Source organism: Hermetia illucens, chromosome 6, assembly GCF_905115235.1.
Source record: "Hermetia illucens chromosome 6, iHerIll2.2.curated.20191125, whole genome shotgun sequence".
Taxonomy (NCBI): domain Eukaryota; kingdom Metazoa; phylum Arthropoda; class Insecta; order Diptera; family Stratiomyidae; genus Hermetia; species Hermetia illucens.
The window spans coordinates 70,560,412-70,632,500 of record NC_051854.1 but is presented as its reverse complement, the minus strand read 5'-3'; positions in this window follow the sequence as shown (position 1 = coordinate 70,632,500).

The following is a 72,089-nucleotide window of genomic DNA, read 5'->3' as shown; positions in this document are numbered from 1 at the left end:
GGATGATGAAGAGGTTCATTTCTTCAGTCCATTTCATCGGCTGCCTACGCGAACCTGCTGAAGTGTTCGCCACACATTGTGGCGGAGCTGTGCTCCTGGTCGTCGTGGCGCCTAGACGTCGAACCGCCCCACAACTAGCGGTTTCGACGCCGTGCTGTTCATTACGGGAGCCCGACCTAGTCACCAAGTCAGACGACTCTCGCCGGTTATCCGTACTGGACCTCAAATTTTTCCTTCTTCTCATTGGATGGATTTGCATTTTATACCTAACTACCAGGTGTAGGGATAGCTTCCTCAGTGAGTAATCTGCAAGAATGCAAAGTTCCTCCACTTTCCTCACCTACGTTCTGAGACACTGCGGTGGCGTACAGCCATTCAAACTGAAGCTATCTATCCCTCCTCCTTTCACAACCGGGCTTGGGACCGGCTTCGGCGGAGTTATTATTATTATTTGAAATAATTTTTCGCTTTCAAATCTTAAATTCTTCAGTCAGTCTTTGAAATTTCATACCCGTAGATGCCTTTTTCCATGTAGTAGCTGGAATCACAGTTTGCTCCGTGATATCATCTTACGTTGAAGGTGCTGGTTGACCATCTCTTGGTATTAGGAACGTGGCCTATGTGGTTGAAAGTAATGTCATCTGTAGAGCAATGTCCTTTTGTTAATGCGCTTGTTGCGAAGCACATCGATGACCGTTGTCACTTGATGCACCATAGAGACTGTGCCCTCCCCAGTCGGTTCCCAATATGTCCTCTCGTTCTCAACCTTAACGTTGAAATCACCGTACAATATCTGAATGCCATTCAGAGTACTTGTAGTAAAAAACTGCAAAAACCATGAATTTGTAGTTGCTGACTTGTTGAACTTGAAATTTCACTTTAATTGGGGAAAGCGCGAATTTTGGGGTTCTCCCGAGCCCTAAATTGCTTTCAACAAATACTCTGCAGGTTGAATTAGTTTCTCAGTTACTCAGGTTTCTCCCCAAAAGACTTGTATTGTTCATAATTTATTTGAAATTATTCAATGTTCCTTAGGTCTCAAGTAGCTTCAGAATTGAGCAGCTTATACCTCGTCTCCTGTTTTTCAAAGCCCTCAATAAATCTAATTTGTCAGCAGCTTATTCATTCACACTCGGACAATTGTTGGAACAACACTTTGTCGATTAATTACAAAATTTTATCAAAATCCCATAAGAATATAAAGGACGAAGCCTTTAAGCTACCATTAATCATTACTAGTGTGAATTACGAGGTAAAAATCAACCACTCATTAATATCCCCACCACCAATTACAAGCGTTATTAATGCTTATTGATTCATCGTTATCCTTACTTGCGATTTCTTGAACGTTGTTTTCCCTTATACGTAGTGAAAATTTATCGTCGTGGAATTACCATGGAAATTCCATGGCTGGATTTATTGATAAATTATGGGTAATTTGGTATTGGAATAGAAAGTTATAGTGTTTGATTGGCGTTTAATTGTTTTGGTTACTTCAAAGACCAAATCCAGAATCCAGTGGGTGGTTATAAATGCAACGGAAGAGGAAATGATAAATTGTCTGTCAGCTAGGTGTTTGTTTCTAATATAGGAAAGCATATGTTGAATTAGAAATTTATGAATACAAAGAGCTAGATACGTTGGACCCGAAAGCATTTGGCCGTAAGCTGATATTAAGTTCTAATTACATACGCTTCGTTGAGGGCTAGTAATTCAAAACTTGGCTTTAATTTGATTTTAAAGCACTCTTAGTTAAAATATTTATCAATTGATTTCCTTTTACTAAATTCCTTAAATTTCCAATGTTCAAATCATCTCCCATTTCGAATTTCTGGTCTAGTCTGATAAGGCCTGAAGTTACGGTTGTATAACTGGACAAGTCCTTATGCGACCTCTTCGCTGTGTTCGCGGGAAACGGTCTTCGGATTAGCCAAGAGTGAGTAGGGCCGGGATTAAGCTCATCCAACTGAGAATCAGTTTGCCTGCTGGTCATGTGTTAGGCAAGCGAATCTGACGGAGGGGAGATGCGAAGCAATAGTCCGAGGATCGTAGCCCTTGCACTAGAGAAAGTGCTAACAAGACCCCAAGCTAAGGTGGACCAGCATACACCGGGTCTACGTGGTTAGTGGGGTATTTGGTCTTCAGTATACAAACTCTGACCAGGCTAGCCAGGAAGCAAATCCGCGGACTTCTCATGGGACCAAGACATGGACTCATCAAAAAATACACAAAAAGGACGATAAAAGAGAAGTGGTGAGGCTAGGATTATCATAGCTAGGAGATAGTAGCCATCGAGGAAGTACAGTTGGTGCCAGCCGTATCACCGTTAAGCTGATACCAACCGCAGGGTCCTCCGGGAACGAAACGGAGGGCAGGCTATTAATTCGTTAATTCTGCTAGCGGCACTAGATGTGTGGACCAGTGTTGAGGCCAGGCTGTTTTCTTCTGGACGACAAAAAGCAATACACCGGATTCATTCCCGTTCCTCTCATTTCGTCCGTCGATTAGACGTTGTAATTTGCGAGGACCGATATCTCCGGGACTTTCTCGGTTCATGCGTGGTTAAGATTAGCGACGGCAGGAAGGTTGTAAAAGTATACGACGAGATCCTCAGGATACCGGTCGCTTGCATCAGGTTGAAAAAGATTCGTATCGATAATGACAAGCTCTTCCAATCCCTGGGCATTCAAAACGCCAGGATTCCCATGGATAACTGGGTAGTTATCAAGGAGGATGTAGCCCAGGCGAATAACCAACTTTTTCTGGTCCATACTAACGAAAAGTGCCTAGAGGCACTGGAAAAAGCAAATTACAAAATGTGGTTTGGAGTCAGGAACACAAAAGTGAAACTGTTCCGGTCCTTGAAACCCGAGGACGACATGCATTCAGGCAACGCGACTAATGAGCTGCTGGAGGAGGTGGATTTCGACGGTTCGAAGCGGACTGAGGAAAAACTTGCGCAAGCTAATCATGCTGAGGGTAGCGCAGATAAATCGGCAGCACTCGAAGTGCAACCCAGCTAATCTGCTTGTCTTCTTCGTAGAGCAAGATTTCGACGTGGTACTGATACAGGATTGGGGGCGACCGAATTTTCAAAGTCCTCCAAAGCAAGTATTATAACTCATTCTACAGAAGAAGTGACGCTGATCGGGACAGACCTAGAACATGTGGCTGCGAGCCTCCGATTTATTCGCGTTGGCTCAGCAACACCATACCATCTGCATCTCCGAAAGCTGGCTGGACGATGCCATATTAAACTCCGAGCTCCCCAAAGGGTAGTCTACTTTCGCTGAGAGAGGGACCGGGATGCATCTCGTAAGTGCACCGGTGGTGGGGTCCTAATTGCAATAAAAGATACACTCCGCACCGAAATCGTCTCCTCCTACTCTTTTTTTATTTCTTTCCTTTTAACTGTGCTGCTCTTCGAGTTTCCCCGCCCAAGTTCCTTCCGTTCATTGTATTTTGTGCTTGCCCTTCTCACCTGTATGAATTGTTTCACAGTTTGTCTGAACTCCTTACTGTCAGATCACTATTCCTCCCTTTCTTCCTTTGCCTAATCAACCTAGCCTTCCGATTCCAGAAACTCCTTGGGCTCCTGGCCCCGGTGGGCTTCCTTACCTCTTCCTTCTAAACTGTAGAAAACAGATTTCGCTCGCTCTGAGTATAATCTACAACAAAATTCTAGAAGAAGTCTGGAAAGAGGCCCTTATCATCCCTATCCTCAAGAGCGGACATTCTTCACTCGCTGTGAACTAGCGCCCCATTTCTCTTCTCTCCTCTTCCTCTAAAATCCTGGGCAAATACGCAAACGACTGGTTGACACTTTAGTCACCTTATTGTCAAAGAGGAGCAGAGTTTCGTGAAACATAGATCTACGGTTTCAAACCTTCTGATCTTTACAAACTTCGTTGCTAAATGCTTTATTTCACGGTATGGGAAACATGGTATTTATAGTGATTTCTCCAAAGCCTTTGATACCGTTGACCATTATATTCTCCTCTGTAAACTCTCATACTCGACTCAGCTTGGGACCTTTGACTCTGTTTTCTTCTCTTGTTTTAAGCGTAAAGTAAACCATTTAATTTACTACGTGGTAGTATCACAGTTGATGCCTTCGTAAATTCACTGATAAACCTGATAACGACGGCGTGTGAGGTTTCTATGCCCCGGAGGGGCCTCAGGTGCTGGTGGACTGCAGAAATTGCCAACCTACGGAGGGAGTATCATAAGCTCCCCCGTTTGGTACAACGTTTGCAACGAGGAGGCATGCGCCATAAAGGCACAATATAGATCAGCAAAAAGGAGACTCCGCAGCGCTATATATATGATAAAAGCAAAGCTCGCAAAGCGGATGGATGGTTTCAGCCTTGCGCTGGAAAAAGCCGTAGTCGTCTTGACCAGAAGAAGAATGCCGACCCTGCGTTCCACATCGATCGGCGAGTTGACTATAGAGCCAAAATTAGCGGTTAATACCCTGGTTTAATGCTCGACTCGAAGATGAGCTTCTCCGAAAAAATCAAAGCAGCAGCGGACAGGGCTGTAGCTGAAGTAACGGTCTTGAGTCGGCTAATGGGGAATGTTGAGGCCCTATATAGGAGGTTATACTAGGAGACATCTTCTTCTGCACTACGGCGGGGGGTATGGGATAATACCCTTGACAAGGAGGTCGTAAGTGCCTTGTACAAGTGCAGAGGCGGGGAGCTTTGCGAGTGGCGTCTGCTTCTCGCACCCTCTCCGAACCGGCCGTGATGGTGATTGCGGAAGTGATCCCCATTGCCTTGCTTCCCAAGGAGCGCAAAGCTATCTACAGCCGTAAGGGCAAGAACTTAAGAGAGGTATTTGCCCGTGAAGAAAGTCAACGGACCCTTACCGAGTGGCAGCTTCCTGGGCAAAACGAGCCAAGGGGCAGATGAACTGCGCTGCTCATCGACAATTTAGTCTCGTGGTTGAACCAAACGCACGGTGAGATTGATTGCTTCCTTCCCCAACTTCTAACCGAGCATTGAGGTTTTCAGTGTTAGTTGCACAGGATTCGGAAGACACGATCTCCTGATTTGTGTTCTGCAATCGGGTGGCGGACGGCACTAAATACACCTTTTTCTATTGCGAGAGGTGGGTTGGCTTTTGTCAGCAGCTTTATGCAGACACAAGTGAGCTCTCTCCAGACAACATTATCAGAGAGATGCTGAAGAGCGCTGACAGCTGGAATTGTATTGCGCATCATGTTCGGGCTCTTCTTAATGCGAAGAAGATTGAACTCGATCGGCGGAAGGATCAGATGGTAAGGGGTTGTCTGAACTGACAACTCCCGTCCTCCCCTCCCTTTCCGTTAGTGAAAGGAATTCCCTGACCTGAAGGCTCCCGAAGCCGGGAGAGCCAGAAGGCTAGCCCGAAGTAATGTGTGAAACGGTTCCAGTCTAGTTCTCTGATGACAGGGAGGGGTTTATTTGGTAGTCCGACAGCGTTCAGCCTCACCGCTTTTATGTTGAAGACCCTAGAACGCATCCTGGACATCCACTTAAGGACGATTATGGGGAGAACACCTTTCTCTAAGTCCCAGGATGCCTACCTCCAAGGCGAATCCGAAACCGTCCTCCACGAGGTACTTGGCACGGTTTAGCCGTCACTACAGTACAAGCAATATATCCTAGCTGCCTTCTTGGATATAGAGGGAGCATTCGACAACGTTAGTACCAACGCCATCAAGGTTCACCAGTATTGGATTGGAGGGGTATATTACGCCATGGATAACATGCAGATGGTTCTCTGAATGTACCTAGAACGAAGCTTAATAGGATTCAGAGAACCGAATGTGCAGGCGCTACCAGGGCTTTGCAGTCCTGCGCGGCAGATGTTTTTAATGTACCACCTAAACCTCCTCCCCCTAGACCGCCACATTAAATACACTCTACCATAACGTGCTGCCAAACTACGTAAGTTCGGATGCTGGACAGCGAAGTGCTACGACCTTGGTAACATCCTAGACAAAGTACCTCGGGTTGTTCATTTGCGACTACACCACATGCTAGCCGAATTTCACAAGAAACTTCGCTGTGGACTTTCCGACCAGGGCATGATTGGCCGCCAAGGGATCGTTATGGCTCGGCACTCAGTGGCACCATTCTTTGTAAACGGGACTAAGGCTAAAGAAAAAGAAGAAAAAAAGTATAATAAATAAATATAAATGAAAATAAATTTTGCGATATTTGGATGTGAACCCTATTTCGTACTTCAATGAAACAACTTTTCCACTGTATAGTGATTCCAAGTTAAATGAAAACCGAAATGCAACATTAACTGGGATTAATCTAATCAACGAAACCAAAGTTTGTTGAAAGTAACTACGGTCAATGGAATTTCTATTCCATCAAGTACTATCCAAATCTATTCAAGTATAGGCGCTTAAATCCAATTAATGATACTTAAATCTACTAAATGCGTTTTACAAATTTTCTTAAATACTAAACGTAATTCATATCCGATGAGTGCTTCTCAATTTTCCTCAAATTTGCCGAACACTGCTTACATGTAATTGGCGTTACTCATTTCTATTCAATCTTGCTGACATGTACTTAACGGTATTTAACTCCACTCAATATCAATATATTCATATCCTCTCAATCTACTCAGCGCTATTTGAACGTATTGAAACCTTCTCAACTGTTCTGTAGAAAGCTAATTAATTTTAATCGAATCTACTAGCATTTCTCAAATGTCCTCAAACCTCCTTAGTGCTTCTCTAATCTATTTGATGCAACTACATGTAATGTATTAATTCGCTTATTAGATTTGCTGAAATACGATCTGAACTAGTCCATTAGATGCTATCAAATCCATGAGATCATATCATCTCTAATTAACGTTTTTCCAACTTTCTCTAAAGGCGACTCAAAACTGTTCAATTTTATTAAATATACTAAAATTTACTAATATAAAGATGCTCATCTCTGTTAGAATGAAGTGAAAATAAGATACATACTCGCGTGTAGTATCTACAGTGCGTATCCGTACTGTTCTTGTCAAGAATAGATTTATAATAAGGCGGTCTTATTACCCGATCTTGTGAACATGATACGCCTAAATAAAGATAAATACAAAGATCACGAAGCAGGATTAAAACCCTGGAAACCGGGATCAATGCTCTTCTAATGCACTACTTCATTTATATTCAAATCTACTCACTACGTTATTGCCATCTGTTAAATGTCATCCAAATAAGATCAATGGTACTAGGATTTTCTGAGAGCTTCTTAAATGTTAGGTCCATTGTTCTATCCTCTTAAATCACTTATTCAACAGCCTCTAGCCTACAGAATTTGATGGCGTTTTTGGGAATCTGAGAACATTATCCAGAGGCAGAGAGTGTGCAGATTCTTCATTGAAGAAAACCTGCGACCTGCTCCCTGTATTTTCGAGTTCACAGACCTGCTAGTTCTGCCAGGCTTCCTTTTCCGTCTGTGAAATTACTTCACAACATCATCTAGAATTCCGTCTGACAATCAGGTGAGAGTTAACACTGAAGCCATCCACAACATAGTCCTCCAAAGCACCTATAAAAGAGAAATGTATGCCGCAATAACGGCAGTCAACAGAGATCCTGGATATGAAGCATCAACAAATGAAATCAACCACCTGAAGAACGTCATCATTGATAGGGCCACAAACATACTTGGCCCCAACCGCAAAAGGAGTCGGAACGGTTGGTTTGACGATGAATGTAAGCTAGCAACGGAACGGAAGAATGCCGCATACCGAGTAATGTTGCATTCTCAAAGAACGCGGGCACGCGCAGAGACTTATCAGGAACTCCGTCGAGGGGAGAAGCGACTTCACAGACAGAAAAAGGAAGCCTGGGAGAACCAACAAGTCTGTGAACTAGAAAAGTACAGGGAGCAACTGCACCAGGCGTGGAAGTTTTACCAACAAGCCAGCAGGATGAAGCCTCGCACACATCGATGCTCATCCTGCCGAGACAAAGAGGGAAATCTGATTTCCGACTGAATCGACATACTGGACCGATGGGTTGAGTACTTTGATGAACTACCGAACAACCAGAACATCGGCGAGTTGGAGGTCCTGCCAACTGAAGACGACGGACAAATACTGCCACCACCAAGTTTAGGAGAAACTATCCGTGCAATTCATCGGCTTAAAAACTATAAGTCGCTAGGAGACGATGGAATTACAGCTAATTTAGTTAAATATGGAGGCGAACAATTACACCAGGTGGTTCATCAACTAATGCTCAAGATGTGGGACGGCAAATCAATGCCTGACGACTGGCAAAGAGGCATTATCTGTCTCATACGTAAAAAGGGAGATATCACACAGTGCAGTAATTATAGAGGTATCACGTTGCTGAGTACCATCTATAAGATATTCTCTGCTATCATGCTAGGCCGGATAGCCCTATACGCCCAGAAAATCATTGGCCCATACCGAAGAGACTTCACTCCAGGCAAATCAGGAACTGATGAGATTTTCTCTCTGTGGCACCTGTGCACCTGTGCCACCTCTGTGGCAGTTGCACCATCTATTCATCGACTTTAAAGCCACCTATGATAGCCTAGCATAGATAGAGTAAGACTGTATACGGCCATGAGAGAATTCGGTATCCCGCCGAAATTGGTAACATTGACTAGGCTGACCCTGACCAATGTGCGAGGCCAGATAAAAGCAGCAGGATCACCCCCAAGACCATTCGACATCAACAACGGTTTACGCCAAGGGGATGCCCTATCATGTGTCCTCCTTAACCTGGCCCTGGAGAAAGTGATCCGTGATGCTGAGGTAAATGCGAGGGGTACGATCCTCTTTAAGTCCACCCTACTAGTGGGCCATGCTGATGATATCAACATCATGGGAAGAACGACCCGCGACATACAAACTGCCTTCATCCAGATTGATCAGAGAGATCTTGGGCTGCACATGCCAGCACCAGAAACCAATCAACCAGCAATATCAAACCACACTGGTCAAACGGGAAGAATAAAGATGGGAGATTACAACTTTGAGATCGTTGACAATTTCTCATATCTAGGGTCGAACATCACAACCCATAACTGCTACGACGATGAAATTCGCGCACGATTGTTGGCAGCCATCTGAGCCTATCTCAGCTTGCAAAAATTGTTCCGCTCGAAACGTCTCACCATAGAGTCAAAGCTCTTACTGTACAAGACAATGATCTTGCCAGTCCTGATGTATTCCGCAGAGACTTGGGTTCTTAGAAAAAAGAATTGTGAACTCTTTGCCACATCCGAAAGAAGAATCCTCCTAAGAATTTTTGGCCCCCTACATTAGGATGGACGATTCCGTAGCCTACATAACAATGAAATATGTAAGCGATACCATGATCATCAGGTTCAGGATAAAATCCGTCTTAATAAGTTAGGGTGGGCGAGTCACTTAATCCGTATGGATGAGGATGATCCCACCCGGAAAATCTATAAGGGCAATATCTATGGGAGAAAAGCAAGCTGAGGCAGACCGTGCCTGAGATGGAACGATGGCGTAGGTCAGGACCCGAGACAGCTTTTAGGCGTATCGAATTGGTGGACCTCGGCGTATAACCGGGATATCTGGACTTCCTTATTAAGGCAGACCTAGATCGGATACCGGTTGTTGCGCCGTTGATGATGATGATGAAGTTGCTTCTCCGCTCGACAAACTTCGTTATAAATATCTACGCGTCCCAGCGTCCTAGAAGGTATCCTTCTCCGACTCTGCACTCTCCTCTGTAGGGGCGTGAACGTTAATGAGGCTTTTATTTCTAAATTCGCCTCGCAAGCTGCACTCTGCCGTTCGCTTAGGTTTTCAAAGCCGATAACAGCATCCTACATCCTACATCAGCCCATATTGAGACAAGGTATTGGATAGCGGCTCGTAGCTCCAACTCTGCACAGGAAGCGCAAATTGTCATTCCATTATCCTTTCAGGGTTCGTCGTTGTTTAATCAGTCCAGTCCGAGGCTCTTTCGTGGCTTCGTAACAAGTGAAGCTCATATTTCTAAATTTGCCGCGTAAGCGCAGAGTGCATAGCCGTTAGCTTAAGTTTTCCAAGCCGATAACAGCGGGTTTCATTTTTTGGTTGACTAAGAAACCTACTCCGAGCACATGGTTTACTCGATCGCCACTATAGTATATGGTGTAGCGACACTTCTCCAGGAAAGCGGTCCCTGTCCAATGCATCTCCTGCAATGCTGTTACATCAGCCCTATGTTGGGACAGGGTTTCGGCTAGCTACTCAGCAGCTTCATCTCTGTACAGGGAGTGCAGGTTCCAAGCGAAAATGAGCAAATCGGTATTCCGTTGTCGTTGTCGGGTGCGTCTTTGTATTTTCAGTCCAGTCCGAGGCTCCCCGAGGCTCCTGTTGTGGCTTCGTAACAAATTGTTTTCCATGTAGAGTTATCAACCCTACCCAACTCCCAACCTGGAGGACCATTTGGTACAATTTGTCCCGTGTTTAGGTGCGGGAGATTCGCCTTCATCCTTCTCCGTCTTCAGCTTTTCGTTAAGAAAGAGCTCCCACCGGTCACCACGTGGGGGTGGAGAAAGGGTTTGGTAGTGGAGCTGTTGTTGCTAGTTCAGCAGGCGTTTTCCAGGTTTTATGCCCCATCGTGGGTACCAATCCACGTTTTGCTCTGGAACCTACACTACCCTTTGGCCACAACATTACTATTTAATGCTGATAATTCTTTCCGACTGTCGGAACAGATTTGAATGGTGCCCCTTTTTTCGCACACACTCTTCTGCTGCGAATGAAACGGCATATATTTCCTCCTGGAATGTTGTCATTTTTCCGAGGGGTCTGGACAGTTCCGTAACTGGATTGGCCGAAAATGCCTCTACGTCCAATCCGTCCAAATTTGCCAGTCCAATCAGTGACCAAAAGTCCAAACAGAGTTGCATTCAAGTGGTCATTTACTCTATTCGCAAACTTGCCGGTAATTATTACGGCTGGTGACGGCCTTTATGGTAGGCATGTTGCCTATATTGAAATGGCCACATAGGAATACATGTATGGATTATGAAGCGATGTACTAGCCTTTCCACTCCTTATAGTAGAAAGGACGTTAGACTGATCGGTCGGAAGTTTCTTGCGTCCATGAAGGTGTATTTCCCTGGTTTTGAATAAATAGTCACAAATTCCGCTTAATCTGAAGACTCTAAACAAAAGCTATATTTTGTGGCAGCGAAACAGATTTTTCTGACGCAATCACAACCTCATTCTAGTCACTCAGGGTCACTCTGGACCTGAGAACGGAGGCATCAAATAATGCTATCAGCACCTCCTCAGGCAAAGATTTTCTCCTGGTTCTTATCCCCCTCTGCGTTTCTTGCTTAGTTAACTTTCGAAGATCGTGGGTCGTTGCACCGCTGCTCTCTTTATTTGCCATCATTCAGTCTGCAAGGCATGCGAAAAGGTGTCCCTCGATGGGTCCAATACTATCTGTTTTTCCAACGCTCCAAGATGCATTCCCACGAACGCCAGCCTATCGGTTCGACCAGATTCACATCGCCTTCGGTATGTTTACGTCGCGTCGGGCCAAGCCTACAGTTTGAGATAACGATTTTCATCGAGCTGGCCATACCGAATAATTCAGTATCACTTGAAATTGAACGGCAAGGCTGAACGTCTCCATCGAACGTTCATCACAATACGCCCCAGAATAGCTTCATTTCTTCGGTGGTTTGGTTGAAAGCGATGGGCAGAATTCTAAGGATACTGGGCAGGAGTGCAATAAAGGTGGAGTCGTATACCGACAACTTGGTAATATTTGTGTCAGAAATATTTCCATTTGTTATGTATAAAATTATAAAGAGCGCAATGCGATGCCTGCAGGCGTCGAAATATGGACTTCGTATAAATACAGCCAAATCGTTGCTGATGCTATTTACCACCAGCATATTAGCACTTTCATACAACATAAAGTCTTTGCGGGGAACTTTATAAGGAAACGTGCTTTCCGGCCGAAGACGTCGTATCTAAACCTAATGTATTGTAATATTTTGTGGTAATCGGTGCTGAACAAGGAATACAACACAGCCAAACTTAAAAGACCTGTAAGTTGGGTCTTAAGAATACAAAAGTCTTCCTTGGTTATCGTAAGAGGCAACTAAAAGTTTTTGGGCTAGCAACCTGCAAATTTTGAAATTTTACTGGTACCGACACCTCAACAAGGCTTTGGATATCGACTGACCTCACGGTAATGACTTTTGGCTATCGAAAACGGACTGTGATTGGTTTCTGCAATATGCGCACGCTCCTTGATAACGGTAGCAGGGTCCACAGAATGTTCGCTTTCTCCAACTTGAGCGGGAATTCTAGCAATATAGGATGGGCAGTCTGGGCCTAAGTGAAATAAGATGGTGGGACTTTGAAAGTGCTTCACTCCCTCTTCCGGTAATGTGAACTCTAGAACGTCAAATGGTAACTGATGCGAATCCGTCCGGTTGCTTCTGACAGTTACTGCAAGGCGTACTCTCTTGACCTGCGTACCAGTTTCTGACACACTTTAAACTGCAAGATGACAATCCAGGTTAAGGATAGCTGAGTGGTTAGAGCACAAGGCTGTCGTACGGAAGGTCACGGTTCAAATCTCATTGGTGGCAGTGGGATTTGTATCGTGATTTAACATGGGATACCAGTTGACTTAGTTGTGAATGAGTACCTGAGTCAAATCAGTGCAATAATCTCGGAGCAGCACAATGGATTGTTGCGCCAACAATTATTATTATTATTAAGGAGCATCGCAATTGTACAATATTATGTACCAGCGGAGGCTTCCGATGTAGTGGAGCAGGATACTTTCTAAGAATAATTAAATGCAATACGGAGGAGGCTTCCTAAGGATGGCACTGTGATCGCGATGGGTACTCTGAATGCGAAGATGGAATCTGACAGCACCTTTCTCGGACATATGGATAGGAAACGGTAATGGTGGAAGGTTTATGGATATTTGCAACTTCCATCGCCTCCTCATTAGTGTCACATTGTTTGAGCACAGATCGTGTCATAACGTCAATTGGGTTTCAACTGACCGCCGCAGTGCGATTAGCAGTAGATGTGGATATGCATAACAAGAGAGGTTTTGACCTTTACCTCGATGAACGGGAGGGGTTGAAGGCTTTACTGACCGGTAGGAATGATGGCGGGCATGACGCGCTCGAATTACGATAACAAGTGAAATCTGGAAAAGTTCAGCGTACTAAACGCCTTGAAAAAAGGAATTTTACTATTGCTCTGGTCAGACAAGCAGAAGATGCCGGAGATCTCAATGATTCCAGATAATCATCCCGCATCACGAATAAGCTTGCATGTGGTTGCCAATGTTTCGATGATCCTGTGAAGAACGTCAATGGTCGACTTCTCATCCACAATGATGAACATCTAAAGGGGTGGAAAGAACCCTTCACCACAGTTTTTAGCCTCCTCTTGTGACCTTTCCTAGAGAACGGAAGAAGGGGATGATCTTTAATTTTTAATCTTCACCCCAAAAAGGGGACCTTCTTTAAATGTAACAACTGGAGGTGTATCTGCGTGCTCTACGCCGTTGGGAAAATTATAGCTAAAATAACCCTGGAACCCATCGAAGAACATGTCGAAAGCTTGATCGACAGAGAGCAGGCTGGTTTCTGCTCGGGATCCTCCTGCATTGGCCACATCAACACCCTAGATTTTGGAACAGTGCGCGGAGTTTATATCTTGGCTGCACCTGCTCTTCAAGGATTTTGACAAAGTTTTTGATAGCGTGATTAGGGAGTGTATCTGAAATGATTTACGCGGGAGGAATATTCCGGAGAAACTGCTAGCTATTACCTGCTGCATTAAGGAAAATCTCAGAGGATTTTGAGGTTCAAAGCAGAGTACGCCAGGGCTGCATCCTGTTGCTGGTACTAATTTCTTCTTGTTATCGATGATGTTCTTCATGCGGCCTTATCAAGGGGAGGAATTCAATGAATGATGATATATTTCCTCAAACACTTCAACTACGCTGATTACATCTGTTTGCTCGCTCACGGGGCTATGGACCATGACCAAATGACTCTGGATTTAATAAGAGAGGGAATTATAGTTGAACTGAAGATAAACACGAAAAAAACCAAGGTTGTCAGTCTGATGGGTCATCGCACTATCCCTATCTGCATTAATGGGCGGAGCATATAATGCGTCCATCAATTCGTTTATTTAGGTTTCTGCCGATGGTGGCACCAAACCTGGATGTTGCCCGACGAATTAACAGCGCTAGATCCGCTTTCGCTGCGCGGTCTAAAATCTGGTAATGCAGTTATATCTACGCGAAGATCAAATTGAAACTGTTCTGTGCTAGTGTTCTTTATGTGTTGCTATAAGGGAATAGCACATGGAAAGTGAACTCCACTGTTAACCAGAAGCTCCAAATTTTGGTCAATACCTGTCTGCGTCATATCATCGCAGTACACTGGCCTAGCACTATCTCAAAGCAAGAACTTGATCAGCGCATAGGCCTGCCACTCTTACAAACTGTGATGGGAAAACGAAAGTGGCAATGGATAAGTCACACTTTAAGGAGGGGCGACAATTGCATTGCGATTTACGCCATGCAGTGGAATTTAACCTGCCAAGATGGCTGGCACTCGCCTGGCACTCGGTTGCCCCAAGGACACTTGATACAGAACAGTAGAGTAGGAGTGCAGACGTCTCAGAAACTGAAAAGGATCTCGAAAACCCCGTGTATAGTTGTTGACAAGGCTTTGTAGTCCTCGTACATCTTCCTCTCCCCCACTCCTAGAATCCGATTTTAAATGCACTTTAGCATACACGGTTGCCATGATATGTGAATTCGCAGGTTGAAGAGCGAAGCCCTACGGACTGAGTAACATCCTAGAGTAAGTACCTCGAGAGATCTGGGCATTCTGAACTGTGCCACATGCAGGCCGAACGTTCAGGGAGATTTCGATGTGGTCTTTTTAAAGAGAGCACTGTGTAAGGCGACCTATGTGTTGTAAAGTTATGACATGGTATGTTTTGTCGACGGATGAGAGATCGTCTGCGTAGTCGGTGCGCGAGTCTTCTCGGATACGCACAGTGTTTCCGAGTCTTACGGCCTTATGGCCTGGTGGCGCAGGGCAGGGAGCGTTGAGTAGCCTGGGCGGCACGGCCAAAGTCACCCAGACAGACGGTAGTCTGACCTTGATATTGCCTCGGTAAGCGCAGCGGGCATCCCGCGGTGTTTGTGAAGGATGGAATCTGTTCGTGTAATTTAACAACCGCTAACTTTATATGACGAAAGCTGTACTAAATTGAGGAAGATTTGGTTCTGCTATAAAATGGACTTGATCACAGAGCTTCTGTGCCAGACGTGTGCAAATGCATACAAGGTTACGGCGATTTAAGTTGTCGGTTTATAGCTGACCACGCCGCAGGCTCGACATACTTTAAAAGTGGCAATGCCAAAGTTATGGAGAAGACAAATAAACCCTATTCCTCTTGCGATTGGGGCCAAAGCTAGGACACTATATAAAGCGTTTTGAGGATTTGTAAGAAATATCTGGTTACAAGGTGAGCGAGCAACAACCCTTCATAAACGCAACAGCCTCGCTCAGTGCTGATTGGTTTGTGCTCCCCCTGTCCATCCCACAGCAGTCGCGGTTTTATGTTTGTGGCATCATAGTGCTAATTGGGCTCTTCGGAGCGGCCTCTTTTACGTACTGATCTACCTCCACTGTTTTGAGTGGAGTGTTACTTATATGCTCAAACATTTTACGATCAGAAAATGTCCGCTAAGGAATAACTTCTAACTGGCACACCTCCTTGGTAGCTCTTTGGATTCTTCCCGAGGAAATTGGAGTTTACATATTTTTGGCAAGTTGAAATAACATATCTGATATGCACCTAACTGCCGATCCTGCAAATCACCCACCGATTCATTCGTTCCGCTCGATGTCCTTTTTAATTGAAATATTTCACGGACACTTTAGCATCTATAAAATATGTTTTTACACCTGAAGGCAAAACTACACACCCTCAGTAAGTTGAAATTCCTATGATAGCTACGGAGCCCTGCGTCTAGAATTCAAGTAATATATTGTTCCGAGGCATGCCATAACGACCTGTTGATGCAGCAACCGGTTGGATAATTGCACTGAGTAAAATGCAAGGATTCGAGAATAATGGATTTATTCACTGGCGTAACACTTTTCAACGCCCGAGGTAGCAGTTATTTAAGTCACTGGACCTGAACTGCAACGAACAGCATAGTTCGCATACTCGTATCGCACTTTTTCATCCAGGGTATCGTTCCGCTTGAACTGGCATACTCTTTTAAAGCAATCAATTTGAATTTTTTCGAAAAAAGCAATAGAACAATAGAACAACGTGTCGGACTGGAACTGCATCTTAATTGCACCCACCCACGTCTATCAGGCACTGCCATGGACTCCACTGAAAGCACTTTATCGGTAACATTCCATTTTTGCGTGACATGTGAAGTGATATATGAAGTCGAGGTGCAGACCAGGTGAAATGATGAAGTATCTTATGTATCGTAAATGCAGCTCTTGTGACTAGTGCTTGGATATGAGTTGAATCAATAGCAGTGTTGATTGTAGTCTCTCAGCGGAGATATCTACCCTCTCACGTACAAGGGATACACGCCCCATTACCACTGAGATGTTACGAGGAGTGACTGCATTTAGGATATTTGATAAATGCACCTGATTGTCCTGCTGAACAGAAATGATGGAACCTACCGCAAGGTATTCCGGTTTGTAGCATTATTACCTGGCAAATGGTGAAGTTATGACCATCGCAATTGTGATCCTGAGGTTGAACGCTGTCCACTCAAATAATATGGGAAATAATGGACAAAATTAAGTAGCTTTTGAATTTTGAATGTATATGAATGCACATGTAATTGTGGGTGTTGGAGTTGGTGACGAAGTGCGTACTTTTGAATAAAAAATAAATTTATCCGTACTTGATCAACCTTGCGGCTGGCTTCTAACTAACTTAATCTAAGCTAACAATATGTCTTCTACTACAGGGTGCGGCAGCATAACTTCCATTTTTAAAATGCGCGCCACTCAGTTAGTTGATGTCATAGCGGAGCGCTAGTGGTATCGTTCAAGAGGGGATACTGTAAAGTTTTGTCCCGACACGGTTCAGTCGCCATCATGCGTTGGAATAATGAGGAACACGCCTTTGCCGTTGAGGTTTACTTTTCAAGCGGATGTTCGGTTATTGTAGCACAGCGTGCATTTCGGAATCGCTTTAATTTAGCCCCGTTGGCTCCCGTCCCAGACAGCAAATCAATTGTTACATGGGTCACTACATTCAGACAAACTGCAAGTGTGACAAAAGGAAGAACTGGAGTCCCTCGGTCCGTTAGATCACCTGAGAACATTGAAGCAGTGAGAGCGTCAATGTTGCGATCGCCACGGCGTTCTGCGCGCAAACACGCATCTGCGCTTGGACTATCCGATCGTTCTGTGAGAAGAATTCTTCGTGATGATCTTCATTTTCATCCCTATAAGATGGCGATAGTGCAGCAACTTTCAGAATGTGACTTCAATTCTCGGGTGAACGCGTGTGAGCTTCTTGTTGATGTCGTTCCCGAGGGTGGTATTGTTTTTTTTAGCGATGAAGCCCATTTTCATTTGTGTGGGTCGGTTAACAAACAAAACATGCGCTATTGGGCTGACACCAACCCTCGAGAATTGCATCAAAAGCCTTTGAATTCACCCAAAGTCACAGTGTGGTGTGCAATTTCCTCAGCTAGAATTATTGATCCCTGGTTTTTTGAGGAAAATGAGGTTACAGTGACAGTGAATTCGGACCGGTATGTAAACATGCTACAGACTTTTTTTTCCCACGGCTAGAGAATTTGGATTTGGGGGACACTTGGTTCCAACAAGACGGTGCAATAGCACACACTTCAAGAGCATCGATGAGTTTTAATGGAACACTTATCTCAATTAGAGGCGATTTCAAATGGCCGACACGCTCTCCCGATCTGTCCCCTTGTGATTTTTTTCTATGGGGTTTTTTGAAATCCCGTGTTTATGTGAACCGTCCAAGGACCCTACAAGATTTGAAGACCAACATCCAAGAAGAAATTGCCAACATAACACCTGTTATGCTAACAAAAGTCATGACAAACGCCAGAAACCGGTTTACGCAATGTATGGAGAATGGTGAACGTCACCTAACAGATTTGATCTTGAAAATAATGTAAATAAAAGCTTTAGACATGTACCTACATTATAAAAAATAAATAAATATTTTCCGATGCATGCAATAGTTTTTATTGAGTTTTGAAAAAAGGAAGTAATGCTGCCGCACCCTGTATCTGAAACTGTTTAATGCAAGTGTATCACTTACTGCAATTGGATCTATGGGAAAGAATTTGAGTTCTGTAGAATCTAAACAAAAGTCGCGACACTGGAATTTATTTAGATATGTGAGAAAAGTTCGGATATCTTTAAAGATATGTAATCTACCTAATAATTTAGGGAATCAGGACCGCTTTTGTACAACAGAGCACCATACATATATAGTGGTAAATAATAAATCCTCTTTCACGTATGTACCACAAGCCAACGCCCATACGCTAACCAATATCTTTAAGGTGTTTTTGGGCTTGCTAAATTAGTCGAATTTCTGGCTACCGGGCTGGCAAGAGACAGAGTAACCGCCTTATTAAACTGAAGCAGCGATTTTTTGAAAGATTTTAATTATTTATTATTACCTATGGAGTCTTTGTCCACTATAACTATTTCGCTTCTGCTTGTTGAAGCTTCAAGTACCCAAAATTTTATATTGCAGGGGGGTCTAACTAACTCTTCTCATTCCCATCGACTCCGCTTGCAACTGCGTCTTTATTCAGCTTCCTCCTTCTCCGTTTCAGATTACTCTCAATCTGCCTTACTATATAGTTAAATTCATACCAGTGCTTTCCGGGTGCAAGCCTTTTTCGAACAAGGTTTCGCAATGTGTGTGGATGTATGTACCAGATCCTAGTAGTGTATTGTAATCGATTTTCCTATCTAACGAAATATCCCGGATTCGTTTATGTATCACAGGATTCTCATTAATGAATGTGATGCTATGCGCTGCAGTTGGAGCAGATCGGCACCATACGTCTATAGCCGGAGTATTCACGTGTTCAGTGGATCCCACTCCCTCATTACTAAATGCATACGTATCATTTTGAAGAATCATTATTCTGAACATATGCCCAGCTGGTGTTATGGCCAGCCAGGATACCCGCAATACTTCTGCAAGTCATCCTGCTTTTCGACAGAATAAACTTGTCTGGTCTGATTATGCATCAGGTTAATTTTGCATAAATTCGCAAGCCGTAACACGACCTCCTCCCGGTGGCCACTGGAAACCGTCTTCAAATACCCCAGAAGGATCGACTGGAGTTAATTTCGTCAAGTTATCAAGTACAAACTCTCCGGTGCACAAATCGGTAAGATTCTAACGGCAGATGAACTGGAGCCAAAGGTCCGGGTTCTGGAAAAGGCATTTGATATTGTCTTTATAGTCTCGTCCTCTGCTAAATACTGCAACAAGATATTGCCACAGTTGTGGAATTCAACATCTGCTGCAGGCATAAATATTGGCAGCCATACAAAAAGTGCCTGCAGCAGAACAAGTCGGCCATTAGGAATGCCAAGAGGCGGTCGTGGATGGACTATTGTCAAAACATTGAAAGCATCGGCAAATCTGCAAGTCTCTGTAAGACTCTGTCCAAGAAACATAGGAGCCCATCCTTTCTTAAAAAGTCCGAGGGCTCCTGGGCGGAATTATCTGATGAAAGTTGGGGTGTTCGTTCAGGAGTACTTGCCCGCAAGCGAGGAGGACTATGAGCCAGAACCTTGCTTGGATGGTATGTAGGTACCCTAACTGTGCCAAACTATTAAATCGGTAATTACTCTCATAAATCTTCGGGCCAGTTATGTTACAGAAGACACCGGGGCTCTTCAGTCCTGCCCGGCAGATGGTCTGCCTCAATGTTCTCTTGCACTTGCTCCTCTCCATACGTTGTAGCGTGCAGTGCTGTCATACTACGTGACTGGGGATGCTGGACAGCGAAGCCCTAAGATGATAATGACATTCTAGATGAAATAACTCGGGAAATCTAGGCACTCATCATGGACTATGCCGCAATCAAGCTAAACTTCACGAGAAACTTTGTTGTGGACTTTCCAACCAAGGCAGAGTGGAAGTTCAGCGGCGCGTTGCAAGGCTATGAGACAGTATTTTTCACCCACGGATCAAAGATGGTCCGTGGAATTGGTGCACCAAAGCTCTAATTAAGCTCCCTGGAGCGGTCAGTGATACCCACCTACTTACCAAACTTGGCAATATGTTTGGTTGGTTCTGACAGGGAAAATTTTGTGTGTTTGGCAGCATTAAGGCTAAGCCACCTGCAATTTGGAAAGGTTGTTTGCAGCTTTTCATAGCCACCGACATGACGAGAGTTTAGACCCTCTTTTGCTAAAGCATCCAAAATTTCATTTTCTTCTACCCCACAATGACCAGGTAGCCAGAGTAATTCCGCCGTATCGAATCTGGAAACAGAGTTCAAACCGTTTCGACATTCCTGAGATACTTTTGAAGTGATCAAAGGATCGCTCAACACAATGCAGCTTGGCTATCAGTACAGATTGCGATGCACCTGGCCTTCAACCACTCCTTGATTATCCAGGTTGCTGCATTTAGGATCGCATACACTTCAGCATGAAAGACGTTGCATATTGGGTTTTCTCCTTGGTCCACTTCCCGTTTTTATTCGACCAGTTGGCTCTTGCCCCACAACACTGATTTGTTTTTGAGCAATCGGAGTAGAACACGTCAGTATATCCTGTCACACGTTCTTCAAGTTCGTCCCAGTTTTGTCTATGTTTCAGGATAACTTTATATCTTCTACGAAAGAGATGTATGTGGATTCGAGAATCAGAAGGCATTGCAAAAACTGGATTCAGTTCTTCCAATAACTCGACACCTCGCCTCCCCTCACGTTCGTTACTCCCCCGTAGATTCAATCGAATTACTCTCTGAGCCGCTCTCATTTCAGTGCTCTGATAAACAAATCGAAAGTTTGCAGGTCGTGCAAATGCTAATACCGCTACTGCTAATACCGAGACACACAGTTCTGTATGGCGAAAACCCTTTTGTTTCGCCATAATCTACAACACTACGGATACATAAGCGAACATCGGCCGAATAATGGCAACATATATCCATATTACTTTCATATTCTTAAGTCGCTAAGTTGAAATAAAAGTATGCCTTCGTAGACCACAAGCTGGGAGAGCTCGTTTCATCTTTACATCTACAAATTTGTTCCAAAGAAGCCTCTTGCCTAGAATAATACTCAAATATCTCACGTCTTCGGAAAGTTGAAGGGTTGTAACCCTCATCTCTAAAAGGCAAAGATCATTTAGTTTCCGCTTGCTGTAAATCACAAAAGCGTTGTTTTATTTGGGTTTACTGAAAGTCCATGCCTCAGACAACAACCGTCAACCAAACCAACGACGTCTTGTGTATTTCTGCACACCGTTCCGAGAGGTCGGCCAAGAGCTGGCACAGCCACGTCATAAGCATGAAGTTGAGGGTGCATTGGCTGATTCTGTAGTTTGCATAATACACAGAAGTGGCGACAGCGCACCTCCTTGAGGGCTGCATTTCGTTGCTTCCGTTGTCACCTCCGCGCGTACTCCCCTTTAAGAGTTGCATCTACCTTCTTTGAAGCCAAAGAGTGAAGGAGTTCCATCCGGTTTTATAAGAGAGTCCAACTTGGTCGACTCGCCCTTTTTAAGGACTATGCACATCCTGCAAGTCTGGCTTTCTCCTTGCAGTTCCACCTTGGCCTCGGGGAATAGGACAAGCATCTAAAAGTGTGCGATTCAGAGTTTCTATCTTCTATCACCAAAGGAGTCCCTAGCCGTCTAGGGAGCTGCAATTTTTTTGCCAAGAACTTTGTTCAGTCCATTTCCCTAGGATGCCATTTTTGTTTTATAGACTGTTCTGGGAGCGAAACTTCATCCAGCACTAGCCAGTCTCTACTCCATTGTAACAGCTTTATAGTACAGGTTGTTAATTCAATTACTTTAGTTCTTCTTGGCCCCACCAACGTAAGTGCGCACCCTACATTCGAGGTCGTCGGACTAGCCGAAGTAATAAAGCCAAACAGCTTCTCTCCTCTAGAATTTCATTTGCTTATGCCCCAACAAATATGCTGAGTGTTCGCATTATAATCTATTAAGAATTCAAGGCTGCTTGATTGTTCATGTACTACCAGATCCCTCAGTTTTTGCATTGACGGAGGACACAAAGAATCATAGGTAAGTGAGCAGAGGAAACTATGACGGTTCTCCTCTGGCCATTAACCTGATGTTCTTACTATAGTTGCCTCTAACATATTCGACCATGCTATTTACATAGCATGCTAATCACAAGCCCAAGTAAAGAAGGAGGGTTTGAGGCAACATACTTTGCGCTATCCTCAGTAAAACAAAAATAAATTGCCGAAACCAGGGAAAGAGATAAATAAAATAAAGTTGGAGTTATTCCGCGACAGGCCGACCAAGAAATTGTATCCAATGTTGCTAAAAACAAAATGATCGGATTGAGTTACAAGCCTCGGAAAAATGCTAGGACTTTCACCTCAGTCGAGGCGACATAACGGACCCCGGTCCTGTCGGAAAATACATAGGCAAGGGTTGTCAATGCATGGACGGTGTCAGTACGTAAGTGAATTAGTTCGACCAAATCAAATACGAGTCTACACACCAAATATCGGCATCCTTACAGGATAAGCCGAGGAACTCGCAAGAGCCCTTTCTTCTACGAGGAACCCGATGGTTTGGTGCCAAAAGCTGCGACACAGAACACGAAGGTGCTAAAAGTGCCTATAAACTTCTATATTTTGGTAGCCCACACACTCAACATGGCATTGATATTGCCGTATCTGAGGGTTCCCATGATGCCATTAAAGAAGTCGAACGATTCGATGAACGGATGATGAAGCTCACGCACCACAGGCAGGTCGGCCTGCTGCCAAGAAGGATGCCTTCTGGAAATTTCTCGATACAAAAGACCTGCAATATGCCTGCTGATGAATATATCATCATTGCCGGCCACCTTAACGGTCATATGGGTGAAAAGGCGACTCTAATAGGCGCCATGGGAAAATGGATTTTGAGCGCCCAATTAGGATGGCGAGCATATAGTCGACTTTGCGGATACTCATGACCTTGTGCTTATGAATATATGGTTGCATTAAACGATTGTCTTATCTTTTTTCATTTTATAGTGCAAATAGTAAAATGCAGACGAACTATATTCTCATAAGACGCCGACATTTTACCACCACCACTGATTGCAAAGCCGTTCTCTATGGGACCATCGCACCTCAACATCGGCCACTGATTGCCGTCGTGCAAATCAAGCCATCGATAAAACAGCCGGAGGAACTAACTAACGCGCCGAGCATTAAATGATTCCGTGGAAAGAAAGAAGAAATGATCTCACTTACACGGTCATCAACCATTATGAATGTGGGAGAATCGTGGAAACAAATGAAAGACACGATCTACAAAGCGGCCTATGCAACCTTCGGTCGGGGTCACCAAGTCAGGTAAGTGAGCGAGATACTTGGTCTTGAAATGACGATGTTCAAATGAAGGTCCGTGTGAGGAAACGCCTCTACCACAAGTTTCCCCCATAAACGCACGAGCAAATTTCAACTGAAGAATTTGTTCATCCGACATTTGGAGCAATTACATCTGTCAACGCAACAGAAATCGAGGGAGCAATAAAACGAATGAAATTGAGGAAAGCAACATGATCTGACGACATAGTATCGGAGCTCCAGAGAGCGAAGAGCTGGGAACCAACACTGTCGCTCTGTAAATTCTTTAATCGGGTTATTCAGGAAGGAAAAACACCATCTGACTGGCAAGAAAGTACCACTGTTCCAATATGGAAAAAGAAAGGTAATCAGAAGAATGTTCAAGTTACCTGGACGGTAACTTGAACATTCAGTTCGGTCACTTTCCAATAATATGAAGATTTTAGAAAGCATTCTTGACAACCGTATTCGTTTAAATCGTTGCTCTAACCGTGAATCAAGCCGGATTTGTTAAGAAGTGCGGAACTACTGACACAATACACGCTGCGCAGTTACTCATGAAGAAACACCGCGAGAAGCATCGCCCTCCTTACATTGCATTTGTGGATCTGGAGAAAGTGTTTGACCGTGTGCCACATGAATTCGTCTGGTATGCTCTACGAGAACACTTAACGCCAGAAGAATCCATGCACTGGGTTCAATTCCTTTAGCATGCTCCGAAGAGTTCGAAGTGCTGTACGTGTATCAAAACACCTTCGTGTCTATGTTGGTGTTCATCAAAGAAGGGCCCTCACACCACTCCTCTTTGTTCTTATTAAGGAGCCCGTTGGACGGGACACCCAACGTCCAGCGCCCTATACACTGCTTTATGCAGATGATGTTTTCCTAGCGCTGCGTCTCATAGCGAAGCTGATCTCGAGTGACTTGCAACACAGTCCCAGATTAAATCTGAATAAAACTGAATTTTGACAACTGGTCCCCATAAAACAGGCACAATTACTGTTAGCGACGAAGATCTACCCAGAACTGACCGATTTAAATATCTCGGGTGAATGCAATCAGCCAATGGAGAACTGCTTGGAGACGAAGACGTTTCGTTGGACTAATGACGGGGTTACACCGAGCATGAAAAAATCGCGGGAGACGCGTCTTCGATGGTACACACTTTTCGCGCTAACGAGAAATTACTTGCCAGAATTCACTAGATGGGGATATAAAAACGTCGCGACTACATCCAGATCCAACCGATCACGACGAGCCAACCCCACTAACGGGACAAAGACTGAAGAATAAGAAGAAAAGGAGGTTCGGGGGAAAATAGTGAATAAATAGACGAGCCCCAGTTCTTAACTGATGCTGTTGCCACAACGTAATATTGCATTCGTAGCCCAACGGGCTAAGTGAAAGAGGAGGAGGTGGTTTTAATAAGTAAAAGTCCCACATAACCGTATGGAAGGAGCCAGAGTAGGTTTTGAACCTTTCCACCCTCCGGCAAAAAAAAGACATGTATCTGGATCTGGAGTAAACCGATTCTAATAATATTTTGTTCCACACAACAAAATTTTCTGTCCACCGATCCCAATGAAATAAACATTATCACTGCTAGTGGGGCTGATCTGATCAGAAATGAGCGATTTAAATATCTCGGAGCAATGCTATCTGCAAATGGAGAACTGCGTTATGAAAATGCTTCACGCATTAGCGCAACCTAGATGAAGTGGTGTTCAACAAACTTGACCTTCCTTGTAATCAACGTATCAATGAACATCTCAAATCCAAAATGTACCGCAGTGTTGTCTGGTCTGTAACTCTCCATGGTTCTTAATGTCGCCGACCGTAAGAGAAAATGAACGGCGTGTTGCGGTAATAGAGATGAAGCTGTTGCACTGGACTAGTGGCGTCACATACTTTGATCATGTTCGAAATGAGGGTATGCGCGATTGATATGGGCTTGCACCGATCGCGGAGAAATTGGGGAGAGGGATGATTTTGTTGGTATGGCCACGCAAATCGTGCTAACGAAAGTTCGCTTGCCAAAATTGGTCTGATCATCGAAGTTGATGTGAAATGACTAAAAGGTCTGTGGAAACGACGGTGGCTTGATAGGCTAAGTGGTCATCTGAAAAGCTCACGACTCCATCCAGATCATGCCTTTTGACCGAGGAAAATGGTATAACTGATCAAGACAGGCCGACTCGGCTTCTGAACGTAGACGATGGTTTGATATGATGATCGAGAAAAATGACGCATTAGATTAAATCGAACCGACTCCAGTACTGACAGTCAGGAGAATGTTATACCATATTATCTCTTCTTAAGAATACAATTACTGCAATTACAATACCATTGTCAGTTTATATGCCAATTCCCTGTAAAGTCAAAGCTTCCCATGGAAACGGAATTCCCCGATGCAAATATATGCGGTAAAAGGGTAGTATGGGTCCCAGGGCGAAACGTGGATTGGTACCCACGATGGAGCATAAACCCAACAGCTCTACTACTAAAACCTTATCTCCACCTCCACGTGGTGATCGCTAGGAGTTTTTCCTTTATGGAAAACTGCAGACGGAGAAGGATGAAGGCGAGTCTTCCGCGCCTAAAAACTGGACAAAATGCACCAACTGGCCCTTCAGGTGGGGGTTTGGGTAGGGCTGACAACTTTACACTGAAAACCGATGTAACGAAGCCACGAAAGGAGCCTCGGACAGGATGCAAAAGGAACGGCTGGTTTGCCGATGAATGTAAGCCAGCAACGGAACGGAAGAATGCTGCATACCAAGTAATATTGTATTCTCATAGAACGCGAGCACGCGCAGAGACTTATCACGATGTCCGTCGAGCGGAGAAGCGACTTCACAGACGGAAAAGGAAGCCTGAGAGAACCAAGAAGTCTGTGGACTAGAAAAGTACAGGGAGCAACCGCACCAGGCGCGAAAGTTTTACCAACAAGTAGGCAGGATCAAGCCTTATACACTTCGATGCTCATCCTGCCGAGACAAAGAGGGAAATCTGATTTCCGACAGAATGGGCATATTGGAGCGATGGGTTGAGTATTTTGATGAGCTGCTGAACAATCAGAACATCGGCGAGTTGGAGGTCCCGGCAACTGAAGACGACGGACAAATATTGACACCACCAAGTTTAGGAGAAACAGTGCGTGCAATTCATCGGATAAAAAATCATAAGTCGCCAGGAGCCAATGGCATGACCGCCGAATTGGTTAAATATGGAGGCTACTCCAGACAAATCAGCAATAGATTAGATTTTCTCTCTGCGACAAGCGATGGAAAAACTGTTGGAATATGGACAGCAGTTGCAGCATCTATTCATCGACTTTAAAGCCGCCTATGATAACATAGCCAGCGTAAAAGTGTACACGGCCATGAGGGAATTCGGTATCCCGACGAAATTGATAAAACTGACTAAGCTGACTCTGACCAATGTGCGAGGCCAGATAAAAGCAGCAGGATCACTCTCATGACCATTCGACATCAACAACGGTCTACGACAAGGGGATGCCCTATCATGTGCCCTGGAGAAAGTGATCCGTGATGCTGAGGGAAATGCAAGAGGTACGATCCTCTTTAAGTCCACCCAACTACTGGTCTATGCTGACAATATCGACATCATGGGAAGAACCACCTGAGACGTACAAACTGTCTTCATCCGTATCGAGCAGGCGACGATTAGCGCGAAATCTTAGGCGGCACATTAATGAAGGCAAAACAAAGTATATGGGGGCAACGTCAGCACCGAAAAACAACCAACCAACAACATCAAACCACACTAGTCAAATTGGAAGAATAAGAATAGGAGAATACAACTTGGAGACCGTTGATAATTTCTCCTATCTAAGGTCAAAAATCACAATCGATAAGAGCTACAATGATGAAATCCGCGGACGGTTGTTGTCAGCCAACAGATCCTATTTCAGCTTACAAAAACTGTTTCGCTCGAAACGTCTCACCATAGGGTCAAAGCTCTTACTGTACGAGACAATGATCTTGCCAGTCCCCATGTATTCTTCGGAGACTTGGGTTCTTAGCAAGAAGAATTGGACGATTCCGTAACCTACATAACGACGAAATCTATGAGCAATACCATGACCGTCCGGTTGTGGATAAAATCCGGCTCAATAGGTTACGGTGGGCGGGTCAGTTAATCCGCATGGATGAGGATGATCCAGACCGGAAAGTCTATAAGGGCAATATCTATGGTAGAAAAAGAAAAAGAAGACGAGGCAGACCCTGCCTAAGATGGAACGATGGTGTAGGTCAGGACGCCAGATAGCTTTTAGGGATATCGAATTGGTGGACCTCGGCGCAAAACCGGGATGTCTGGGGTTCCTTATTAAGGCAGACCTAGACCGGATACCGGTTGTTGCGCCGTTGATGATGATGAAATATAATTTTAACATGAGAGTGGCTATCCATATAAAGCGATTGATTGTTAACACCCCTTGATCCCAAAGATCAACTAAAGTAATGACACCAATACCAAAACTCTTCTATTTTGGTATCATCAGATATTTATAATAAATTCACAAACACATTCAATCATGCATGAGAAATGTATAATCCCAGTTATATCCTGTTCCTTTGAAACTAGTCAAATTAAAAATTAATTTTGTTTGGTAAATCCCCTACCATCTGGAAGCATCTGGATGGAATTGTACCACGCGCCGGCAGAAAGCATCCCTTTAATGTTAAATGATGTGAGAGTAAGGTCAATGCTATTAATTTCCTCTGGCCGTCGGTCGTTTGTTAACTAAAAGCTCAGAAATGATCCGCATTAAATCTTATTCGAGATTGTGGAAGCGTAGCAATGCAAACACCAGTTTAGGATTTTATCTTGCCTCCGGTTTGATGAAAGTTGCTTAAAGTGGGGGCTAATAATTTCCAAGCCAGCGAACGAAACCATATAATAGGCATTTGTGGGAGGTTTTCGTGGGGCAGTAAAATAGGATTTTTATTTTCAGGGAAATACTAAGGTGGAAATGAAAGACATTTCAATTCGTCCCGGAATTTGTATGTTTTACCGTATTACGAAAATACCTCGGAATTTGGGAAAACTCCAAAATTTTGAATTTCAATTCTATTTTTGAATTCTTTTGCATCTTCACATTTTCAGTTTAAATTAATTTGAATTCTATTTTCACTTTTCAACGAAATCGCGCGGAATATTCGCCTCATTTCATCCTTAATTAAATTTGGATATTTGATATTTGCAAAAATATGTTACATGTTGGGCATCAGTATTCGGAGCTCGTTGTTCACATCGTAATTATAAATAAGAACAAATAAAATGTATTCGTTTTGAAATGCTTGGAATATTCACCTACTCAAAAATAGTTTTCTCTATTGAAAGGAATGTATATTTGTCCGCTTCATACTGCACCTAATTAGGCTAACGAGCATGAGTTTTTCTCGTTTTCTTCCAATAATCAACGCGCAACTTAAAGGGTCAATTTCCTAAAAAAAATTAGATTCTTAAAACAAAACGACATATGTATCGTCGCTTACAATTTTTCGAAAGATTCCTCCAATTTCCCACAACTTCCCCCGAGTGTACACCTTACAACATGTCGGTCGTAAAGTTCCCAGGAGGCTTGTCCATTTTCCCCCAAATTTCCCGCGCCGCAGATCCCAGAACGCATATACCACTTTGTAGGTCAAATTCTCCACTAAAGCTGATGATCTGGCATTTCGTTCTTTTTCTCCAAATTCCTACTGTAACGGGAATTATCGGATTCCCGAAAACTATACCAATTCGCCCCAACGTTCCCACCTCTCACACACCATAATGTATGTATATATATACATATGTATATGGCAAGTTAAATCCTCACCAAAAAAATAACGAAATCTGCTTTTCTTCAAATTCCTCAATGTTAACAAAGATATCGACGCCTCAAGTTTCCCAAAACGTGCCTTCATCTTTCCCTGATTTCCCACCTTCCAGACCAGACAATCTATGTACCATTTTGCGGTTCAAATACTTCTCTAAAACTAGTGACCCGAACTTCTCTCACTTTCACGAAAACCTTAATATTATGGGCAGCATAGCCTTTTAAATTGCTCGAAAATATTCCTCTACTTTCCCACGATTTTCACTCTTTAAACACGCCATAGCCATAGCGAAGACCATTATTCATCATTATTCTGCTAAGAGAAATTTCACTGGGTCATAAGGAAACTATTGTGCCCTTTACACTGGCTATAGTGTACCTATTAATTGTAGTATGCCAAGAAAGTATACAACCGTCAAACATTTTAAGATATTTTCTACTTTCAACTATTTCAACTTAGTATCTGGTATTCCACCTATTTTTCAAAAATGTCGGACGCTGTCAAGAACGTGTATGGTTTCATCACACGCCGCTCAGACCCTACAGGCAGCGTCGGTAGATACCCCTAGCTCCTCCGGATGATAGTTTAGTTGGTAGTAGCCAGTAAGTACCCCCATTATAATTCAAAGGTTCTTTTTGGTAAGCTTTAAACAGTCCTTTGTGGACTTGGGTTCGTATTCCCTCATAAGCACCGTGGATTGCTCCCTTCCTCTTAGGGTTCGCCCAGTGTACCCCCCAGCAGTTCCTTTTCATTTCAAGTAGCCACGAATACGTTTCCGACTCCACAGAAAAGCTGTGGTCCTTGTAGAGACATCCTTGCTCTGTTCGTGGCCAATTCGTCCTCTGCATCATTACCTTCCAACCCAACATGGCCTAAAACCCAGAGTATCCAGACTTTTTTTCTGTTTTTATGGGTGAAGGTGAAAATCGAGCACGTTCCAATACCTTCAGCTTCTCCTGTATAGCAGCTACTGTTTCGCTATCCCACTCCAGTTTGTTGCGGACCCCAGCATCAGTCCACGAAATTATGGGGTCCGAGAACTGCACTCCTTCTTTCATCCGCGAATCTCGGACAGTGGAACATAACATGCTCCGGATTCTCGGGTGTAGCAGCGCATTGCGAAAGTCTGAAGACTCATGCAGTCCGAAGCGATGCAAGTATTTCCTGTACTTATCGTGTCCCGTAAGGCACGGCGTTAGGTGGTAATTTTATTTTTCATGCTTGCGCTCCACCCATTTTTCAATATACAGGATCAGTGTATAGATCGAGCGGCCCTTTTCGGAACTATCCCACCGTTGCTGCCAGCTCCTGTACAGCTCCTTTTGTGGTTTTTAGGACGCCCGCAGTCACCTCCGCCGGACTCACCCTCTTTCTCCGGTAAAGACAGCCTGTCTCATTCGCTAGAAGATCCAAGGGATACATTCCCACGATGACACACACTGCCTCATCTGATACCGTTCCACATGCACTGCACACCTTCAGCGCGATCGACCGGTATGCCGAATTTACCCTTCAGTGTGCATGCCCAGATAGGAGCCGCGTATAGCAGGATGAATTTCACCACCCTCGCGAAAAGCCGCGTGCGACTAGGTTTGGCCCTCCAATATTTGGCATCATCCTTGCTAGAGATGAACTAGCCTTTGTTACCTTTTCGCGAGCATAATCCAGGTGCCCCTTGAAACTCGACTTGGCATCGATTATAACCCCCAGGTATCTAATGATCGATTTTGATCGGATTTTGACTGTGCTGTTTTTCCTGCGATTAGGACCGCCTCCGTTTTTTCTTCAGTCAAGTACAATTTCACCGTTTGGAGCCTTGCTTTGATAGCATGAATGGTTTCACTTGAATACAGTTCTACGTCCTGGTGGTCTTTCGCAACTACTACCACTTGCAATCAACGTTGCCTCCCTGAGCACCCGAAGGGGAGCACTCCATCAATGCATTATGTTCCACAGCAGGATCCCCATTACGTAGTCTTGGGGAACAAATGCTGTCACAATAAATATATTCGGTCCGTCGTCCGTCTCGTACCAAAGAAGGCTCTCCGGAGGGTAACTCTCGCTTATCCGAGCTAAGTAACCAGGGACACCCAGTTTTGCTAGGATGTCTTTAATCCAACCCCAGTTGACTGAGTTAGCGGCATTCCTGACATCCAGCGTTACCTCCGCGCATCACTTACCAGCACCCGATGCCTCCCGGGCCAGGTCGTTGACCGTTACAATGATATCAACCGTGGACCGCGTTCTTCGCTAACTCGACGAACGGAAGCAGCCTGTTACATTATATATCACCCTCTCCAAAATCTTCCCCATAGTGTCAAGCAGACAGATAGGGCGATAAGAAGATGGTGCGCGAGATGGTGTTTGGGGCTTCGGTTGCAAAACTAACCTCTGCCTCTTCCAACATTGCTTCAACCATGCATGATTCAAATGCACTTATGAACCATGCGATTCTGATTTTAGCCGCCAACTTCATAGCTTTGTTCGGAATTCCGCTCAACCCCGGAACCTTATTGTTTCCAATTCGGCCAATAGTAGTTCCTCTTCGGTTACCCCGGGGATTGTGAAGACGTCCTGTTGAACCATTGAATGAGGTTCGCTTTCTTCCTGTGGTGGGAAAATGATTGCGATTATTTTATACAATCTGAACGATCTGGAACTGGCAGAACTGGGTGGTAGTGTAAGCCGCATCAGGCGTACGCAAAAGGGAGATCTGTTGCTGAAACTTAACAAATCTAGCGAGAAGATAGTGGATAGCTGACGCTTCGAAGTTTTTTCCATCACCACCGCCCTAATATAGGACAACTTAATACTAAATATCAAAGCCCTGATATTTTGTGGATATTCCGCATCTCTTTAATGAATTCACAGAGTTTTATGTGTTTTATTTTATTTATGTGTTCCCTCAACGAAACAAACGCTGTTGTATTTTGCTACTTTCCACGATCGCATTTTATAACATCGATAGTTCTCTCAGTCCGGGGACTCTCCAAGTTCCTTTCCGAGTCCTTCGACGAATCTCGACTGCCTAGTGGTAAAGTGGCCTTCAGTAGTGACCTCCCAAGTTTTGAGCTTTTCAAAAACGAAGTGAGGCGCCTGATGGGAGATTTGGCAACTGCACACAGTATCCAGACCTAATTGTGCGAGCGGAACGTATTCAGTCTCTCAAGGCTTTCCCATGGCAGTTTGGAATTGAGCTGGTTAGACTTAAATGTATTCGTCGCCGCTTGGCTGCCTGTCAAAATAGTAATGTCCTGCCCTCTGTAGTTTCTCTGAAGGTTGGAATTGTCATCGAATCAGTAATTCAAAGTTCCGCCCAGAAAGATCATCAATCTTTCTTCAGTTTAAGCAGCTCCCCGACTTTCCGATACTCTCGGCTTTTCTGCAGATGGAGAGGAGGTAGTCACACGAGGACTTTCAATTATGACGTTCATGTCCTTATTGACCCACTGATAGACACCCTAATTACCGCTCCATAGGCCTCGCTCCATGCGCCTCCACAGTGTAACATTGCGGTGCTCGACCAGAATTTGTCTTGGACTCGTGTTGACGTTCGTGCTCCTCTGACGTTCATTCTTCTGGCTGACTTGCATTTTAAGTGCTCCCAGATATTAGCTTCAAGCAATGAGATAAAATGTGTTTTGCGTCCCCCGTAATATTTGGGCACTTTGAGCAATATGGTGAATAGTCATACCCAACTCGATAAAGATATGCTCGGTAGCCTCTGTGCTCGCTTAAATGCTGTGTTAGGTTGAAACCTACTTCGCCGTGCGGTCGCTCGGCCCATTTCCGAATATTCAATATAATTCTGTGGGCCCAGCGGCCATTTTCTGAGTTTCAGTTCGTGTAAGCTGCCGCCATCGGATATGAGATACTTTCAATCTTAAAGGCCTTGCCCTTCGCTCGCCAGAATATCAATCTGGATTATTCCTGGTATCACGCAGGCTACTTCAAATTGTCCCCCACAACATGTTCTGAGTGCATCTATGCGGTACGCAGCTCCAATTTTTCTCCTATTTATTGTATTTTCCAATGCATCTGCCCACACTGGGGCTATATATAATAGGATCGAACTGACCACCCTCGAAATATTTGATAGCATTCTCGTAATCAGTACTGTGGATTTATATGCCTTCGTTGCTGCACACTCCACAGGTGATTTGAATTTCAGCCTCTTGTCAGTTATTACGTCTAAGTACAGGGGTGCAAGCTTGAAATGTATTATTTGTGTTCCAATTTTGATTTTCATGAACGTGCTTTTTCTCCGTTTGGTAATAAGTACTACTTCCGTCTTATGTTCTCCGAGCAATAGTCTAACAGTCTCCAACCGTGAAACAATCGTTACTTCAATGTTGTCCCCCAAACAAATGATAGCCACACCAGTAGTAGGGTCTATCGTCAGTACTTTATTATACATAATAAGCCACAAGAGTAGGCCTAGGACGGACCTCTGTGGGGCTCGGCATATCGTTCAATATGGTTTCATTCCATCATCTGATAAGCAGTACAAAAACTATCAATTCAGAAGTCAGCAACAGTCCGCACCAGCTACTTCCGTTTAAGTTGATTAGGGACTCAAGTATTTTGCCCCATCTCGCGAAAATGAGGGCATTCTCCGCATTAAGTGCCCTCACTGCCCCACATTTATCCTCGATTAGCATTTGTTTCTGCTTCGTTCTACGGGAATGCTCCTTCTTTAAGACATGTGGTAAATCTTTTGGCAAATATATTTGGCACTACTTTGACTAATGCTCTGATCGCTTTGTTCGTGATCCTATCGAAGCCAGGCACTTTATTCCTAAATATTTTTTTTGCTGCTGCTAAGACCTCCTCCTCACTTACCAAGGGTATTCGCTGAGGTCTGGCTGCCCAACTCTCAGCTTTCTTCTGGGACCGGTTCATTCTTGAACGGTGTACTGTTTCAAAAATGGTGGCCTGGTGATCACTGTGTGTACATTCTTCGCTGAGGTACCATTGGAGATCCTTAGCTAAAATATTGCTATCCAATATGACATCTATCACGAACCCCATTTCTCCTTTTCAAAAGTGTTGACGTATCTAATGTTTGCAAGTACAAGATTCAGACGAGAAAGTGTTTCGAGTATATTGTTTATCTGTTAAGGGAAAGTTGCACCGTGCCCTTAAAGAACTATTGTGCCCCTTTTGGGGGCTATAGCGTAGCTATTAATCATAGTATCTCAAGCAAGCTTATAACCGCCAGGAACTTTAGTATTAGGTTGTTGCAAATGAAATGTCGGATATTTGAGTAAAATTTCAAAGAACTATAACTTTTATGAAAATTAATTTTATTAGTCAAAATAAGAACCAGCAGCTTCAATGCACTTCTCCCAACGAAATACAAGGGCATTTATTCCAGTTTCGTAAAAGTCTGGGTTTCTAGAGCTAAGAAATTCTTCAAAGGCACTTTTGACAGCTACTTCATTGCTGAATTGTTTCCCCGCCAAAAAGTGATCCAAATGCTTAAAAAAGTGGTAGTCGGTTGGCGAGAGGTCGGGTGAATATGGTGGATGAGGAAGAGTCTGATATCGTAATTCATTTAATTTTTGGACCGTCATTCTGGAAACATGAGGTCGGGCGTTATCATGGAGCAGTATCACTCCATCTCTGTTGACCAATCTAGGCCGCTGAACACGTAATTTCTCGTGCATTTCATCAAGTTGGGCACAATATTTCTCTGCATTAATTGTTTCACCACGCTCCAAAAACGAATAATGAATAATTCCAGATGCAGACCACCAAACAGTTACCATTACCTTCTTCGGGTGAAGGCTCGGTTTTGGCATGTGTTGTGGAGGCTGATCGGCATCTAGCCATTGCGCTGATCTGCGACGGTTGTCGTACAATATCCACTTTTCATCGCATGTCACTATTCTGCGCAAAAAGGGATTGTTCCTGTTGCGGTTGAGTAGAGAACTGGATATTTCCATTCGCAGCGCCATGTTTTGCTCGTTGAGTTCATGCGGAACCCACTTATCAAGCTTCTTCACCTTTCCAAGCTGTTGTAAGTGCCGAGATACTGTCGAATAGTGTACGCCTATTTTCTCTGCAATGTCACGAATCGATGATCGGGGATCAGATTCCACTATCAAACGGAACTCGTCGTTGTCGATCGATGGTCCTGGGTGTCCACGAAGTTCACTTTGGAGGGTCATGTCGCCTGATCGGAATTTTTCGAACCACCGCTGTGTCGTTCGTTCGTTTGCTGCGTCAGCTCCAAATGCTCTGCAAATGTTTCTGGTTGCCTCCGCTGCGTTGTGACCAAGTTTAAATTCATATAGAAAAAGTAGACGTTTTTGACTCCCTTCCATGCTTTTTTCTTTGAGTTTTACTTGGAACTTCAATGACGATTGAAACTGAAATGACTCCTTGATCGAACGAACGACTATTTATACTCAATTATCCCATACCACCAGAGTCACCTTGCGGCAGTTTTAAACATTAAAATCATAACTAACTTGACTTCATTGAAAAATCCGACATTTCATTTGCAACAACCTAATATATTCCCTACTTCCTTCAACTTTGCATCTGGTATTAAGTGTTCTCACAGATGCCTCGACCTACTTTGCCTAAATGCCGGACACTGTCCCAGGACGTGTATAGAGGTTTCTTCACAGTCCGCACAAAACCTGCAGGCAGTGTCTCTAGATATCCCTAGCTTCCATAGGTGATAGTTTAGCTGATAGTGACAAGTAAGAATTCCCACAATGATTCGGAGGTTCTTTTTGGTGAGGCTGGAGCAACCATTTGGTTATTTATCTATCATCCCCACCCAAAATTCAATCATACCACTGGATAGCTAAAGAATCAAAGAATTCATTAGATAGGTAAGGACTGTGACACGTTGTGCGCGGGGGAAGGGACAGACCCGCCATTTTGATGCGTATCGAGATTTCCATTTAGTATAACTTTCGATTCGGTGAAGCTACGACGTTCATTTAAGTTTTAATCGTCAGCGCTTATAATTTTTTTTTTAGTGTCATAGTCATGAAACGGTTTCCGATTACACAGAAGTGTTCTGGTACGTGGCCCGTGGCCCCTCTCGACTAGTTCATTCGCTGCTCATTGGCTTCCAACCCTGCATGGCCTGGAACCCAGAGTATCCGATAGCCTTGACCCAAGATATTTAAATTGCTCAGTTCTGGGCAGGTCACTGCCGCTAACAGAACTGAGTGATTTCAATGTCTCAAGTCAATGCTGCGAGTATTAGGAAATGGTGAGCTGCGTATTGCTGCTCACGTAAGGAAACACAAAACCTTTTATACCTGAAGCATCAAGCTTCCGGTTGCTCGACTTGTCTTATTATTGGACAAACGTTCGTCTGGTGTATGTAGATATCGCTGTCTCTTAGTTCAGCACATCCGAAGTAAGATGAGAAACCGCTTCCTGGACATTTCCTTTCAAATAGCTCAGCAAGTATTGCATTTTCTATATTGGCTCTACCGTGGGATTGATAAGTATCATAGCCTTCAACAAGACAATAAATGACTTCTTCTATTCCTTGTAATCGCCACTGAAGTGTGGTATTTCAATTGTCGGCAGCCTCGGAGGACTGCTACCATTGTGCATTGATGCCCCAGATTTAGAGGGATGGAAACCCCTGCAGGAGTATTACCTACTACAGGCTGGTATACTGGCGTAGTAGTTGGATTTGCTGGGGCGGAAGTAACTGTGGTAGTAGTTGTTGTAGGATGGCAGGATTTGCGATCTGCAAGTATTCTTTGGTTGGCCCTGTTATAATAGGTTTCGCCGTAGATAATGCGTAACCTTCGAAAGGGTCAGCAATATTACCAAGCCGTTCGTATTCCTCCGTGTAGATCGCCCTTGTAGTCATGTTGAGATGTCTTGTAGTGCCATACAAATCCTGTGTAAGATATGCGAATTCTCGATGAACTCCGCCAAGCACCGTTGTTCCTCAAGAACATTTGATGTTTTCATTTCGTGGTGTAATCGATGTCTGGAATTTATACAGTCACCAAACAAAATGAAGACGAGTGCACTCGATGTTTGGATCACGAACAGTCATCAAACAAATATGAAAACGAGTGTAATTGATGCTGGAGTTGCAGCAAACAAGGAGTCACAGTCAGACACGCCAATTGGGATATTCCAAATGTCGATGCTGTATGGATCTCAACGATCGATCGGCTCGACGAACCAATGTTCGACGGCAATCTTGCATTGTAGCCAATTTAGTAGCTCCAGCCATTAAACACTACAGGGTTCCTTAAAAAATACAAAACTGCTCACGATTCATACAGGTCGGAGTTAAATTTTTCCGAACTTTTAGCATAGGAAATTTCTCAGGCAAGATGAACACGGACTTTTATACACGAATCGTCCAGGTTCCGGTACTCCGACGTTATTATTATTATTATTTTCCGAGTTATCACAATCTGCTGAGTACCATCTATAAGATATTCTCCACTATCTTGCTAGGCCGGATAGCCCCATACGCCCAGAACATCATTGGCCCATACCAAAGAGGCTTCACTCCAGGCAAATCAGCGACAGATCAGATTTTCTCTCTGCGGCAGGCGATGGAAAAACTGTTGGAATATGGACAACAGTTGCACCATCTGTTCATCGACTTTAAAGCCGCCTATGATAGCATAGCCAGGGTAAAACTGTACACGGCCATGAGAGAATTCGGTATCCCGACGAAATTAATAAGACTGACTAGGCTGACCCTGACCAATGTGCGAGGCCAGATAAAAGCAGCAGGATCACTCTCAAGACCATTCGACATCAGCAACGTCCTCTTTAACCTGGCCCTGGAGAAAGTGATCCGTGATGCTGAGGTAAATGCAAGAGGTACGATCCTCTTCAAGTCCATCCAACTACTGGTCTATGCTGACGATATCGACATAATGGGAAGAACCACCCGAGACGTACAAACTGCCTTCATCCAGATCGAGCAGGCTGCACATCAATGAAGGCAAGACAAAATATATGGTGGCAACGTCAGCAGCGAAGACGAATCAACCAACAACATCAAACCGCACTGGTCAAACACAAACACGAAGAAGAATAAGGATAGGAGAATACAACTTTGAGACCGTTGACAATTTCTCCTATCTAGGGTCGAAAATCACAACCGATAAGAACTACGATGATGAAATCCGCGCACGGTTGTTGTCAGCCAACAGAGCCTATTTCAGCTTACAAAGACTGTTCCGCTCCAAACGTCTCACCATACGGTCAAATCTCTTACTGTACAAGACTATGATCTTGCCAGTCCTCATGTATTCCTCGGAAACTTGGGTTCTTAGCAAGAAAAATTGCGAACTCTTGGCCGCGTTCGAGAGAAGAATCCTCCGAAGAATTTTTGGCCCCCTACATGAGGATGGACGATTCCGTAGCCTACACAATGACGAAATCTATGAGCAATACCATGACCGTCCGGTTGTGGATAAAATCCGGCTCGATAGGTTACGGTGGGCGGGTCACTTAATCCGTATGGATGAGGATGATCCCACCCGGAAAGTCTATAAGGGCAATATCTATGGTAGAAAAAGAAGACGAGGCAGACCCTGCCTAAGATGGAACGATGGTGTGGGCCAGGACGCCAGACAGCTTTTAGGGATATCGAATTGGTGGACCTCGGCGCAAAACCGGGATGTCTGGAGTTCCTTATTAAGGCAGGCCTAGACCGGATACCGGTTGTTGCGCCGTTGATGATGGTGATGATCACAATCTCGGCAGATGCCGGATTTTACCTAATACTAGCACTAAGTGCCAAGCATTTAGGCTCGGACGATCCTACCTACTTAAAAACTAAAGGGGCACTGGTGGTGGTGGCCGGTGGTAGGTCAGTGGGAGAATCCGTCGAGTACTCCCCGCAACATCGAGCACGAATGCAGAATGGTGTACTTCTGCATGGTTTGAACCAGACTGTACGAAAGTCCCAGGACATCAAGGGAAGCCGTGAGGGATTTAGGTACAATACCTGTAGCTGATAATATTATGGGAACTACAACCACCCGCTCGAGTCGCCAAATTTCTTTGATTTCACTAGCCAATGGCTCATAGTTCACCTTCTTCTCCACGTATTTCCGTTCAATGTTGCTATTATGGGGGATAGCAACATCAATAATATACGCGGAGCGACCCGTCTTGTCAAATAACAGTTCGTCAGGCTTGTTGTGTGCGGTATGGCGATCAGTCAGAACTTGCCGGTCCCAATACAAGCCGGAAGCAGAACTATCAAGTACTATTTGCGGCTCATATCGGTAAACCGGACATGTTCCCGTGATCAGCCCATGCTTATATGCAAGGTTTTGATGGATAACCTTACATACAGCATTATGCCTGGTGATGAAATGAGATGGTCCAACGTCTCTAACGCCGGACCACACATTCTGCACTGGTTGTTCTCCACCCGTTCTTTCATGATAAGCTTTTTATAAGCTTGGGTGGCGACCACGCCATCCTCAATGGCACACATGAACCCCTCCGTCTCAGGAAAGAGCTCCCCAGCACACAGCCATCTGTTCGACAGATGCAAATCGACAAATGGCTGCCAAAGACAATTCACGTGTTTACCGTGCATTGCCTTCGACTTCCATTCATCGATCCGCTCCTGGTCCGACTTCACCCCACTCAGAGGATTGAAAGATCGATCCTTCAAGTTAAGTGGACTCAGTCCACAGTCTGCATTACAGACAGCCGCATGCAAGGGACTCGCCTGCTCTTCGCTGTAAAAATAAGCGCGCAGCGAGTCGACTTGGCGATGATGTTGTGCCGCCACGTCAACCACGCTCCTACCTCCGATGTCACGAGGCAGGTTCATCCGCTCCACGGCAGACTTTGGGTGATGCATTCCGAATTTAGACATAGTTGTTCGTATCCGCCGCTGGACGTTTTCCAGATCGGTCTTCGTCTACGGCAATATTCCGAATGCATAAACCAGTGAAGGGACAGCGAATACATTCAACGTGCTTATTTTATTCTCCCCCGAGAGATGCGATTTCAGCACCAGCTTTACACGTCGCAGGAACTCGGACAACAGAGCTTCCTTCAGATCACCAACTCGAGCATGGGTTCCTTGCAGAATTCCTAGCTACTTGTACTCGGTCATAGCTTCGATGTGGAGGTCGCCAATGCTATGTCCGGCATGCGGCTCGTGATGACCTTTTCGGATGGCTTGGATTCGACACTTGTCTAATTCAAACTACATCCGAATATCATGAACATGTCTATTATTCGTAACAGACTTCTAAGCTGGTTGTCAGTACCAGCATACAGCTTGATGTCATCTAGGTACAGCAAGTGTGTCAGTTCGCACTTAGCCCGTAGGCCATACTTTATTGCAAAACCATGCCCTCTAGGATCATTCAGCAGCCATGAAAGCGGGTTCAGTGGCATACAAAACCAAACGAATCCCCGTGGAAGATGCCCCTCCGTATACGGATGGGCTCTGAGGTATTAGCGATACAGAGGTATGCGATACAGATGTAGGATGTCGATCAGCCAGGTATGCGGAACGCTATCAAAAGCCTTGGCATAATCTATATAGCAACTGAAGAGGTTTCTTTGGCCTCTAGTTGCTTGTTCTACAACTACTGAGCCGATAATGAGTTGCTCTTTGCAACCCCTTGAACCAACTCGGCAGCCCTTCTGCTCCTCGGACAGAATGTTGTTGGTCTCGAGGTGCGCATTGATCCTTCCACTAATAATGGACGTGATGAATTTGAAGAGGGTTGGCAAGGAAGTGATCGGTCTTGTGTCTGCGGGGTCCTGCACCGTGTCCTTCTTAGGGATAAGGTAGGTAATCCCCGCAGTGAGGAAAGGTGGAAATTCCTCCGGCCGACTCATGACCTCATTTATACTGCGTGCCAACCGACTGTGTACGCTGGTAAATTTATTATACAAGAAATTCTGCACCCGATCCAGGCCTGGGCCCCTCCAGTTCTTCGAGATGTTTATGGCTCATCGAACTTCCTCTTCGGTAACATCCGCAAAATTCATGCCAGGTGCATTGTCATGGCGGGTGCCTTCGGCGGTGACCCACTCAGCATGCTCAGCATGCTGGGTAGGTAACCCCCAAAGTTCACCCCAATACTCTTTCGCTTTCGTCACCGAGAACTGTATTGTCTGGGCGCTCTGTTGGGATTCGTTGAGAGATCTGAAAAAGCTCCGCGTATGTTGCATTCTGGACACGTCTGTAATAACTTCCGCCGTACCGTCGTAACCGACTGCATATGACAGAAAGTTTCTGTTTTAGTGTGTCCAGAATTTCAACAACGGGTGTCTCACAGGGGATGGCATAGTTCCAGTAAACCCTCTGCACTTTATTTCTCACTCGTCGGCTGGCATTGCCAGTGCTGATCTGAATCAGTCTAGCAATGTCCTGCCTTAGTGAGTCCCGCCGACGTTCCAGACGAATTTTCCATGGTGGATCTCTTTTGTCACTCAAACCAATAACACGAAAGCGAATCTTCTGACCATGCAATCTAATAGCCGCAACTACACCACAATACACAAGTGATTGTAGTTGCAGCAGCGACATATCAGCACACAGTCGAGATGCAATCTCATCATTGATTTGATATAGAATTCCCGGAGTCGCTGGAGATGCATAGAGCCTGGGAATACCTGGTCTATGTCACCAGTCACCAGTAGCTCTTATAACTGGATGAATCCTTCCCTCTCTTTAAAATCGGGAACACTCGGGCTTTCTTCCATTATCCTGAAAAGAAGGAATTGTTCAATAAATTATTGAACAAAATTCAATAATCACGAATGGCAATGTCTGGTAAATGCCTGAGAACCACGTTGGGAATGCCATCCATATCGGATGATCTCTTATTGTTTACCTTTCTAAATATGGAAGTTAACTTCACACATGAGACAAAGTAATCAAGCAGATTATCACTCGGTATGAGATCAGCCTGCAACGCAGAACTAAACCGGAGAACTGTGGTGTCGTTCAAGCTATATTTGAAATTGTGGACAACTCGTTCTACAATTTCCGAAAGTCGCGTCGGCTCTAACTCCGTTCTGGGTCAATGCACCGATTCAAAGCGCTCCCCGATAAGTTCGAGTTTCAGAGCATAATCCATCACGATGTAATTGCCTTGCGCATCAGCAGTTACACTATTGGTGTCTATACCTGAGTCAATAAAGTGTTGTATCTCGCTGCCACCGACTTTAATTCTCGGTACAGTTATTCGTGACTTCTTCCGGAATAATGTATTTATCTTAGTAAACATGGAATCTGGATCGCTTGGTGAAATACCCTTTAACTTCTCCCGCCATTGGGAGTTCACTTCATTTACGTAATGTTGACGGATAAGATCTTTAGAAGTGATTTGAACTCAACCAATATGGGATGATGATAGTCCCCATATCTCCGATAGATTTTGTTGACGCGAGTGAGTAGAAGGCTTTTCACTTTTTACAATCATTTTATGGTTGCAGTTTCATATCCCTCCATATTATTGCCAGGTTTAATTTTAGGGACGACTTGTTCAATGCGCAGTGCTAACCACATTGTCTCCTAGTGTACCGTTACGGTCTTGAATGAAGTGCTCTAACACACTTCAGGGCCCTGATCCAACATGGATTGTTGTGCCAACGATTATTATTATTGTTCAATTTTATACAGCGTCACGTTCTCCAGCTTGAGAAGATACCGAAGTATTTCCTCGTTGCTCAAGTTCCTGTCACCTGGTGCAATTGTACTATCGTTTTCCCCATCAAGAGGTCGGCATTCCTCTCGATACCCCCGAATAAACCTCTCGTAGAATTTCTTCTGTTTGTTTAAAGTTCAGCCTGTGGACGCCACTGTCCATCGGCAGAAGGCGAACTCTTCGTCCATCAAACACAACTTCAATAAGAACAGCATTATGGTCGCTATCGTAAGGACGAGTCTATAGTTTCTGTTGAGGATTCCTAAAATTAAAGTTCAAGCGCGCGTCAGCAATGCAAAAATCCAGATAGGAATTTGCCCCAGGCCAGGTTGGACTCTCTGATCCGTATGATTCGAATTTATACTCTATCTGGTGTTGCTTTATCCAAGATTTGAGGAATACCCCTCTGTGGCGTTTAGTCACGAGCTATAATAGAGTAATTATGCAGCCTGTTCAGTTCGAGTATCGTAAACAGAGAATGGAATTCCTCCTTGAACCTGGCTCGATTGTTTCCCACTGCATAGGCTGACAGAATACATAAATTCCCTCCTCTAGGCAGTAAAAACAGAATACAAGAGCCTTCGATACATTCAAAGGTTTCAAATTCAGGCCTATTAATATGCCTGAAACGATATTGGCGACCCACAAGTATTCCGGTACCACCTCCCCCATCACAATTTCGTCTATCGTTCCTCACGAATTCAAAATCCTTGAATGTTATCGAATGCCTCGCACTCACGTGGGTTTCTGAAATCAAGACTATGTCAGGCTATTGCCTGGCAACCAAATCAAGGAGGATTCCTTGGTGGTGCTGGATTCCTACGATCGAATTCACATTAATCGCGATGATCCGGAGAACATCCAGTGGTACCCCTGTGAATGCAGACCTAGCAGCGGGCATGCTGTTTGTGTAAATATTCTGTTATACTCTTTATTTTTGTATTGTGTACGTGCAGCGTATGTTGCATTTTTTCACACATGGTTAATATTTTGTTGAGGATGGTGTTCATCCTGCCACTTGCATCATGTTGGGGCTTCTTAGCTCCCCCTTGTCGAACTACTTCTGCAAATGGGATGCCGATCTTGACACCTGCTGCCTTGTGACCTTAACAGGATATCCACGGTACGAAGCCGGATGCCCTCCGTTTCCGCAGTTGACACAGAAAGTTTTTTCCTTACCCTCAGCTTCAGTCAGCGAACATTCGGCTGCGGTATGGACTTTCCCACAATTTACACATCATAAGGTCATTTGACAGTTCACTGACGAGTAACCATAGCGCTTACATCTTCGGCACTGGGCTATTTCGTCCCTCGATAGGCGCTCAAAACGAATGGCCTGGTAACTAAGCGACCTGAAGCCGATCGGATCGCTTCTCCGACTCTCCGGGCTTATCTGCACGAGGAAGTGCGGCAAGATTGGTTTTTCCAAAACGGATCTCCTCGTGCTAAAGTGTGACACTGGGAGGAACTTGACCTCAGTTCCCGTTTACCGGAGCATTTTGAGCACCTCATCGCGCTCCTCCTCCGCATCCAAGCCTTTCAGAAGGAAGGTTTGCACCTTCTCTTCCCTTAGAGTGTAGGTGATGTGAGGAGCCTTTTTGATAACAAAATTCGAGAGCCCCGCGCTCCCATTAAGTAGAGTGGCTAAATCTCTACCACCTAATTCATAAACATTTTTGGGGGGCCCCCTTTCCCCCTTTTCTTTACTGCGGGTGCTACTTGTATCCCCGGTCGGACCATTTTTAAGGTTTTGTGTAAACACAAAACCTTACTAAAATCGGTTTACTGTCCGTCTGTCTTTTTTTTTTTTTTTGAGGAGGTGGAAATCTTTAAAAGACAATGGTCTGGACACACCAGCGTGTGGGATTTTTACCCACTAAAACCACCCCCGACTCCCTCCCTATATATATATATATATATTCGCCATCTCATCTGCCAAGATGTCAAGCGGTATCATTCCAGAGATGACGAATGCTGCATCATCTGAGACAGTCCTGAAGGCAGAGCATACCCTCAAGGCTGTCCTCCTGTAGACTGCATTCAATTTGCTAGTGTTAATTGACATCCGCAACGCCTCGCTCCAAACTGGGGTCGCATAGAGCATGATTGAGGTCACCACCCTGGCTATAAGCAACCTAGAGGTATGCCGTGGCCCTCCCACGTTCGGCATCATCCTCGCCAGGGCCATACTAGCAGTGGACGATCTATCGCAAACATCCTGTACGTGTTGCTTATAACTGAGCTTCCTGTCTATCACCACCCCCAACTATTTGATGGTCGGCTTGGAAGGGATGATATGATCCCCGATTCTTATACAGATGTAGTTTCTCTTCCGGCGCTTCGTGATGAGGACCGCTTCTGTTTTTCTCCTCCGCCAGTGTCAGACTTGAGCTCTTTAGCCAACTTTTAACAGCACTGATTGCTTCGCTTCAGTATAACTCAGCATCTTCGAGATGCTTTGCGACAACAACCAGTGCAATGTCGTCAGCGTAACCCACCACTGTGGCTTCCTCCGGAAGGGGAAATTAAGTACATCGTTGTACATGATATTCCACAGTAGTGAACCCAATACGGAGCCCTGTGGGACACCCGCGGAAACGACGTACTCCAGCGGTCCGTCATCAGTGTCGTACCAGAGCCTCCTTTCAGTTAAATAACTATCGACAATTGCGGCGAGATAGGCGGGAATACCAACCTTCGCTAGGGATTTCCGAATTAGATTCCAATTGGCCGAATTGAATGCATTTTTCACATTCAGGGTTACTACCACGCTGGTACCACCCTTTCTGTGGATTGCATCTTCGGCCAAGCCAGTAACCAATTTGATGGCATCAATGGTTGATCTGGCTTTTCGGAACCCATACTGCCGATCTGAAAGGCCGCCTTGGCTCTCAACTGGCGAGAGTAATTTATTATAGATTACCCGCTCTAACATCTTCCCCACCGTCTCCAAAAGTCATATGGGTCGGTATGAGGATGGTTCACCTGGAGGTTTACCAGGCTTAGGCAGAAGCACCAACTTCTCCCGCTCCCATACCGCTGGAAATATTCTCTCGGACATGCACGCTTCGAACAACTCAGCGAACATGTCCGGCCTGGATTTCACGGCAAGCATAAGGGCCTTATTCGGTACTCCTGGTGCTTTATTGTCTCCTAGTCTACCGCAGGTCTCCAGCAGTTCGTCTCTGGTGACTGGAGGAATTGCCGTCACATTCAGAGGTGGTTGGAATATGTCGGTGCTCTCCCCTTGCTGGGGGAATAACTCCTGGATGATTTTCAGCAAGAGGGTGGAGCACGTGATCTGCGGAGAGGAACGGCCTCTGAATCGTCCCATCACGATTCTATAAGCACTCCCCCACGGGTTTATGTCCGCTTTTGAGTAAAGCTCCTTAAAGCATTTTGTCTTGCTTCGCTGGATGGGGAGTTTGAGGGTTTTGCGGGCTGCTTTATAGGCGCACTCTTTCTGCCCCTGATCGACTCTACCTACCGCCCTCTGAGCCGCTCTTCTGGCTCGGTGGCAGGCTGATCGAAGGCCAGTCAGTTCATGATTCCACCAGTAGTTTGATCTTCTACTGGCGAATGAGCATCTCCTAGGCATGGACGCGTCACATGCTTTGGCGATGCATTGAGCTAGATGGACGGCTCTTTCCGTAGAAGTACCTGCCTTATCAGGTTGACCTAACCACACATCTACGAAGGTCTGCTCATCTAAAGATTTTGCAGACCAGCCTGAAATCTTTTTCGGCTTCGGGCATGCTAGCTCTTTGCCCTGTGGCTCGACACATGTCTCAAAGAAGATTGCCTGGTGATCGCTGTGGGTGTAGCGTTCACTGACGCACCAGGACATACCACGTGCTAGCGCAGGGCTGACAAAGTTCAGGTCTACAACCGAGCCTGACCCCCCATTCTTCTGTCTGTCTGTCTGTCGGTCTGTCCGTCACATGCATTTTTCTCGGAAACGGTTATAGCGATTGGCACCAAATTTGGTAGGAAGGCGGGAACTGTGAACGCCCACGTATATAGTGACTTACATACTTTTAACTTGAATTTAAGGGGAGGTCCCCATACACGCAAAATGGGGTGTACATTTTTTTATCAAATATAGTCATGTGGGGTATTAAATTAATGGTCTCAGTTAGTACTTTCCGAAGCCGGTCTTAGTTTTTACATTTATTAAAAAGGTGGGGAGTGCGGGGGGTTGAAAGTGGTCATTTCTTTAAGGAACCCAGTTTCAGAAACTACCCAAGTGAAAAATCTGAAAAAAATCAGGGGACTACCACTATATGGTACCTAGGCTCCAAAATACCCTCCATACCGATACCTGTTCAAATAAAGTTAATAATAGTACATTACTAGAATTTTTAGTAATTGACAGGAAAACCCCCCTTAAGTTCACCCTAGAATCACAAAATGCAGCAGTAATGTAGGCTACAGCATGGAGCATAATCCTGCTAAATTTGATGAAAATCATACTATTACTAACAAAGTTATACTAGGTCAAAGCTGTCGCTTCTCTGCAAATTCAAGACTATGAATGTAAATATTATTTGAAAGTGGAAATTTTCACATAATATATGTATATTTTACGTGGTACATGCTAATGACACAAATGCACGCTCAAATCTCTTTATAAAGGAAATACACAAAACCTTTCATACCTGAGGCGCTGAGCTTCCGGTTTCCCGACTTGTTTTAATTTTCAATCGTACTTGCATTATTTTTTACATTAGTTTTCTTCAATTTTGTTTTTGTTTTTTATTTTTTTAGAAACATAGAGCAAAACTCACCCAGTTTTCCCTCTTCACTACTGCAACTTCCCTAGTTAGCACCCTCTTCTGAGACATTTTCAACGCCACCGTTGTCGCTGTCTCTCGTATCGTCAGATTGATTGTTTTCTATGTCCTCCATACGGACAGATTCGCTGCCGAAAACTTATTCGCCCTCAAGGCAGCCTGGCTCCTCCATGGCTGCAGAAGTAGTCGAAGAAAGCTTCACTTTTTTCCTGGCTACCTTTGGAGAAAGCGGGCCCGCCTTTCCATTCATTAGCTGCTCTGTAAGCTTTCCACATTTCTTGATCAATAATGTCATTTGATCAGATCAGATCTTCGAGTGTCTTCGCCAGCTCGCCATTTCTTCTTTCAAGATTGGTTTAGCGATTGGGGACTATCGCATTTAAAGCCGGGCGAGTTAACCCGAACGGAAATGCTGCACGCGCAAACACACCTGTGTCAGCACCACATCCAAAAGCGACGTCTGCAACTATTGGGGTCATCGGTGCAATCGCATGATTGCACATTAGGCAAAATCATATTAATTTCTTTTATATTTCAAAAAATTGTAGTTAGTCGTAATTAGAATGCCAAACAGGCATGAAGTAATAAATTGTTTTTTTTTTTAATATAACTACCCGATATTTTTATTAACTTACTTTGGTTCTTTTCAAGTCTGGATCCTCCTCGTTGCGGACTCGGTGACCGATCCGAGTGCCCCTAGGCCTTATAGTGGGGGGCCGATCTGGTCCGTCGCCGGTCGGCGGCTCGCCGCTCATTCCCGTCAACAACACGCAAGTCAAAAAACGAATTTTTTCTCAAAACTTTTTGGGGAAAAAGTAACTTAGATAACAAATCAAAAGTAAATTAGTTTCAATTAAGCTTTAAATTATATTTTATTAATTAAGTAATATAAATGTCTTTTTATATTATTGATAAAAGTTAATTTAATTTCAATTTTAAATTGTTTTTATTAATAATATTAATTTGTAGACAAGTCCGTTCTCTACAAATATCAACGTACCACTTTTCGGGTTAACTCCTTGATATATACCCACCAATGTGGGGGAGGATGGCATAGGCCGCTTTTCAATCACATCCGTGGTGAGGACAGACATCAGATAAAGTTGCAGTCCATTGTGCATTTTGAAGATGTCCTTTATGAACGGTCCAGTTTTTCCGCACTATTTTTCAACCCTATGGAAAGTCAACCAAATAATACATAAAATATTAAAATCAACTGCAGGTTCACCTTATTCACTATTTATCATTATTCCAAGAAAACTTTAAAACCGTCACTTAAGAACAATTCCCGTAAACATGCCTGCAGCATCCACCCATCCCTTGTATCCCGCAATAAATTCTACTTTGTTCAGAACTTAAACAGAAACAAGCAGAACAAATATTCGTACAGACATTTTTCTTCCATACTTTCTCGTAAAAAGCTAAAAAGCATAAAGAAATATCGAACAACAAACCGGAGGTAAAAGTAAAATAAAAATTTAATGACGTCATAAATAAAAACTAATTGCACAGCTTGCATAAATATTTTTACTGCTCCACAATGTAGAATTTCGATGGTAAACAGATAGGAGGGGATGTCATTTCGTGTGTAAAGGACGCGAGTGTTATTGGATGCTTGAATATAATTACAGAGGAAATTCGCGGGATATATCTCTGGACCAAGCAAACACTTGTGTAAGGAAAGCTGGGACGGAAAAGTCAAAAAGAATTGTTATATGAGCTGGGAACAAGGGAACTCTGTGCATGAGTGTGAACATAAGGATCTGAGTTCCAAGCGCTTAGTTACATTTTGTTCATGAAATTGCATGTTCCACCAGTTTAGGTTTCCTTATTGTTTTCCAAAAAGTGTGTGGCAAAGGATTCACAGGAGACATCCAAATTTCATGAAATTTACTAATTTAAAGGTCATTTGAGGGAAAGTGTGGCTTGTGGAAGTTATTTTCAAAGAATGCTGATAGAAAAAGACCTCAACACAGCTGAGAACGAAAATATAAAGAATGGTTAACGAAGGATATACATTTAATCTCTGCAGGTAACTGGCATTAAAATGTAGGAGCTGTCGATAGCAGCTACTAAGCTAATTAAAGTTGTAATGATTCCAGCTTTGAAAAATGTACTCAAAAACTGTGCAAGTAAATTTTGAAACTGTGTTATTGCTGGTCTACTGAATTGCTGTTCCTAATCCACTAAAAACCGTATGAAAATTTAAGTTCCAAACTCCTCCAGGGGTCGTTTGACATCTTTAACGGGTCGCTTACGATATGGGATGTAACTTCCCCGAGGTGCCCGAGTAACTACTTCTGACCTCCTAGCTGGTAGTAGCCTTGTGAAAGCCTCTCGTTGAAGAGCGAACCGCGAATAACCGATACACGCCGGAACACACTGGCAGTTCTCGGAACCGTCGACAGTTCTCTGCCGACGTGATGCGATGATGTGACCCATGCTCAACCAGATGGTAGCTGTTGCGTGTATCATGAGTCAGCCCCTTCGGGACTCCTGTCGGGTAGCATACATTGAGCCGCTATTAGTGGACCGCGTTGCCCCGAGCGAGTGCTGATCCATCCGTGACTTCCGATGCCAGCTAAGCCTTGATCAGGCCTCAGAGAACTGGGGTAGGAGCTTTGATCCCGAGGCTTCACCCATTCCTGACTACTGTCGCTTGTTTTCCTTGCACACAATGCGCTGGTAAAAGACCCAGCAGAGAAAACAAAAATAAATAAAAAAATCATACATAACAGGGGAGGGGGAAGAGTGGACTACATTTTTGCGAGCGCGAAAATGCGTTGCTCACCGCAGCGACCAGCGAAAGAGGCAGCGAAGGCTAAAATACCTGTTGCGATACCAGACTGCGAAGAGAAAACCCTGCAAAGTGATGCGTCACCGGTGCGGGGAAGGCAACTACAGAACTCTGCAGGGTTCCTTTCCGGAAAAAAGCCTAGTCAAAATCACAAGACCTGATCAGGTGGATTCGGACACGAACCGAGTGAAAGTGCAGTTAACCGTCTTAGCTAAAGCCGAAGAGGAAAGGTTTATCAAGAAATGTACGACAGTGGCTGTACACAGTAGAGGTAGATGCGCGGAAAGCGAAACCAGCCACACTACCCGCGGAGAACACTGTAGGCATCAAATTGAGCGTAGATTAAATTTCCCAATACTTTCCAGGAAACAACAACACACTACGCCGTCAGAAACCCATCTGTCTAAAGACAAGAAAGATAGAAACAGAAAAGACGATGAAACAAAGAAGGTTTAGACCCTTGGCACTGCTCATTAAACCGATGGAACGTAAGACATTTGCGGAAGCCCTCAGCGAAATCTGCTATACGCAAAACGAAGGTACATTCTGCGGTCAACGGGGAGAACGTCCCCGTTTCTAGTCTAGAACCTATGTGCCCTCTAGAATCCCGGGATGCTGATTACATCACAGAAAATGCCGGAAAGGAGGATTAAAACGGAAAAGATGATGAAACAAAGTAGGTCTAGACCCTTTGAACTGGTCATTAAACTGACGTGAAGGTAAGACATTTACCGAAGTAGTCAGCGAAATCTGCTATACGGTAAACGAAGGGTGGCGGAGGTCTCGTGGAACTAAGGCCGAAGACAACTAGCAAAAGTACGTTCTGCGAGGCGATCGAGGGACTATGGGAAAGAAGGCCCTCGTTTCTAGTGCTCTCTAGAATCCTGAGATCTTGGCTCTTCTTCTTCTTCTTTTTCTTCAGCCTTTGTCCCGTTCACAAGCGGGGTCGGCTCATCGTGATCGGCTTCGCCATTTGTCTCTATCGAATGCCTGATCTGGGTGCAATCTCGAGGCTTTCAAATCCCCATCCAGCGTATCAAGCCACCGTTGCTTAGGTCTGCCTTTTGGTCGTTTACCATCGACTTCGATGTTCAGACCAATCTTTGCAAGTGAATTCTCGTTTGCACGAATTGCGTGACCATACCATCGAAGACGCCCCTCTCGCAACTTTTCCACGATCGGTGCAACCCCATAACGATCGCGGATATCCTCATTTCGGATGTGATCTAAAGATGTGACGCCACTAGTCCAACGTAGCATCTTCGTCTCCATTACCGCGAGACGCCGTTCATTGTCTTTTATGGTCGGCCAACACTCAGAACCATAGAGAGCGACTGGACGGACGACATTGCGGTAAATTTTAGATTTGAGACGTTCGTTGATACGTCGATCACAAAGGACACCAGTTGTGGAACGCCACTTCATCCAGGCTGCGTTAATGCGTGAAGCAATTTCATAACGCAGCTCTCCATTGGCTGATAGCGTTGACCCGAGGTATTTAAATCGCTCAGTTCTGGGCAGCTCACTGCCACTGACAGTGATTGTGCCTGTTTCATGGGGATCGGTCGTCAAAAATTCAGTTTTGCTTAAATTCAATCTGAGACCGTGTTGCATGAGGCGATCATTCCATTTTTGAACAAGTTGTTCGAGATCATTTTTGCTATCAGATGCTGGGAAAACATCATCTGCATAAAGCAGTGTGTAGGGCGCTGGACGTTGAATATCCCGTGTGACAGTGTCCATAACAAGGGCAAAGAAGAGTGGTGAGAGGGCACTTCCTTGATGAACTCCAACAGAGAGACGAAGCGGTTTTGATACACCCGCCATACTTCGAACTTTACTTTTCGGATCGTGGTAGAGCAATTGAACCCAGCGCACGAGTTTTTCTGGCACGAAGTGTTGTCGTAATGCATACCAGATGAGTTCGTGTGGTACACGGTCAAACGCTTTCTCTCGATCCAGAAAGGCAATGTAAAGAGGCCGATGCTTCTCACGGTGTTTCTCCATGAGTAACCGCGCAGCGTGTATTGCGTCAGTAGTTCCGCAATTCTTGACAAATCCGGCTTGATTCACGGTTATTTCAACGATTTCGCGAATACGGTTGTCAAGAATGCGTTCAAAAATCTTCATGGTATGGGAAAGTAACCGGATCGGACGGTAATTTGAACATTCTGCTGGGCTACCTTTCTTTTTCCATATTGGAACAGTGGTACTTTCTTGCCAGTCAGATGGTGTTCTTCCTTCCTGAATAACCCGATTAAAGAATTCACTGAGCCACAGTGTTGGGTCCCAGCTCTTCGCTTTCCAGAGCTCAGATGCGATGTCGTCAGGTCCTGTTGCTCTCCCCGACTTCATTTGTTTTATTGCCTCCTCGACTTCAGTTGCGCTGACTGGTGGAACTGCTCCAAATGTCGGCAATGATTGTGGAAGTGGAGGATGAGCAAATTCTTCAGTTGAAATCTGCTCGAAGTATTCTCGCCATCTATCCGTTGCGGCTCGACGGTTGGTAAGCAAAGTACCGTTCTTGTCATTAACACAACAGAAGTGTTCGATATCCTGTGTGCGTTCATCACGTTTCTTTTCACGGACCTTCATTTCAACATCATCATTCCAAAGCCAAGTATCTCGGTTGATGTACCGCTTACCCGGCTTGGTGACCCCGAGGGTTGCAGAGGCCGCTTTGTGGATCGTGTCTTTCATTTGGTTCCATGATTCTTCCACATTCGTAATGGTTGGCAATCGTATGAGTGAGACCGTTTCTTCATTCTTCTCACCAAATCGCCACCATTTAATGCGCGGCGGGCCAGTGCGTTCCTCACGCCGTTTTATCGGTGGCTTAATTCGCAGGACAGCAATCAACGGCCTATGCTGAGGTGCGATGGTCTCATAGGGAACGACTTTGCAATCAGTGACAGTGGTAAAATGTTCACGTCTTATGATAATATAGTCGATTTGCGTTTTATTGTTCCGACTATAAAATGTGGGAAGATGAGACAATCGTTTGATGAACCATGTATTCATAAGTACAAGGTCATGGGTCTCCGCAAAATCGATTATACGCTCGCCACCTTCATTGCGCGCTCCGAACCCCTTTCCCCCATGGCACCTGTTACCGTCTGCCTTTTCACCCACATGACCATTAAGGTCGCCGGCAATGATTATGTAATCGTCAGCAGGCACGTGACAAGTCTTTTCATCGAGAAGTTGCCAGAAGGCATCTTTCTCGGCATCTGGTCGGCCTGTCTGTGGTGCATACGCGGTGAAGAAGTAAATAGTGCGATCAGCTGATATAATGGTGAGCTTCATCAGCCGATCATCAAATCGTTCGACTTCTTTAATGGCATCACGGAAACCCTCTGAGATGGCAATGCCAACACCATATTGAGTGTGTGGGTTACCAAAATAGAGAAGTTTGTAGCCATTTTTACCGCGTTCGCGTTCAATGTCGCAGCTTTTGGAACCAGACCATCGGGTTTCTTGCAGAGCGCAGATGTCAATGCACCTTCTCCGAAGGGCTCTTGCGAGTTCCTCCGTCTTTCCAGTGAGGGTACCAACATTTAGCGTGCAGGCACGTATTTGTTTTATTCGTTGTGTGCGGACTAACTTGCTTACGTGCTGACGCCGTCCATGCGTCAAGAACCCTTGCCCATTTCTCGACAGGACCGGGGCCCGTCCTGCCGCGTCAACTGAGGTGGACGCCCTAGCATTTCTCCGAGGCCTGCGACTTAATCCGATCATCATGTTTGTAACGACATTCTATGCATTTTCTTGGTCGACCTGTCGCGGGGCCTGTCACCAAGAGAGATCAGGTAGGATTTAGCATAGTAGAATAACTCCAACTATACTCTATTTATCTCCTTCCCTGATCTCAGCATTTTATTTTTGTTTTACTGAAGATAGTACAGAGTACGTTGCCTCAAACCCTCCTCCTTTACCTGGGCTTGGGACCAGCATACTATGTTAATAGCATGGCGGAGATCTTGACTATCTCACAGAAAATGCTAGAGTGGAGGAGGCCAAAAAACATTTCTGTGAATGCTCGACGTCAAACACTCCCTATGGTGGAATTCGTCGTCTGCCTCCGGAACCATAGAAGCCGATAAGACGGACGACACTGTGGTAAATTTTAGAGTGGAGAGTTTCGTTGGTACGTCGATCATACTAGTTGTTGACTGCTACTTTATCCATAACATTGGCCCAAGATGTTTAAATCACTCAGTTCTGTGCAGGTCACTGCCACTGACAGTGTTAGTGCCGTCAGAAATTCAGTTTTATTCAGATTTAATCTGAGATCGTATTGCATAAGGTGGATAGGTTGCTCCAGATAATTTTTGCTGCTAGGTGCTAGGAAGCATCATCTCCATAAAGCAGTGTTGGATGTCTCGTGTGACAATGTTCATAACAAGAACAAAAAGGAGTGGTGAGAAGGCGTTTCCTTGATGAGCACCAACAGAGGCACGAAGCGGTTTTGACACAACCGCCATACTTTGAAATTTACTTTTTCGATCATAGTAGAGCTCTTCTGGGACTAAGTGTTGTCGTAAAGCAAACCAGATGAATTCGTGCGGTAAATGATCAAACGTTTTCTCTAGATCCAGAAATACAATGTAACGAGGGCAATGTTACTCGATAATTAACCCCACAGAGTGTATTGCGTCAGTAGTTCCACAGTTCTTGACAGACGCGGCTTGATTCAGCCCCGCATACGGTTGTCAAGAATGGGTTCAAAAATCTTCATGGTATTAGACAGTAACCGGATCGGACGATAATTTTGACATTCTGCTGGACTATATTTCTCATTCTATATTACGACTGCCGTTTTCAATCCCCCGATTTAAGAGCTTACTGCGTCGTAGTATTAGGTCCCATCTGAGTGAAATTATGCGGTGTTTCCAACGATTAATTAATTGAAATAATAAAACTTGTTGTTTCTTTTTCGTTGGTGTGGATATTTATTCTTGCAAATATCGATATTTCGGGAACTTGTTACCACTGATGAAGGGAACAAGTGGTTCCCGAAATATCGGTATTTGCAAGAATAAATATCCACACCAACGAAAAAGAAACAACAAGTTTTATTATTTCAATTAGGTTCCAGCTCTTCGTTCTCTTCGCTCTTAGCTCGGATGTTATGTCATCATATCTAGTTGCTTTCTCCGATTTCATTAGTTTTATTGCTTCCTCGGTTTCAATGGCGCTCACTGTCCAACTGTCGGCAATACTTGTGGAAGTGGAAGATGAACGAATTCTTCAGTTAACATCTGCTCGAAATATTTTCTCCATCTATCCTTCGCAACTCGACGGTCGGTAAACAAAGTATTATTCTTGCCATGAACGAAACAGAAGTGTTGGACATCCTGCATCTGTGTCTGTGTTGTCAAGGTAGGCATTCATATGAATTCGCCAATTAGTCAGCGTTTTGTCGTCGAGAAATTTCTGGTAGAGGCGTTTTTGGTCACTGATCTTCATTTGAACGTCGTCATTCCAAAGCCAAATATCCCGGTTAATGAACCGCCTCCTCATTTCTGGTGCATTATTTGAGAACAGAGCCTGTTGTCACACCAGCTGGGTTTCCACTAACCCACACCGTGCGAATAATCACATTGACTACCTTGCGATCAGTAGAGGATTTAGGAGAGAAGCGCTGATGTTTACCTCAACAGGGTGACCACCTCCCGGTCGCTTACATACTTCGTCCTACACTTCTTGCAGGACTGCAAAGCTGTGACCCTTCAAGTTCAACGCCGATCGCTTGTATGATCGAACTGTCGCTCGGCAATGGGAGACTATTTTGCTGACCGGACGATAGGTATACTGAGTAAGCCACAAGAGAATGATAATAAGCATTCCGAAGGGGCATCATAAGATCTGGTTGACTGCGGAATCGTGAAAGTGGATTGGCGAACGGAGGGGATTGATGGCTCCTTAGACCGCTGTGAGTGTTGGCGAGCGTGACACGCTCGATCTCCGATACCCAGCGAAACCCTAAGAAGTTTAGCGTATTGTCCCTTTGACAAGAGAGCATTTACTATTCATTATCATCAACGGCGCAACGACCGGTATCCGGTCTAGCCCTGCCTTAATAAGGAACTCCAGACATCCCAGTTTTGCGTCAAGGCTGACCAATTCGATATCCCTAAGAGCTATCTGGTGCCCTGACCTATGCCATCGCTCCACATCAGGCAGGCTCTGCCTCATCTTCTTTTCCTACAATAGATATTGCCCTTATAAACTTTCCGGGCTGGATCATCCTCATCCATACAGATTAAGTGACCTGCCCACTGCAACCTGTTGAACCGAATTTTGTCCATAACGATTTCGTCGTTATGTAGGCTACAAAATCGTCCATCCTTATGTAGGGGGCCACAAATTCCTTGGAGGATTTTTCTCTCGAACGCGGCCAAGAGTTCGCAGTTTTTTTTCGCTAAGCACCCAAGTCTCCGAGGAATACATAAGGACTGACAAGATCATAGTCTTGTACAGTCAAAGCCCTATTGTGAGATGTTTCGAGCGAAACAGTTTGTAAGCTAAAATAGGCTCTGTTGTCAGCCACCAGCGGATTTCATCGTCGTAGTTGTTATCGGTTGTGATTTTGGATACTAGATAAGAGAAATTTCAACGGTCTCAAGGTTGTAGTCTCCTATCTTCATTGTTTTCGTTTGACCAGTGCGATTCGATGTTGTTCGTTTTTTTGGTTTTGGCGCTAACGTTGCCACCATGTACTTCGTCCTGCATTCATTAATGTGCAGCCCAAGATCTCGTACCGCCCGCTCGATCTGGATGAAGGTAGACTATACATCTCGGGTTGTTCTTCCCATGATGTCGATATCGTCAGTGCAGGCTAGTAGTTGGGTGGACTTGAAGAGGATGGTGTCTCTTGCATTTACATCGGCATCGCGAAAGTCTTTCTTCAGGACCAGGTTGAAGAGGACGCATGATAGCGCATCCCCTTGTCGTAGACCGTTGTTGATGTTCAATGGTCTCAAGAGTGATCCTGCTGCTATTATCTGGCACATTGGTCACGGTCGACTTAGTCAGTTTTATCAATTTCGTTGGGATACCGAATTCTCTCACGGCCGTATACAGTTTTACCCTGGCTATACTATCATAGGCGGCTTTAAAGTCGATGAAAAGATTGTGCAACTGATGCCCATATTTCAGCAGTTTTCCATTGCTTGCCGCATAGAGAAAATATGATCTGTTGCTGATTTGCCCGGAATGCAGCCTATTTGGTATTGGTCAAGGGCATTATGGGTTTATAGGGCTATCCAACCTAGCAAGATGGAGGAGAATATCTTATAGATGGTACTCAGTAACGTGATGCCTCTATAATTGCTGCACTGCGTGATATCCCGGTTTTTATGTATGAGACAGATAATGCCTGGTTGCCAGTTGTCAGGCATTGATTTGCTGTCCCATACTTTGAGCATCCGTTGATGAACCACTTGGTGTAATTGCTCGCCCCCATTTTTAACCAATTTACTATTGTACTAGTCAATGTAGCAAAGGAAGCGGCAGAACGCAACGATTTCAGAAGGGTCTTCCGATGGGGCTGTGATGGACGGTAACGGTCGACTACTCATCCACGATGATGAACAACTGAAAAGGTGGAAAGAATACGTCACCGCGGTTCTTAACCGCAGCCGGTGAAGTTACACCTGTTGTGAATGACATGGCTAGTTACTGTAAAATGCAAATACGGACTGTTCCTCCAAGCAGAAGAAAAATAATTTCGGCGGTTAATGCACTTAACAGAGTGAAGCTACTGGTGTTGGCGGCTTCTCGCCAGAATTATTCATCACCGCTCCTGTAATTACTGCAGATATGCTATTTGTACTCATACGTACATTCTGGGAATCCAAGACCTTTCCTAGAAGCGGAAAAATGAAATGATCGTGAAGATCCCAAAGACGGGGACCCGTTTTGAGTGTGGCAAGTCGAGTGGTACCTGCGTGTTCTCTGCCGTCGTAAAAGTAGTTGAAATAGTCCTAAAATAATCCTGGAGCGCGTTAACGAACACTTCGAAAGTTTGATCAATTGTGAACAGGCTGCTTTGCCCTCCAGACTGTTCTGCATTGACCGCACCAATACCCCACGGATCTGAACAGTGCGTGGAGTTTAGATCTTGGCTTAACCTGTTTTTCGTCGATTTCGAAAAAGCTTTCGATATCGTGGTTGGAGGCTATATCTCGAATGCTTTACGCAGGAGGGGCATTGCGTCAGTGCTACACATGATTGCGCAAAACATCACGTGCTGCATTCAGGCAAAATTTCAAAGGAATTTGACGCCGGAAGCGCAGCTCTCTTGAACTTCATCTTGTCGTCGATATTATTTCCTCTAGTTTTCGGTGACGATCTTCTTACTGCCGTCTCTGGAGGACGTGGGGGAGTTCAATAAACTATGAAAACTTCTTCTAAAATCTCGACTACATTGAGGACATCTGTTTGCTTTGTTACCGAATCATGGACCATGGCCAGATGGCCCTGGATTTGGAAAAAGAAACAAGTAGAGTTAGACTGGAAATAAATACCAACAGATCAAAATAACTGGATGTTGGCTGACAAATTAAAAGCGCTAGATCCACTTTTGCTGATTTGTCTAAAATCTGGAAATCTAGTTAAGTCACCCACACCGTCACTCAAAAGCTCTCCGTCGCATCATCGGAGTGCAGTGGACTGATACTGTTACAGACGAAGAACTCGGTCGGTGCACTGGTCTGGAACTTGTACGCGATGCGATCAGAATTGGCAGTGGATAGGTCACACATTAAGGAGGAACAATAATTACATTGTTGAAATTGACCAAGATATCTGACGAGAAGCTCACTTGGCACAGAGCAGTGAGGGCGTGCCTCGGGAAATCCTGGGGGGTTTTCGCGAATTTCGAGTAAATACGAACCACCAGGGGATATATATTATAGTAATTATGCATATTGGTTGAAGTATTATAGATGTTTCTGCCGAAACTGGTCGAATATTTTCTTTCAAAATTGACTCTCTGGTGGTGTACTGACGATTTTTTCAATAACTAGAAGCTGAAGTACAGGTGCCACATCAGTACATCGACCGAATTCTTTGCTTGTAATAGTATTATTCCACCTTGCTTTCCGTGCCAAAAATTGACACGATTGTCGGCTTTGCCGAGGATTTGTCGTAGCTATGTTGCTGATAAGAAACTGCTGCTTTAAAGGGCTAATTTGAACATTGTGAAATAAAAAAAGATGCAGTCATAGTCGCATATTTCGATAATAGGCACCTGTTAAAAATATACAAAGACGGTAAATGATTCCAAAGTCGGCAGGGATTCTTGGAAACTGATTAAACAGAAGATTTGAAAGTTTGAACAGTCTTCAGGGTAACAGTACACACAACGCACTTGATTGTAGAAGTCTTGTTTGTGTAGCCACTACAGATATTGCGGAAGGCAAAGGTAATGGACTCATGTCCAATAAGTACAGAACATAGCAGTGCCGTTAGGATGCAGATGAACTCATAACCGATATTAGAGAATGGATTTATTAGACTCAACAAACGTCTTATGCACTTCCCCACACGGAGACTGCTATAGACAGTACCTATCTGAATTAGTTACTTCTACAAATTGTAGAAGATCCCTACTGTGGATTTATTGTTCGACGGATACTTAAGTTAGGCATATATGTAGATACCTAACAAACTAAAAAATTCCAGCTCTATTGATGAAGTTAAAAGTGAGGAATGCCGAATCTCCAACAATCATGGTCTAATTAGGGTGTAATAGCCAGACCACTCCCCTCAATAATATTCAAATGGTGGATCTGGTGGCAATCCCCAAGAATGAGGGTGCTGTTTGGTAGACGAGAATCCTACGGTGGTCAAAGGATAGTATCGGTCCCAGGGCGAAACGTGGATTGGTACCCAGTTGGAGCATAAAACCTGGGAAATGTCTGCTGAACCAACACCAACAGTTGTACTACCAAACCCTATCTCCACCTCCATGGGGTGACCGCTGGGAGCTCTTTCATAACGAAAAGCTGCAGACGGAGAAGAATGAAGGCGAGTCTCCCGCGCCTAAAAACGGGGCAAATTGTACCAACTGGTCCTCCAGGTTGGGGGTTGGGTAGGGCTGACAACCCTACACGGAAAACAACCTGTTACGAAGCCACGAAAAGAGCCTCGGACAGGATAGATCTTATAACGACGAACCCGGCAACGACAACGGATTAACAATTTGCGCATTTTCTCATGGAACGTTCGCTGATGAGCAGTTAGCCGATACCCTGTCCCAATATAGGGCTGATATAACAGCGTTACAAGAGATACGATGGACAGGGACCGGTTTCCTGGAGGAGAGCCGCTACACCATATGTTATAGCGGTCATCCAGTAAACCATATGCTAGCAGTAGGTTTCTTAGTCAGCCAAAAAATGAAACCCGCTGTTATCGGCTTTGAAAACATAAGCGAACGGCTATGCACTCTGTGCTTGCAAGGCAAGTTTAGAAATATAAGCCTCATTATCGTTCACGCCCCTACAGAGGAGACTGCAGAGTCGGAGAAGGATACCTTCTACGAGGCAGTAGAACGAACCCTCGAAGCCTGTCCCAGATAGGATATTAAAATCATACTTGGGGATTTTAACAGCCAAGTAGGGACAGAGTCCGTATTCAGGCGATACGTTGGCTACCATAGCTTACACGCAAAAACAAATGATAACGGACTGCGGATTATTCAATTAGGAGGGTCACACGAAATGATTCTTGGAAGTGCCTGGTTTGCGCGGAAAGCGGTCCAGAAACATACGTGGATCTCTCCAGATAGGACCACTTTCAACCAAATTGACCACGTGTTGATCGAACGCCGCCACCTCTCAGCCTTGATGAATGTCAGAACATATAGGGGGCCAATATAGACTCGGATCACATCTCGTTGGCATGGTGTTCCGAGCTCGAATAACAATACCACCTAGAATCCCCTCTGACAATTAGGGTGAGAGCGAACACTGAAGCCATTCACAACACAGTCCTCCGCGACACCTAAAAGAGGGAAATGGATGCCGGAATAACCGCAGTCAACAGAGGATCTGGAGATGAAGCATCAACAAATGATCTTCACATGCACCTGAAGAAGAACGTTATCATGGATACGGCCACAAACATACTTGGCCCCAGCCGCAAAACGAGACGGAACGGCTGGTTTGACGATGAATGTAAGCTAGGAACGGAACGGAAGAATGCTGGATACCGAGTAATGTTGAATTCTCAAAGAACGCGGACATGCGCAGAAACTTATCACGAACTCCTTCGAGCGGAGAAGCGGCTTCGCAAAAGGGAAAAGGAAGCCTGGGAGAACCAACAAGTCTGTGAACTAGAAAAGTACAGGGAGCAACCACACCAGGCGCGTAAGTTTTACCAACAAGTCAGCAGGATGAAGCCTTATACACCTCGATGATCATCCTGCCGAGACAAAGAGGGAAATCTGATTTCCGACCGAATGGGCATATTGGGATTGAGTACTTTGATGAGCTACTGAACAACCAGGACATCGGCGAGTTGGATGTCCGGCAAACTGAAGACGACGGGCAAATACTGCCACCACAAATTATAGGAGAAACAGTGTGTGCAATTCATCGGCTAAAAAATCATAAGTCGCCAGGAGCCGATGGAATTGCATCCGAATTGATTAAATATGGAGGCGACCAGTTACACCAGGTGGTTCATTAACTTGTGCTCAAGGTATGGCACAGCGAATCAATGCCTGACGATTGGCAGCGAGGCATTATCTGTCTCATACATAAAAAGGGAAATATCACACAGTCCAGCAATTATGGAGGTATCACGTTGCTGAGCACCATCTATAAGATATTCTCGGCTATCTTGCTAGGCCGGATAGCCCCATATGCCCAGGATATCGGTGGCCCATACTAAAGAGGCTTCACTCCTCTCAGTTGCACCATCTGTTCATCGACTTGAAAGCCGTTTATGATAGGATAGCCAGGGTGAAACTGTACACGGCCATGGAAGAATTCGGTATCCCGACAAAATTAGTAAGACTGACTAGGCGCACCCTGACCAATGTGTGAGGCCAGATAAAAGCAGCAGGATCACTCTCAAGACCATTCGACATCAACAACGGTCTACGACAAGGGGATGCCCTATCATGCGTCTTCTTCACCCTGGCCCTCGAGAAAGTGATCCGTGATGCTGAGGTAAATGCAAGAGGTACGATCCTCTTTAAGTCCACCCAACTACTGGCCTATGCTGACGATATCGACATCATGGGAAGAACCACCCGAGACGTACAAACGGCCTTCATCCGGATCGAGCAAGCAGAGATCGGCGCGAGATCTTGGGCTGCACATCAATGAAGGCGAGACAAAATATATGGGGGTAACGTCAGCACCAAAGACGAATCAACCAACAACATCAAACCGCACTAGTCAAGCAGGAGGAATAAGGATAGGGGAATAAAACTTTGAGACCGTTGACAATTTCTCCTATCTATGGTCGAAAATCACAACTGATAACAGTTACGATGATGAAGTCCGCGCACGGTTGTTGTCAGCCAACAGAGCCTATTTCAGCTTAGAAAGACTGCCCAACTAGATGAGGATGATCCCACCCGGAAAGTCTATAAGGGCAATATCTATGGTAGGAAAGGAAGACGAGACAGATGCCTAAGATGGAGCAATGGCGTAGGTCAGGACGCTAGACAGCTTTTAGGCATATCGAATTGGTGGACCTCGGCGCAAAACCGGGATTACTCGAGTTGCTTGTTAAGGCAGGCCTAGACCGGATACGGGTTGTTGCGCCGTTGATGATTATGATGAGAATCCTACACGCAATTGTTTTTTCCTGAGCAAGCTCCCTGGATGTTCGAGTTCGCGGACGTCCCTGTGAAAGATTTGTAGACCTATGTGTCAAAATAGAAAAGTTGCAATTCAGACGCCTATGTATTTGTACTAGAAGGATATAATTCGACTTTTACGGTTTTGGTTGCAGATACATTTTTAGTCTACAATCAAAGGTTTGAACTTTATTTCATGTGAAAAAGAATAAAGAGGTCTTGTGTCAAACAAAGTAAAATTCGTAGATTCTAAAAAGTGCGTACCTTTTTAACTTTGAAGTTTCATATACAATATTTTCTTCTTGATTAAGTTCGAGCTATCTACGGAACCTATTTGCAGCTGATTTAACCGAAAATGCAATTCTAGCTTTCCAGAGGAATCGGAGCGTTCATATGAACTTCTGTGCTCGTGTAGCATTTCACCTTTCGCCAATCACAGATTGTTCATTTTCATTTTTTGGACAGGAAGAAGAGAGAATTGACTACAGCAAAAAATATCATCCTACAACAGTCATATGTATGTGTGGGTCACGTTGAAGGGATACAAATCCTTCTTTAAGTTCCTTTCATCCATAAAGCAACTAATTTGACCCTTGTCTTCTCTCGTTTCACTTTAGTTACATTGTTTTCAACGAGGCAAAGAATAAAAAGGATCCATCCTGACATAGGCTGTTCCTAACATATTTTCTTTCCTTTTTCGGCTTTTCATTGAATTTCTCGGAACGCAGGGTCCCTTCTTCACAGCCCACCGATTGTTTTCTTCCATCTAGAGGCTCGGAATGGAGCATTTCATCTCTAACTTGATTTCCCTTCTCATGGAGGTGCGTTGTTGAGAGTGAAAGGCTTTGGCTTAATCTAAAAGGAATTTGAAGGACATTTTGGCCATAAGGTCAGTTAGTCGATATCCGAAAATTTTTCACTTTACCTTTCTCAATTGTATGAATTCGAAAAAAATATATTGGGAAAGTTGTGATAGGAATTATGGTTGGTAAACCTCTTTAGGTAGCGCTTGGGCGATGGGATCCGTTTGTATGTTTTCCTCGTAAGTACGTGAGTATGGTTTCTACACCCACATTGTCAATTACCCATGCTTCGACGTTGAGAGCCCGAAAGGTAAATGACTTGGTTTTATTACCTTTTACTCACTTAGAACCATTCTGAAAGTATCAGTTCCTTTCTAGATAATTGAGATGATGGCCCATCCGATACCAAATTTGCCTTATGGGGTAAGAAAAAAGATTGAATCAACATTTGAGCAATTTTAGTCAGCACGGAATCAGGTAGATAACTGCTACCACGTGAAGGTTAAAGACGATTGCCGAACTCCCTATGAAAAATGCGAAAAGTGAATTTTCAATTTTTGGGAGAGTTAAAGGTCATCCATCGAGAAATCTTAGCCTTCCCTCGAGATATAAAGGTGGTGAAAGTGCGGTTGTAGCATATTTGACAAAGGGTTATCGCGGAAAACACAAGGGAGTAAACTTGATTTATTGCTCCTAAATATTGTTTGGCCTCATGAAGTATGACTTTAGTTTATAAATAAGAAAACGGTCTTCCATAAATTGAAGTTTTATTTGAGTACGGTTTTTTATTTGCCTATGTTTTCATGGAAGCATTCATTGAAAGAGTTGACCCTCATCGCCTGGAGCTGCACCCACATGTATGTTAAACTTGAGTGTGTACTGGTTCAATTTATTGTTCGAAACTGGTTGAAAGGACCTGAATATGCTTGAAAGTAGTTACCTAATGCTGCTGTTGCCCATTTGGTTCAAGTGAGTTCCTCTCGAACTGCACAAGTGTAGACAATTTTTCCTTTCGTGAAGAATAATTTCGGAACCATTTAAAAAAAAACTTAACATCCCCAATGGAGAGTTCTGTGACGTATTGGCAAAATGTTTAGGGACCGCTGGGATATAAATCATCGAAAGGGTTTACTGCCCAACTAAGTATTTCGACTTGATTGGATAGGAGAAGAGAGGCTAGCAGTAGAGAAAGAAGGAGCAACGGGTCACTATGATGTAAGTGGCCGTCCAACATCCAGCGGTTGCTGCCAATAGATGCGAAAGTTTCAAGCCTTATTAACAGTATATACCTTTAACTGGTCGCTTACGATTCGAGGTATCTCGTCCCGGAGGTGCCCGAGTAAGTGGTACTTACCCCCTATCTGGTAGTATAACTGCGTTCTAGGTAGTAGTCTGAGGAAAGGGTATCGGTGAAGAGCGAATCGCGAATGATCGGTACAAGTCTCGACACACTGGGAGACCCCAGAGCCGTCGACAGTTCTCTGTCGATGGGGTGATGTGAGCCTAGCTCTGCCAAATTGGTAGTTGTGACGTGTATCAGGAGTAAGCCACTTCGGGATCCTGATCGGGTAGTGTGCATTGAACTGGTGTTAGTGGACCGCGTTGCCTCAGCTAAGCGTAGGGCAAGTCTAAAGGGTAGGGGCTGTGTCCCCGAGGGTACACCCATTCCTGACTATTGCGGCTCGCTCCCTTGCACAAAATGCGCTGGTGAATTTTCTATGGAGAATAAATCTGAACAACCAAAGAAATCGGCAAAATAGCAGGGTAGGAGGAAGAGCTGAGGGCACAGCGTTGCTCGCCGCAATGAAAGCGGCAGCGAGGGCTGAAATACTAGACGTGCCACCGGGACCCCCAAATAAAGAGGAAGTCTTACCAAATGGCGCGACTGACGGTGCAGGGACGAAAACTCCAATACTCTGTAGTGCCCATGTTCCGAAAAAACCCAGTCTGAATCGCTAGTCCAGAACAGAATCGAGTTGAAGTTCAGTCAGCCGTCCTAGCTGGAATCGGAAAGGAAAGGCTCATCAGGAAATAGTGGTGAAACGTATGCGGTCGGCAACGTTCCTTCAGAGCAACTTCAGCAAATGCGTTTAAAACAGGATGGAACTGGTGGAACTACTGGATCGCATCTCCTTCTACAAGCGAACGTGGAAAGCAGCGAAAGATGATTGGAAAGCAAAAACAGTCGCTGAAAATACGGCTAGCGCCAAACGGACCGCAGATAGTCCACTGCAAAGCGAACTGGGGAAAAAGCGGAAGGAGAACCTGGACCAACCTGAAGAAGACTTTGTCAAAGTAGTTTGCAGGGCCAAAAAAAAAGAAGGCGAAGAAGGATAAAATGAAACCGCTGACTACGGCCGCCAAAGACTTGTCTGTCAAACGAAAAGGAGGCTAAAAACCAAAAACCAGTTCCAGAAAAGACGAGCAAACCAAAGAAGGACTAGATCATCGGCTCTACTCATTAAGCCAACGAAAGACATTTGCGGAAGTCGTTAGTGAAATCCGCTACATAAGAAACCCGAAGGCAACGAAGTAGAGGTGTCTTCCATACGAAAAATGAAGGGTTGCAAAGTCCTCGCCGAACTGAGTTCGAAAACAACTAGCAAGAGTACGTTCTGTGAAGCGGTCAAGGGGTTATTGGGAGAGAAGGCTCTTGTTTCTAATCTAGAAACGAGATTTTGACTGTCCCAAACAAAAGGTCAAAGTGGAGGAGGCCATAGAGCATGAATGTCCAGAGGTAATCAATGCCCGGATAGATGTTATCTCTTTAAATGCTCAAGGTAAAAAACTCTCAGTGGTGGATGTCTGCGAGGAATATGCGAGAAAACTCCTTAGCAGCGAGAAAATCAAAATTGGATGGGAAGTATGCAGAGTACGAATGCAGATTAAGTGCTGCAGTTGTCTGGACTATAGACACACGTCAGCAACTTGCAAGGGACCCGACAGGAGGACAGCATGCCAGAAATGGCCACTAGCGGTGACCAAGTGTAGACCAGCAACGAAAGTGAAAGTTGCATTCTCTGTAGGAATTGTGGTGCTTCCGATAAGAGCGTCACACACACTGTGAGTTCGGGACGGTGTCCAATCTTTAGGGTGGAAGTGGAAAGGGATAGGGCGCGAATAGCATGATTCCCTTACCAGTTGCTAGCACAGTTCGCTGCGTAGGTAAATGCTCATCTCGTGCTAATCAGCTACCAACACCAGAACAGGAACCTGGCTTCATGGCACCTGGACTTATCGGATACCGCTACCATATGGGTTCGGAACGACGTTTGACTTCGCGTTCTTGCCCAAGGCCCAAGGAATAGCTTTGCCTGGATCCGGTGTTTAGGGATAACGTTTCTTAGCGTTTACCTGACGCCAAATGAGACGATGCCGGACTTTCGGCGCAGGCTTGATGCTCTAGAGGGCATGAAGAAGTGAATCCTGGTAGGCGGTGATTTTAATGCTAGGACCTTTGAATGGGGCCATGCCTCAGCCAGACTTTAGAGGCAAACGAATTCTGTAAATGCGGCGAGAACCGGTCTCCCAGTTTTGAATACTGTATCCACGCCAACATTTCGGCGCCCAGGTTGCACAATTGATCACCAGTACATCGTGTTCGAAGTGGTTGACCCAACCTATCGGCCAACCCAGCGCTCCCCCTGCCTGTGGAATGTCGCGAGGGTGAAAATCGGGAAGTTCGTCGAAGCCTTTAGCAGTCCCTAATCGTGTATATAATTACCGAGGATAAAATCAGCCGGGCTATAAACAGTTTCTCCCGATATAAATCTCTGGACTCAAACGACAGAATGCCAGTTATGCTCTGGAAACAGCAAAATAGGTTTGCACCGTAGCTGGTATATATTTATGGGATTCGTTATTTTCGGATATTTCGTTTGGATAGGTACTGCACTCCTGTAGACGCATGCGTGTGGTTTTCAAATCGAAATCGGGCAAGCGTGGCCATATGAACTTTCGGAGAGAGAGAGAGATAGAGAGAGAGAGCGCGTTCACTTGAGGGAGATCTTTGATTTCAAATACACCAATGCAGAGAAACCGCTCCTCACGAGGTAATCAGTACATTTGAGCGGTTGCTACTCCAGAATACAAAAACATATTGCCGCAAGGGGGACGACTACCCTCCAATGCCCTTCCATCTTATTTCGCCTAGGCCTAGAATTTCTCGCTTATATTGTTGACATTATCGCTCAAGATGGAGAAAGCACGCCTTCTGCGAACATTCCAGAAGTCAATCATAGGTAGTTTCCGATAACCAAAGGTAGTAGCGATGAAGTTAGTCCCTGTTCATGGCACTGTTGACATTTCGGTAGCCATAAAGTTTCGCAATTTGCATGTTTCTAGCCAAATTATTTCGATCCTTTTAGTTACCTTTAACTGGAAGCGAGGAAAACTACATCCTCAAAGTCAACTCACGGCGTTAACAAGTCACTAACTACGTCATCCAAAGGACCCCAGAAGTCACAATACTATATCATACATCATGTAATGATACGAGTTATAGGAGATCAGGTCGATCATCCTGAGTGGCCGATAACGACCTAGAGGGCAGAGCTATCCCAAAAAGCTAAACAAATTGGCTAAGTTGACCGTAAAGGTCAGCCCACAAACATTGAAGCTCCATCAAAGTGCTCGGTCCGCACGTTCTTGCACGCCTCTGTGCTAGCCAGGCTCGGGAATGTGGGGGGGTCCTTTGAGCGCTTTGATCCCTCACGCTTTACTACTACAAAACAACGTGTCTATTCCGATGCGTGGGTCTGCACCGGATTCTACAATCGACATTAATCAGGATTTCGCGACGTCCTATCGAATGATAAACAGAACGCGAACTAAATTGGAAAATAGAAAAGAAAAAAAAAAACGGCTCGACGGCGCGCGTGGAGCCGTAAGTCTCCGGACCCGTGTGCCGCGATCAAGGAGGGGAAGATCCACGACGGATCACCGTCTCAATTATTGTCTCTTCCACCTCAGATCTTGTATGAGGCGCGGCCCCTGAGGTTCCCACCCTTCCTCGACATCCTCAGGCCAGTTATTAATTTTGAGGATGTCCCTTAATAGGAATTCCGCGGGAGAAAGGAGGATACGAAAGGGAGGAAGTCCTCAAACTACGATTAGACTATTCACGCATCAAACCAAGTCTCTTCTCTCTTGGATAGAAAACGATTATAATATATATATATGCATATATTAACAACACTACGTGCAAGTTATGCAGGTATCAGCTTTCGCCGTTGCGCATGCTCTGTGTTCTTCTCTAAATATAGTTATGAACATTTTTAATTCAATATAAGAACTACCTAAAGCCGTAATTTTCACTCTTGTGCACTGTGCTTGTTTAATTTTAGATTTATTCTAATTTATTTTTTATTTTTATTTATTATTTATTCTTTTTTCTTTTTAAATTTTTTGTTCTCCTCAGTATTTTGTATCCGCACGTTTCTTAGCCACAACAAAGCACTCTCCCTTTCTTCTTATAACTTCACTTCCTTTGTTTGTCGCCGGACTCCTCAACTCCCTCAGAAAAGACCCTCTTCCTTCCTCCAGCCAACAACCTCCTCTTGCGCACTCCTTCAACGCTCCACCTTCTTCTTTTCCATGCACTGCTTCAACCTCTTCCAGCCAACAACTCTCTTGCGCACTCCTTCAACGTTCCTCCACCTTCTTCTTTTCCATGCACCGCTTCAACCTCTTCCAGCCAACAACCTCTCTTGCGCACTCCTTCAACGCTCTTCCACCTTCTTCTTTTCCCTGCACCGCTTCAACCTCTTCCAGCCAACAACTTCCCCGTTCTTTTTTCCTCGCGCACTGCTTCAGTTCCCGCTACATAGCCTTTCTCACTCGATAGGCAATGTTGCGGCAACATGCGCATGCGCCTGCGGATGCGGCAAATCATTCGCCTCTTGTCAAGATCAATTCAATCAATAATGTGCAATCTGCGGCGAACTTTAAGGCAATTGCACACTATTAAATGCATTGTTTAAGCAAATTAATTAAGAAAGAGCCGAATGAGATTCCGCTCCCGTCGCTCAGCCGCGGTCACTACAATCAGCACGTACTAGGCCTCAAAATGACAATATTTTTTACAACAAAGAATTGACAGGACTACCAATTACGTTTGGTTTCATCAGACCACACCCCGAGACATATCCAAGATGGATACGTTGAGCTTCAGAGGAAGACAACTCTCCCACCGTTACCTCGGTGTGTCTAACAACGACGATAATGTGAAGTATGTGCCTAATAAAATCTTTCAAGAGGTCTTCCAAATGCCAAGCATCGAGGTTGAATTGAATAGTCATCAGGTCAAATTCCTGAAAAGAAGTCATTCAAACTACAACCCCTTAGTTGTCGAATGTTTGGAAATTGTGAAGGACAATAAGAGTTTTTTCCAGGTAAACCAACTCCCATAAAACCTTATCCTTTACCGATTTGTTAGACGTCTTTTCCACAGTGAAGTTAAAGTAGTCATTTAAATTGGTTGCTACTCCAACTGATAATAATTCGGAATTGGAGTGTCTACAAATTCTTTGTTTTATTACCGAAGGATAATGCCCGCCACAGTTCTCCCCGCGGCGACTGACCCTGTCTCATTCATATCCCCAACTTTTCATGATACTGAACAAAATTTTTTGCGCTAGCATAATCAAGCGGAAAACTTCGTTTATCATGTCTAGGAAAGGAAATGCCATGAAAGCCTCCTTCGGAAATCGTTTTCACATTTTTGAGTTAGTCTCGATAATAAGCGTCTTAAATATGGAACACTTTCATTATTATTGTTCCCAATTGAACTCATAAATTTCACGACGTACCGATTCCAGGACAACATTCCAAGCAAATGTTTCAGAAAAGTGACTTGAAATATACAAATAAGCCTCACCCTTGTCTCTTTGCATTTAATAACTTACTCGGTGCTATGAAGATGCCAGCGTCTGTAAATTTTAGTCTAATTAGCTTTTACAGGACTTTCAAAGGGAAATGATTCAACAGTGCCGATTCGTTTCCCAGCATTTGGACTGCCTGCAATACTGCGATACAATACCAATTTATTGGGGGCGTTGTAAATGTTTAATCAGATGAAAGCAGTTCAAGAAACTTGGCGGAGCGAAAGCGCTCAGCACAAACTTCTCGATAAAACTCCAACAAAGTACCATCAACGACTTGCAGCGCAATGGAGGCAAGTTTTGCGGGTTTGATCTGTTACGTTGCTTCTTTTCGACATATTTACGTCTGCTTTTAATTGGTAGCGAAATTGGTAGAAGCAATGAATGCAGTCAGTTCTGAGACAGAAGTTAAGTGAAAATGGGCAGTTTGGGGTAGTTTCTTTGAAATTCCCGGGACCACAAATGTCTGATAAAAATTTAGCTTCAAACTCGCTTCAAAACTCTTATTTTAAAATTTTGTCATCGGACTAGGGACTGGAAAATTCCATAAAAGTGATTGTCCAAGATTTGGTGCCAGCACTATAATCAAATTTTGCAAGAACACGCCTGAGCCCGTTCCGGCTTTCACGAGCAACGCGTAGGTAAAGATTATCCCGTTTGCAGTCTCAATGGATTTCGGATAGCTTCGAGTACTGCAGTTGGGCAGATCACATCTTTCCAGGAAGACAAAGGAAACTGAGCTTTTACGTATAGAGTACTAGCTTTCTGATGTTAGAAAAATTCCGGGCCATTAGACCAATAGCGGAAAAATCTCATAAGAACTGACACGGCGGACCGGAACGAAAAAAAAAACTAAAAACAG